General features: G+C 35.9%; 1 protein-coding gene across 1 annotated transcript; it reads left to right on the top strand.

The window, feature by feature from the left end:
* The first annotated feature begins 29288 nt into the window (after positions 1-29288).
* Positions 29289-55688, top strand: LOC149559602 (transketolase, chloroplastic-like). The gene is made up of 7 exons (XM_089833455.1): positions 29289-29829; positions 53076-53166; positions 53257-53362; positions 53489-53771; positions 53915-54063; positions 54146-54299; positions 54581-55688. The coding sequence occupies exons 1-7, from the start codon at positions 29332-29334 to the stop codon at positions 55541-55543; spliced, it is 2244 nt and encodes a 747-aa protein (XP_089689581.1). The 5' UTR covers positions 29289-29331; the 3' UTR covers positions 55544-55688.
* The last annotated feature ends 16401 nt before the right edge of the window (positions 55689-72089 follow it).

Raw genomic sequence — 72089 nt, 5'->3', positions numbered from 1 at the left:
TCAGCCAAGATTTGTGTTGTAAGATTACTAACCAGTGAGTCAATATGTACCATAACACAAATCAAATCAACGCAGGATACTAGTAAGTATGTTGAGGATTCAGGTGTAAAGATTTTGAATATCTTAGTTAAGCATCGATCGAGTAGGGGGAAAAAACCATGTCAATTCATTTTGGCCCGCATCCTAGCACAATTTTGTAGCAGTCCCAGCAAGCTTCCCACCATTGGCCACACCTTGGGCCCTCTCAAACGACCTACTATTGTCTTGAACCATGCCATGTATGCCACTATAACAGCAACCACCAATGCTATGGTTGAAAACTCCATGGCTATTTTCTCCAAGCTTCTTATCCTTCTATAAAATCACCCAAACCTTTCTCTAAGGTCCCAAACGAAAGAACCAACGAGCACAAAATTGCTTCAAGGCACCTTAGAGCTATAATTTTCAAGTATTTCCTATATACCACTGTTTCTATGGTTTTCACCAAGCTTCATTCATGTAGATATTGACTTCATTCATTATCTATAGGACCTCCATTAAACTATTCTTCTTGGGCTTTGAGAAATCAGGGGCTTTCTTTTCTTTTCCACCTGGCCAAAAATATATGGAGCGGTCGGCAGGCTTCTAGAGGACCACGAAAGCATAGATGAGTTCGAGTAAATCCCAGCTCCGAAAAGCCCAAGTACTGATTGAGGATTTAAGCATTACACAAAAGAAAACAATGTAGAAGAAAACCCTTACATAGCTCTAGCTCCTTCGCGTGCTCAAACATCAATGAAATCAAAAATGTTTTTTCATTTTAAAGTTAAGCCCATGTTGGTCAAAATTTCAACCAACACGGGCTTAGATTTTTAAAAAAAAGAATTTATTCCTTCTACAATCCAGCCAACGTAAACCTTTTTAATTGGTGGTCAAAAAATTTGGTAGAAAAATAAGGTCAAATGCAGTAGTGTGATAAACTTGTCTTTCCCTTTCACTTCACTACCATGAATAGGTCACTTGTTTTGTTAGGTGATAACAGAACCCTTCACTGACTTATGATCTTATCTCAATCCTTCACTTTACTCCTTGTTTGCATGCATACACTTCTCTACTCTTGCTCTTACTCTACATGCCTCTCTCACTCTATGATCTAGGTTAAGATCATCTCTATTTAAAGAATTTTCTAGATCCTTCCATAATAGCCTCTCCATCTGAATCATTGATTGCACAACATAGGGATCTGTGATCCACATCATTTAAATGTTTTGTAACAACCTCTACAATCTTTAAATGTTCCTTCCAAGTCGGCTTGTAAAACATGTTATCTTAAATTATGATCTATTTTTTACTTTTATGTAAACTCTACATTTCTCAGTCTTTACTATTTTCTAATGCCCTATGTTGTGCAATTAATGATTTAGGTGGAGAGGCTATTATAGAAGAATCTAGAAAACTCTTTAAAACTACAAGAAGAGCTCACTACTCAAACATGTAATTTACTGTAATGTTCTTCTTTTCTTTGTTCTATCAACTGAACCAAACACTATCAAACCTTGTAGACTAGATCATGAACCCCAGATCCAAATATCAAAGCTCAAATCACTCAGTAAAACCTCAACAATGAAGTTTCCTTCACTTCCACTATGCTCTTCTCAACTTCGCATTATGTTGTCTCTGTTGCTTACAATCACTTCTTCATATCATGTACCTCTACAATATGATAAAGGAAAATTTCCTTCCTTTATATTGAGTCCATAAAAAAATTCCCTGAGTCGGCTATTAGACTTTCTCAATTAACCATTATAGGACCACATCAAGAACATGTTACACATAGCGATGACATTAATCTTTCACCTTGCAACTTGAATATCTTTTCGTACATGTAATATTATGATGAGAAAACTTAGCCACATCATCACCAACATGTCTTCTTCACATCCTCAACCTCAATTCTCAAGATAACAATTCTGCTAAGAGATATAACAAGTTTACTAGAACATGCTTCTATAAACTCTATCTCAAAACAAACATCACCAAAATGTACATAAATTCTTCTAGACTTATCATTTCTTCATCTGATGTTAACTACATATACTAGATACTCAGAAGTATCTCCCATAACCTCAAATAGTGAGAATACTCAACTGGTCATCTGTACCAACTTGATCTTTCCATTGTTCTTCTGTTAGATATCATAGAAGATTGCTATGTTGACATCAATGACAAACTCAGTCATGAAAGTAACATATCTATAATACTCCCCCACAAGAATATCATCAGCATTCATGCTTCCAACAATCTCCCCCGTTGGCATTGATGGAAACATAGATGAAAAACATCCAATTCCAAGAATACCAACAAAACTGTTCATCTTTCTTTTCAAATCCTCTTCATCAATCATTCTCTCAATGTGTTTTCTGTCAAACTGTCATTTCATGTTGTACTTCTTTGAACATGTTGTACTTGTTCTTTCTTGTCTTCTCCTCATGATGTTCTTTCTCATGATCTTCTCATGATTTTTTTCATGCCAAACTTCTCCCCCATTGACATCAATGTTAAAGGATTCAACAACCATCAAACTTTACAACAACTGATTCTAACTAGCTCAATTGTTCAAAGAAACTGTTCAAAACAACATTCAACAAGAGTCCTATATGACTATGTCCTTCACAGATACTCCCTCATATAGGAAGCATCAACATTCAATCTAGACAACAATGGTTCTCTATTACATTGGACTGATGCAATCTTGCATCTTCTACTCTGATGTAGGAAAGGGCATAACCCCTAGCATACCTCACAAATACTCAAAAGTCTCTTTGGGAAGAGGCTTAGTGAATATATTTACAATATTCTCTTTAGTGCTCACATACTCCAATCTAATTTCCTTTTCTATAACTTTCTCTCTCAACATGTGATACTTAATAGAAATGTGCTTGGTCTTCGAATCCAACATTGGATGTCACAATGTATGGAAATAGGTTCACTAATTTCTATCCTTATATCCTTCAGCATCTACTTCATCCAAATAAATTGATTGCAATTGTTTTCTACTACAACATATTTTGCTTCCACTGTACTTTGTGATGTACAATCTTGCTTCTTGCTTAGCCAAGAAACTAATCTTCCTCCAAGAAAGAAGGCTCCACCACTAGTACTCTTTCCATCATCTATACTGTCTAACCAATCATCATCAATATAGGCACATAAAGTGAAATCATTAGATCTATCATACCACAATCCGAACTCTAATGTTCCTTTCAGATATCTAAATATCCTTTTGACTATTGCATAATGTGCTTCTCTGGGATCAACTTGAAATCTTGCAACAATTCCAACTTCATTTGCTATATCTAGCCTTGGGTTAGTCAGATATTGTTGTAGGAGTTGATGAAATCCAACTCCATAGCTCATGAAGATCACCTACATGCAAATAACCTATTGAAGGCAAACCAAGAAGGAAGAGATGGAGCTTGGAAAAACCCTAAACAAACTTGAGAGAGAACATATTACAAAATAATGAAAATGTATTTACAATGAAAATGAGATGAGAAAATACAATGAGAGAGCCCAAGTATAAAGGCCTCATGGAAGCTTGTAGAACAAGCTGGAAAGTGGTAGAAGATAAGGTTGACAACTAAGCACACTTCCACAAAAAGGTTGAACATGCTAGAAGGGAACAAACTCCCATGTTGTCAACAACTCATCACTACAACCATTAAATGAATGCATTAACCTAAGTAAACTTAAGTAAATAGAATAAATAATTAATATTTAATTATTTACTCTAACACCCCCCTTAAGTGCAACTTAGGGGAATGCCTTAAGCTCACAAAACTAAGATGAAATGTAGAATGGGTCCTAGCAACAAGGCCATGTTAGGTACCCATGTACAATGCAAAGAGATGCAACCTTTGAAAACGAGGAAAGATAGAAAACCACGTGGAAAAAACCCTCCCCCAAAAAGAGGTAACCTAGTGAGGAACTGAAGAAGTCTCCAACTAGAGAAGTGTCCCAGAAAATAGGAACAAAGAGTGATCATGAAGAGCATCACTAAAGCATGAATAAGCCATAAAATTTTCCATCTGAAAGAAACTATTTATCTGAAGTACCTCCATGGAAGAAGAAGGCATGAACCGAGCATGTCTATATAATAGATGATCCATCTTACCGAAATGCATAGGTAGCTAGCCACTACAATCACCTAGTATTTAGGATCAACCACTAAATACATAGCTCACACTATTGAACCATCGAACTACGGAAGCATTAGAACACCAGAATAACCACCTCTCCCCCTAATGCAGACAGGGTGAGATGACAGGCAATTGAGAAGGTGGGCCAAAATCCTCTGCAAATAGAACCAAGAATGACGAGAGTGGGGAAGAGGTACAAACACCTATAAAGACATGTTCCCACCGACGTTGCATGGGAAAACAAAAGGAAGAAGGCCAAAAATAGCAAACAACTATCCCCCCTTGGTGCTTTATAAAAATAGTGCAAATACAACTGTCTCAAAATAATGTTCATGAACCTGAAATGCAAGAGTGGCACTTTATTTCAATGTGTATACATAAAAGGCTTACAAATGATGTCAAGAATGATTAGAATAAGAAAAAAGGTGACACAAAAGACAGTACAATCCAAAACAAAAGATTCCATGCTAGGAAAATAATCCTCGGATTTGAAACACCCAAGATATCCACCATAGAGAAAAAATGCCAAAAACATGATAGAAAGAGCATGGGCTAGAATCTGAAGGAAATGACAACATTTTTGAAAAGATGACAAAACCAACTTTCCAAAATTATAACGTTTTCAAAAAATGGACATGAGAAGCAAAAGATATGCATGTCGGAGTCAAAAATAGAACTTCAGACTTCAACAATAAAACCAAGCAACTAAACTACATCAAAACCTAAAAATACCTATACCAATGTCTCTATCTTAGAACCACCTTTTCGGGGCTTCTTTTGGATCAAAAAAATGCCTTTGTATGCTCAAGATATGGCCAAAAAATAGCAAGTAGGTTAAAAAGGACCCTAGAGAGCTTGGCAGGGGTGTTGATGTAGTGCTGATGTCAGTAATCTACGAGAAAAAAATTTGATGGCCTAGGGGTTGTCGTAGAAAAAAGGGGCCATGTGGCATGCCACGTGGTAGGTGCCTGAGCTGGCGAGTGATGTGGCAGGGTCCACATGGCAAAGTGCCACTGTGGCACCCATGCCACATGTCACCCCTACAATCTACCAAGTGTGCAAAATTGCCACGCAAGTATTGACAGTGCAGAGGGAGAAAAACGAGTGGAGTGGAGGTTGTTGAATGCTAGATGAGTGGCAAACACCAGCGAAGGCAATGGGAAGGCAGCGCACTGACCACGGCTAGGCTGTGGTGGTGCGACTGACTGTGTTGGCCTGCGAGCTGGGTGCAAGTTGTGTGGCGGCGGTCACTAGGTGGTGTGGTGGTGGCCGCCCAACAGTGTGCCTATTTTATTTTTTATTTTTTTTGTAAAACTTGTTCGTAAAAGTTCGTACGACCTCCCGACTAAATTTTTTTTTGCCTCCCAGAGCTCCTATCACCAAAATTGATAAATTTTATATGAATCCTAACTGCAAATGGCCTTCTAGATCCAATGGAAGTGTCCATTTGGGTCCAAAGTGCTCCAAAAAAATGTTTTTCCCCTAGATTGAAGAAAAAATCACAAACAAACTAGGGTTTATGTCTCTGAATTGCAGCTTCAAAAATCTTTCAAGCAAGAAGTAGCAGAGAGGCTCTAATACCATGTAGGATTTTATGAAATCCAACTCCACAACTCACTAAGATCACTTGCATGGCAATAACCCGTCGAAGGGAAACCAAGAAGGAAGAGGTGGAGCTTGGAAAAACCCTAAACAGACTCGAGAGAGAACATATTGCAAAATAATGAAAATGTATTTACAATGAAAATGAGATGAGAAAATACAATGAGAGAGCTCGAATATAAAGGCCTCATGGAAGCTTGTAGAACAAGCTAGAAAGTGGTAGAAGATAAGGTTGGCAATTAAGCACACTTCCACAAAAAGGTGGAACATGCTAGAAGGAAACAAACTCCCGTGTTGTCAAAAACTCATCACTAAAACCATTAAATAAATGCATTAACCTAAGTAAACTTAAGTAAATAGAATAAATAATTAATATTTAATTATTTACTCTAACAATTGCAATCCTCCAATCATAGATCTGTACTTCTTCTGCTCAATAGTAGGTGGCTCATCCTTTGTAGATAACTTGTGTCCAGTTACCATAGGTGTTCCAACAAGTTTACATGTTTCCAAACCAAACTTTTTCAGTAAATCCTTCAAATACTTAGTCTAAGAAATAAAGATTCCTTCTTTATTCTGTACAATCTGTAATCCTAGGAAATATTTCATTTCTCCTATCATACTCATTTCAAATTCCTTTTTCAGCTCTTCTGCAAACTTGTTACTTTCATCATCATTTCCTTCAAATATGATATCATCAACAAATATTACCAAAATCATCAAACCATCATCAATTTCTTTCCAATAGAGATTACTATCTACCATACCTTTGCTACATCCAAGCTTTGTCAAATGTTTGTCCAATCTTGCATACATGGTTATGGGTGCTTGCTTCAAGCCATATAATGCTTTCTTCAGTTTGCATACTATGTCCTTATCATCTGTCAAAGGAAAACCTTCAGGCTACTCAATCTACACTTCTTCTTCAAGTTCTCCATTCAGAAATGTTGACTTGACATCCATTTGATACACTTTGAATTTCTTTTGTGTTGCATAGGCTAAGAATAATCTTACTACTTCTATTCTAGCCACTAGAGCATAGGTCTCATCATAGTCTATTCCTTCTTGCTATGAGTAACCTTTGCATACCAACCTTGTCTTGTTCCTTACAACTTTGCCTTGCTCATTCATCTTATTCCTGAATACCCATTGAGTTCCTATCACATTTTTGTTTGTTGGTCTGGAGACCAGTTCCCATGTCTCAGTCTTTACCATATGATCCAATTCCTCTTTCATAGCTTGTTTTCAATAATTGTCTTTACATGCTTCATCTACATTCTTAGGTTCAACTTGAGATATCAAACATAGTTCTTCATTGACTCTACTTCTTTTCATTACACTTTTATCTTTTCTTTCAACGATCTACTCAGATGGGTGATTCTTTATCATATTCTTTTCTGAAGTAGGAGCTGCTATCTCAACTTTTGGCTCAATTGAAGGTTCTGAGCTTTGTTCCTAACTTGGCTCTCCTTCATTCTACAAATCATTTGTTAGTCTCAAGAAATACCTCATCATTCCTTGGCTTAGTAACAACATCATCATCTAAATTTTAATCAATCATTCTCTCTTGTATTCTGAATTTGTCATCAATTCTTACATTTGCACTTTCCATAATAGTCTTAGTTCTCATATTATAACATCTATAAGCCTTTCTTTTCAATCATTAATCAAGAAACATACCTTCATCACTTCTAGCATCAAACTTACCAATATCATCATCTCTTTTGATACAACACTTACTCCCAAAAATTTTGAAATACTTAACTGTAGGTGAGTGACCAAACCACAGTTCATAAGGAGTTGTGTTTGTGTCTTTCCTAACTTGCACTCTATTCATAGTGTAGACTATTGTATTCACAACTTCTCTCCATAAAATCTTGGATATATCATTCTCTGCTAACATAGCTCTTGTTGCTTCTGTAATTGACATGTCCTTCTCTTTGCAATGTCATTCTATTTAGGGGTTCTCAAAGCTGATAGCTATCTTTTGATTCCATTTTCTTCACAAAACATCTGAAACTCATTTGAAGTAAATTCTCCTCCTCTATCTTATCTTAAACATTTAATCTTCATACTAGATTCATTCTCAACTCTATTCTTGAATATCTTGAACTTATCAAATGCCTTAGATTTCTCTTTAAGAAATGCAACCCACATCATTCTAGAAAAGTCATCAACAAGAATTATAAAATACCTCTCTTTATAGAATCCTTTAGCCTTTGTAGGAATGTTGTGTGTACAGTCTCCAATTTTGTTGTAGTAGTAAACTTCTTACTGGGAAAAGAAGTTTTGTCATGCTTTGCCAAAACACACTCCTTACACATTGTGTTAGTAGGTTTTACAATCTTAGGCAAATCTCTAACTAGAAACATACTATTAGTCTTCACAATATTGTCAAAGTTTATATGACAAAATCTCTTATGCCATAACCAACTATCATCTACCTTTGCAACCAAACATGTCATTTCAGTAGGATTCAACTGAAATACAGTACCTCTAGATCTGGGTCCTATTCTAATTACCTTTCCATCTTTGTCTTTGATCATGTATGTCTTCTCTATGAATTGCAATTGATAACCTTTGTCCACTAGTTGTCCAACACTCAAAATATTGTGCTTAAAACCATCAACAAAATATACATCATCAGTGTTAGTTTTACCATCAAGATTTATAGATCCAATACCTTTAACTTGGCTTGCTGCATTGTTTCCAACTCTGACAATGCCTCCATCCTGACTTTTGAAGTCAAAAAACTTTTTTATATCACCAGTCATATGTTGTGAACAACCACTGTCAATTATCCAGTTAGATTTATTTTCAACCTTTGACACCAAAGCTACTTTCTCTAGACTTTCTTCTTTAATTGACACAAATCCAATTTCATTGTCACTAGCACTTACTTCTAGTTCATTAGAATCATTTTCTTCATTTGCATACAAACACTCTCTATCTTTTCTAGGTTTGTAATTTCCTTTATACTTTTTAGGACACTTAGATGCATAATGACCATATTTATCATAAGTCCAAAATTTAAATATTCTCTTACCTCCTTTTTCTATCATTACCAGAAGGGCTACTTCTTCAATCTTTCTATCCTCCTCAAATCTGTTGCTACTAGCAAAATATCCTCCAGCACTTGTGCTCCTTGATAAACTAGGTTGAATGTTCAAGGCACTGAAAGCTGTCTCTATTCTGGTTAATTCTCTGGACTATCTAAGTTCATCCTCAATTGCTTCAAGTCTTCCAAGCAATGTCTCTTTTTTGAAATATTTGGTACAAGATATCAACAATTGTATCATTTGAACTGCTGGCTTAAATGGTGGTGTTAAGCTCTTCAATATCTTCCATATAACCTCATCATCTTATTTTGTTCCTCCTTGAGATCTGACACCTATAGTAATTTCTTATATTCTGCCTACAAATGTTCTTATAGATTCATCTTCCATCATTTTAGCATCTTGAAATGCACAAATCCAATTTTGTAATCTCAATTTCTTAGATATCACCTTCAAAACTAGTTTCCAAAGCTTTCCAAATCAAATGTGAAGTGGCAAATGACTTTACCTGATTGTATTCAATTTTAGGAAGTGCAGTCAATAGGGCTTCTCTAGCTCTCATGTCACACATAAAAAGATCTCTATCTACCTTGGTACAAGTTTCCAAATCCTTTTCATCAATGATTGTCTTTACTGATTTTGTCAAGATCCGATATCTTGGACCCATACACAACAAATGTTTCTTCATCTTTTCTTTCCAGCTATCATAATTTGTTCCATCAAACTTTGGACTATCTTTTCTGAACATGCTCGCCATGGATCTCCCACAGTTGTTAAACTTTATCTTCAAGGACCTAAGGCTCTGATACCAATTGTTAGAAACAATAGCCAACCAAGATAACTTGTTGGGGGGGTGTGAATCAGTTATCCAAAATTTGAAACATTTAACTTCTTTAAACAAACTTAACCATTCAACAAAAGTAAACAACAACCATAATAACATACACATAGACAATTACACTAGATATGTTAACTAGGGAGACCCTTGATCAGAGGGAAAACCTCGGTGCGAATGATGCCCACAAGATGATATACTGATATATAAGTTCCTTGATAGAGGATGGACCCTATTAGGATTTTGTTACAACATCTAGTATATATGAGTCCCTATTAAGAGACTTTGAATCCCTATTAGGAGATTCCAACTCTGTTAGGAGTTGTAGTACAATGTATGCAAGAAGAGCCCATTGCCTAAACGTGCAATTTCAACTACAAGAAGAGCTCATTGCTCAAACATGTAATTTACTATTATGTTCTTCTTTCCTTTGTTCTATCAACCAAACCAAACATTGTCAGACCTTCTAAACCAAGTCATGAACATCGGATCCAAATATCAAACCTCAAAGCACTCAACAAAACCTCGGCAATGAAGTTTCCTTCACTTTCGCTCTGCTCTGCTCAAGTTCACATTCCAGTCTCTCTACTACTTAAAATCACTTCTTCATGCCATGTATATCTACAATATGTTAAAGGAAAATGTCCTTCCTTTATTCCAAGTCCATAAAACAATTCCCTGAGTCAGTTGTTAGACCTTCTCAATTAATCATTATAGGACCACATTAAGAGCATGTTACACTTAGCAATAACATTAATCTTCCGCCATGCAACTTGAATATCTTTCTGTACATGTAATATTATGATGAATGAACTTAGCCACATCATCACCGACACATCTTTTTCATATCCTCAACCTCAATTCTCAAGATAACAATTCTACTAAGAGATATAACAAGTTTACTAGAACATGCTTCTGTAAACTCTATATCAAAACAAACATCACCAAAACTTACATAACTTATTCTAGACTTATCATTTCTTCATTTGATGTTAACTACATATACTAGATACTTAGAAGTATCTCCTATAACCTCAGATAGTGAGAATACTCAACTAGCCATCCGTACCAACTTGATCTTTTTGTTGTTCTTCTGTCAGATACCACATAAGACTGTTATGTTGACATCAATGATAAACTTAGTCATGAATGTAACATATCATCATAGTAACATATCTATAATAATCCTCCATAGGAATATCATCAACATTCATGCTTCCAATAGGGACATGCTACCTTATGAACTTGGCACACCTGAGCTTTCTCTACTACTGCAATCATCTTCAATGTTTACAACATCTAGCTCTCCTATCTTTGTAGATAACCCAAAAATGTTGTTCCATAACAACTCACTTTGTTGTTGCACAACTTCCTCTTTATTTAGTAAGATAAAAAAAAATCTATATTTTGGAACAAATCTGCTCCTATACTACTCCAAAAATGTGTCCTTTTCGCTTGGGATAAGTCAGGCATTATGCTGACTAATGCATCAGTCCTCATCCTTTTCTCTTCCTTCTCTGTCAATTCTAATCTGAAATATCCCCGGTAGGTATTTGCTCCTTTTACACCCAAAACTTAAAACTTCAAAGGTTTGACATTTCGTCAAACAATTAGCAATCGACTTACTACTGCTGGAATGAATTTGTCTCTGGAACTACTTGCAATAAAGATGGTTATACAAGGGATGCTATGATAACTGGAACACCAATAATATTAAACTCTTCATAGTAGTGCCATGATTACAGACCCTGTTATAAAATCACTTAAAGAACCAGTACTGAATTATGGCAATTCATCTAATACTTGTCATGAAACGGCCAATATAAGGGTTTAGTCAATTCACCAAATAATATTCAGAAAGAGAAGATCTTATTATCATTAGCTTTTTAGGACTGATCTGTTGCAAGTTCTAATGCTCCTAACTTTCCCCAATTGCATATATTCCCTTAACACTAAAACTGGACGCCTATGTTTGCAAACATGAACAATCAAATCATATAACTTGCCGATAGAGATGCCGATGCTGAAGACGATGTTCAGCTGATAGTTTGCTGCCCGCGTACATTTACAATCTCGATACCACTTCAAATAAAGTCCAACCTGAATCTGACTGATATAAATAATGCACCCGCATGCAATATGGTCAGCTGTGATGAGCTCCCAGACCTCCTGTAATGCGGATCTTGGATTCCATGTTTCCTTGCGATGAATATGGATTGATCTGAGCTGCCTCTTGACCTAGCTCTGGAGCCTTAACCCGTCGCCCACAATGGTTGATGACGACCTGTTCATCACTCCAAACGTATGCTAAAACCCTGGGATTTAGACTGAATAAGGGTCGGATTGAGACCTCTAATCTAATCCGACTTGCTCCTCTTAACCCATTGCTTGGACGCAGGGGCAATTGAAGTTGTTATGTGATAACTCCGTTCTCTGCAGTGATGCAAATCTGCTCCTGATTATGACTGGCTCCGCTGACGCGTTTCGGCTTACATAAATCAAAAGTCATAAATACATCCACACTTGATCGCTTGTTATTGAGACAAATTTCACCCGTGGATTCATACAAACGGCTTGAACTGCGTGAAAGTCCTTCCTGCAATCTTCCGCTAAGTGTTGATTTCCAGCACTTGTGTCTTTTCCTTTCAATTTTACCTCCAATGAGGAAAATGCCCTAGAGTAGCAGACTCAGACCCGACCACTGATTATACAACGAATATCCCTGGCTTTGGCCTGCAGGTTAATGCTATCGTTGTTCCACCACAAATGATCTTTGCAATTTGCCTACGGTCCAGGTTCGGCCTCTAATGATATATGAAAATGCTGGCTGGAAGGAAAAACTTGGAAACTCGTTCTTTGCCTCCAATCTGCTCACACTGCGACTTCCTAAATGGAATGCTGAAAATGTCACCTTACTCCTCTTGCCGCCTGAAATAATAATGAACTTCAAACCTTGCAAAAGCTTAAATCTTCGAATATCAATTCTCAGAATGATCCTTCAAATTTTGGCCTTGAGCCACAGATTTTGTCCCTGATGAAATGATTGAATGTCACCTCCAATCTGCAATAATTCAGATGATATTTCACACCCTCAAAATTGCGCACCAATTGAGAGTTATCGTTCTCAATGGCCAACTGTGACAATTGCAGAAACCTTAGGTTCCACAATGCACCTGTGATTGAATCACAACCTGAAAATCAAAGAGAGATAATCAACTGCATGATTTGAATGGAGCCCTGGGGTGCCTATTTATTCTTTTCCCTCCATCCTCTCCAGAGACTTCTAGAACCTTTTTGATCTTATCCCTCAAGTGACTTTATTAAATATTTTCCAAGTCACTTTATTAAATATAAAGTTATCTTTTAATAACTATTTATTTAATTAAAATAACTAATTAGTCGTCCTTGGACAACCATTAATTAAATTAATTAAATCGAACTGTCACCAAAAATTGGGGACATGACAGTCCGCCCTTCCTGAAATTGCTTGTCCCCAAGCAATGGCTGAACCATGAACCAATCAGTATGCCTGGGTCCCAAATGTAAATCTGTGTATCATCCCAATCCTCATCATACTCCCATGGAGAAATCATCAATACCAGTATCTGAGAAACTGTACTCAACATAATTGACAACTCTGATGAAATCGTCTGAAAACCAACTGTAGATGTCAGTAGAAGAACCCATTCTGCGGAACTCAAGCCAACTAAAACATCAACTCTATCAAAACTCAAGCCCCTGTCAAAAAGACACCTGCACCCAACTACATTGTAGATATGACAACAGCCATAGGTACCCGAATCACTACCATCAAATCCAATCTCTGAAAAACTGCTCCAGGTGTGTTGATGCTGCAGGCTGAGTAACTTGCTACTACCAATTTTATTTTCAAAATATGGTGCCAATCTATCCCCTAATGGATGGTAAGAAACTGGAGCCAATCTACATCTGTGTGAAATAAAATCTTCTATCTCTGTGTCAAAAGAAAAATGATGAGCGTACCCTACCATATAATGCTGGTAAGAACCTCCAAATTCTGCTGCTAACTCATCATCACTGAACTGGTAATCAACATATGGCTCCAATCTCTGACTCCGAGTGACTGTAAGTCGGATAGGTCCCTGTGCACTCTGCTCAACAAACCCCTCCTCGAGATCCCTGTGAGGTAGCATAGTAGAAAGGACCCCTATAATCTTCTCAACCAATCTGCAAATAACACTAGTATCTTGGATGAGAACACCTTCTGTCACTTTATGCGAGTCCAAATGAACACATGCACTATCCATCAAATACTCCATGAATGGTTCAGTGCAGTAAAAATTATATGAGGAAACATTAACATACTCCCCTTTGCACCACAACTGGTCCTCCTGTAAGGGTGGCATATTCAACTGTACCACACTATCAACTATCTGAGAAGAATCAATCTGGAAACTTGATTCTACCGGTATCCCAAACTCATTAAGACCAACTTCTTCCAAACCCTGAACATGTGTGTCAGTCTCAACAATAAGCTCCTCAAAAGCAACTGTAGGAGTGTACTTACCGTCATCTACCTCAATAGTCACATGAATTGGGTCTGGGGCTGGTTTTGATTGCAAATCCTCCAACTCCATGGTCACCTTCTTTAACTGAAACTGCGACTTTTGTAGATCTCACTGTGTGTCCTCTAATGCCTCAGTAGTCGCTATGAGCTCTTGGGAAAGCTCACTCACCTCCTCTTCACGATCCAAGAGTGCCTCATATGCTGTACTCCCCCACTCAACCAAGTGATCACGGTCGGCTACCAATCGTAAATAATCCTGCTTCAAAATCCGAACAGCTTCATGCAAGGCATGAATCTCTGCCAAAGAAAAATAACCACCGCTGGACTCATCTATCATAGAAGTACCCCAACCAGTAACGGCCAACAACTGACGAGCAGTATCAAAATGCTCACAAGCGATAGCAATGTCTCGCTCACTAACTTTCAACTGGCTAACCACATGATGGCTCTGGCTAGACTGTCTTCTATAAACTCCCTCTGACGCATTGCCTAAAGGAGTATCTTCAAAGATACTGGTCTCTGGATTATTACCATCCATATTTTGTGAATCAACTCCAAAACTCATATCAACATCCAGAGTGTCAAAATCTGTAGTTCTGTTGTCAAGCTCTTCTGTACCTAAAGAAACTGTCAAAGAAGTTGTGTCTTCAAAACTGTCCATTTCATCCTCTTGGATGTCATCAAGGCCAAAATGATCCTGGGACTCATCCGTACATACTTCCAAATATGAAAAACCTTCAACACCTTTCAGCAAGGATGGTCGACTGGAAATATGAACCAAACCCAACAACGGTGCATAAAAACTAATACCAACATCGGATGTTCTGTTGGCACAAGGAAAGATAACACCGTATATTCTGCTAATCAAATCCATGATAGTACTCAAACAATCATGGCTATCATAAAGTGCTAAAGATCTTCGGTTGACTGAATCCCAAATGCTCCTGAAACATTCCCGAATCCATATGCAAGAAACAACTGGTAACTCAAGCAAACTACTTACCTGAGTAATGTGACCAATACCAATTAACTTCACATACCTGTCTGCCATTGTCCTTGTATCCTGGATGTGAATGCTAGATAAATGCGCAACATTATCAGCAACCACATATGAACATCCTACTGCAGGAAACTGAGTGTCAGACGTGCCAGATGAAATTAAGCTTAGCTCCATGTCGTGCTCATTCCCATGTCTCTCCCAGTCCTGTAATGCCAAAGTTGCTCGAGTGTCCTCAAGCTCGCAAGAAAGCTTGACAACTTCCTCCTCCTTCCTCCTCAAGGCATCTGAATAGTCTTTGGCAAGGCTTAGAAGATGGTCACGATCTGATAGAAGATGTAAATAACTCAACTTCGTCGTTCCCATTCCTTCACCAATTGCATGTAAGTCACAGCAGGAAGAATTTGCCTGAACTCCCTTATATCTTCCTCGTAACTGAATCATCTGGATGTGTTCTTCTAACATCTCCCGCATCCTGTCATGATGAGATAAAGAAGCCACAATACTATCTTTGCTTACCTTTAGCTGGCTGGACAAATCATGTGAAGTACTACCAGTTTCATTCGAAGCATCTAACTGAGCCTGGTACTCTCTCTCAGCAAAATCATAAATGCTCGATGTCTGCTCATTTTCACCAGGTATCTCATCATCATGCACAATGACATCTTCATCATCATCTAAACTCACTTCACTGTAATCATTTCTTGTCGGAACCAAACTACCTTGAGTACCTGAGACATCACCCTTGGGAAGCTCGTATTCAACTGTCTCAACTTGAGTGTCAAGTTGACAGTTACTATCCATTAGCGTAATATCCTTCACCACTTCTTCCTGTGACCGTACTGAAGCTTCTGACTGGTTGCACACTTGTTTCTCGAACTCCTCATTAAGGTTCCTAGTAGCATCTCTCATTGTATCAGTCAACGCTTTGTGAGAAGATTTGTCAAAATGAAATCCAGTTGATTTATTCACCTTAGCTGGGTCGGACAGCCTGTCAAGCATACGGTGGTGTTTAACCAACAGTTCAGACATGTTATGTTTGATTTTTCTGAGCTCATCCTGAATGTCTGAATAGTCCTCCTTTCCACAATTCTGACTCTGAATATTGCGTCTATTACTTGTCCGAGATTGTGTCCTTGGAGACTTTGTGCTGTACCTGTCCATCTTGGTTGAAGTAGAGTGCTGATCACTCATGTAATTCGGTTCTCACCCCACAGGATGGCAAGAAAACCGCTCTGATACCACTGAAATATCCCCGGCAGGTATTTGCTCCTTTTACACCCAAAACTTAAAACTTCAAAGGTTTGACATTTCGTCAAACAATTAGCAATCGACTTACTACTGCTGGAATGAATTTGTCTCTGGAACTACTTGCAATAAAGATGGTTATACAAGGGATGCTATGATAACTGGAACACCAATAATATTAAACTCTTCGTAGTAGTGCCATGATTACAGACCCTGTTATAAAATCACTTAAAGAACCAGTACTGAATTATGGCAATTCATCTAATACTTGTCATGAAATGGCCAATATAAGGGTTTAGTCAATTCACCAAATAATATTCAGAAAGAGAAGATCTTATTATCATTAGCTTTTTAGGACTGATCTGTTGCAAGTTCTAATGCTCCTAACTTTCCCCAATTGCATATATTCCCTTAACACTAAAATTGGACGCCTATGTTTGCAAACATGAACAATCAAATCATATAACTTGCCGATAGAGATGCCGATGCTGAAGACGATGTTCAGCTGATAGTTTGCTGCCCGCGTACATTTACAATCTCGATACCACTTCAAATAAAGTCCAACCTGAATCTGACTGATATAAATAATGCACCCGCATGCAATATGGTCAGCTGTGATGAGCTCCCGGACCTCCTGTAATGCGGATCTTGGATTCCATGTTTCCCTGCGATGAATATGGATTGATCCGAGCTGCCTCTTGACCTAGCTCTGGAGCCTTAACCCGTCGCCCACAATGGTTGATGACGACCTGTTCATCACTCCAAACGTATGCTAAAACCCTAGGATTTAGACTGAATAAGGGTCGGATTGAGACCTCTAATCTAATCCGACTTGCTCCTCTTAACCCGTTGCTTGGACGCAGGGGCAATTGAAGTTGTTATGTGATAACTCCGTTCTCTGCAGTGATGCAAATCTGCTCCTGATTATGACTGGCTCCGCTGACGCGTTTCGGCTTACATAAATCAAAAGTCATAAATACATCCACACTTGATCGCTTGTTATTGAGACAAATTTCACCCGCAGATTCATACAAACGGCTTGAACTGCGTGAAAGTCCTTCCTGCGATCTTCCGCTAAGTGTTGATTTCCAGCACTTGTGTCTTTTCCTTTCAATTTTACCTCCAATGACGAAAATGCCCTAGAGTAGCAGACTCAGACCCGACCACTGATTATACAACGAATATCCCTGGCTTTGGCTTGCAAGTTAATGCTATCGTTGTTCCACCACAAATGATCTTTGCAATTTGCCTACGGTCCAGGTTCGGCCTCTAATGATATATGAAAATGCTGGCTGGAAGGAAAAACTTGGAAACTCGTTCTTTGCCTCCAATCTGCTCACACTGCGACTTCCTAAATGGAATGCTGAAAATGTCACCTTACTCCTCTTGCCGCCTGAAATAATAATGAACTTCAAACCTTGCAAAAGCTTAAATCTTCGAATATCAATTCTCAGAATGATCCTTCAAATTTTGGCCTTGAGCCACAGATTTTGTCCCTGATGAAATGATTGAATGTCACCTCCAATCTGCAATAATTCAGATGATATTTCACACCCTCAAAATTGCGCACCAATTGAGAGTTATCGTTCTCAATGGCCAACTGTGACAATTGCAGAAACCCTAGGTTCCACAATGCACCTGTGATTGAATCACAACCTGAAAATCAAAGAGAGATAATCAACTGCATGATTCGAATGGAGCCCCGAGGTGCCTATTTATTCTTTTCCCTCCATCCTCTCCAGAGAATTCTAGAACCTTTTTGATCTTATCCCTCAAGTGACTTTATTAAATATTTTCCAAGTCACTTTATTAAATATAAAGTTATCTTTTAATAACTATTTATTTAATTAAAATAACTAATTAGTCGTCCTTGGACAACCATTAATTAAATTAATTAAATCGAACTGTCACCAAAAATTGGGGACATGACATAATCTTATTTCCAATCTATCTTATAAGTCTTGAGGTATCTTCTTCTCTATTTCACTAGGAGCTAGTTTGAAATTTGAGATCATTTCTACCATAATCTCCTCAATTTTGTTTTATCATCATTATCTAGTGTATCATATTTGACAAATCTAAAACTAGATAAACATAGGGAACTCCTTAAGTTTTTGTATACCTCATCAATAGACTTAGGTTTCCTTTAAGATGGTCCTCTGACCAATCTCCTTCTTCTAGTTTTGGGGGCATTGGGCTCTATAGTCTTTGCTACCTTATGCTTTGCACACTGCTCAACACTAGTAGTTTCCCTAGTCCTTAGCTTGTTTGGTGGTGGAGGAGAGATGGGTGTCACTATTAGCTTCTTCTTTGTTACTTTAGCCTTCTTACTTGGTGGCATGACAATAACTAGGGTTTCACCATTGTCAGCTTCTTCTTCTTCCTCATCCTCATCACCACTATCTTGTTCTTCATCTTCACCAATACCTTGTGTGAATTGTAATGGTTCTTTTCCCTTGCCTAGGGTGCCCAATTTTTCTTATAAATCTTCAATCATTTTCTCCTCTTCTTTTCCTTAGAAGATATCTTTCTATTTATAGTTATTCTTGCTTTAAATTCTTCATATCTCCAAAAAGGTTCAACCTCGACATCCATCCCTTCTTTTAGTAGTGCATCAATGTTTGCACTCACTACATCACTATCTATCTTATAGTGAAAACCTTGTAACCAAGCCTTCCTCGAATTTATTGCCTATATAAAAGTGTTGTCTTTATCCATAAGAAAACATATGTCACTGTAATATTTTGTGACCAACTCTCGAGGTATCCTCATTACCCTTTTCATCATTTGCTTAAATTCATCAAAACAAGTATCCATTACATTCTTAAAATTTTCTCCCAACTGAGTGATATACTCATTAATCAGTTTTCTCACCAATTTTTCTTACTCCCATACAAAATTACCAATACTAAGAAAATACTTTTGGATATAAAAGAAAATACACATAATGAGGGATCCAAACTTATACATTAAATTCTTCACTTTTCTTACGGATGACAAAATTTTTGCAAGTTGTAACCTTTGTAGCTCGGCAAGGTCATACTCATGATCTTTCATTACAATCTTCCATGCTTGATATACAACCATACAAGCCACATTATTCAATATGCTCAATTGATAGAATTTGTGAGCTATAACCCTCACTACAAATCAATTAGTGGATCAAAAATGTTTGTAATGGACATACCACATCCATTGCACTCGGCTCCAGTGTTTACCTCAACTTCTTCATGACTTAGGCTTCACATGGTTTTCTCCCTATCTAGGGTTGGATAGCCTATAATCTTATGAATCATTTTCTTTGTGATCTCCACTGGTCCATTCTCTAACCAATACTTCATGTCATGGATTCTACTCAAAACAACTTTAATCCATTCAACCTTGAAATTCTTCGAGAATTCTAGGGCACAAGTTAACCCTTTCTTTTCAACAACTTTGAATCCATCCTTCAGAATTCCTTCATTGCATAAATTCTCATTTGCTTCCCTAATTTTGGAATCTCCTACTTCTCCAATTTTACACATATAATAGCTTTTGACATCATGGATCATAATGACTTTAGGTGGTGTCAAGGATAGTGTACCAATTTAGTCTCCTTTCATATCAATCTTTAGAATAGCATGAAACTTTTGTGGAGGACAAGCATCACTCTTCACCAATTGGATTCTACTAACCTCTTGGCTCATTCCAGTGGTTGATGAAGTTGTCATGATCATAGTTAGAGTTTGAAGTTCTTTCTTCTCTGGATACTCAACACAATTCAAATCTTCACTCGTTCAAGCCTCTTCATCCAAATTGCTCTTGAAATATTTGCTAGTCACAAAAATCACCAAATCTCTTTGTTCTCTCAAAAATTTGAATGCAAGGTATGCGATAATGTCTTCAAATTTATATATATACCTTCTTTTGATCGATTAGAGTCTCCATTAATGTTGTGTACCTAGGTAGGTGAAAGTTAGTTGTCTCAGTCAATGTCGATGCCTTTCAACTGGGCCTTTGTATTACAACTTAATCTCTTCCATATTACTTGGTCTCTATCATTTCTCTTTTGAAGTGCTTGGTCTATGTTGCAATGCTTAGTCAACATAGACAATTTTTACTGACACTTGACAACTTGTCAAAAAAAAATTTCTTATGCATCTTCACATATGTAGATATGAACTTTTGGCACATTTTCATGTAATGAACCGATGTATGATATATCGATTAAGTATACATTTCCATATATACCTCTCTTGCTTAGTTTGAGATGACACAATCACCTTCTCCATTAGATTGGGTGACCTCTTCTCCATTAGCTCCACTAGTTCCATCTTCTTTTCTTTTCCATTTATGGTTCATTTTATTCCTAATTTTCTCAATGTCCACTTTGCCTTTGCCTTTGACTTTTGTTTGATTTGTTGAATGTACTTGATTCCTACAATTCTTTCTTTGATGTCCAAACTTGTGACATTTGGAACATGCATTGTTAGGTGCATAATTCTTCCAATTATTTTTCCAGTAAGGTTTTGTCTATGATCTGCATTCATATGCTCTATGCCCATACTTTTGACAGTTATAGCAATATCCTTTGAATTTAGGTGTAGCATGTGTATTCCTCAGTCTTGACCTACACTCATGCATTTGATGCCCTTGTTTTTTGCAGTAAAAACATTAACCAATAAAATTAGGTTTAGAATTTTGCATACCATGTTTGCTTCGACAAATGTTTGAAGTATGACCAAGTTTCCCATAGTGATAACATGTTGGTTTGTCCTTTGACTTTGCATTCCCCAGTTCTCCATTTATGGATGATTCTCCTTTCTAAGTGCATGAGTGTCCCGAGTCATTGGAACAACTTGATGAATTCATAAGTTTTTCAAAGTACTTCATTGCCACTTTAGGTTTGTTGAATTTCTCCATAGATTCTTTCTCAACTTTTAGTTCATTCTTCAATATTTCCTTCTGTGGTTTGAGATTTGCAATTTCCACATCTTTGTAATTCAATTTCTGATTTGCAAGCATTAGTTGATTCATCATGTCTAGTTGTGTTTTTATGAGCTTCTACACATCTGATACCCTTTCTTCAAGTTTGGTAGCCATCACCCCTTTGTCTTCTTCAGCCATAGTCCTATCTTCTTCAACTTTCTTGTTTTGTTCAGTCACTTCACATAGTCTTACTAATTGGATTTTATGTTGTCTTTTCAATCTTCTTATTTCTTCATTCAGGAGTTTGTTCTTGTCAAGTAGATCCTCAGATGCTTTGTCATTTGGATTGATAGGTTCAAACAATCCTTTAGTCTCTACTTCTTCATATGGAAATTGGTTTATCTAAATGACAATTTCCTTTCTCCTTTTTAGGGAATCCTTCAGATCTTGTCTTTCCTTTGCAAGTTTTTGCAATATGAGTTGGATGTCAATCGCTTAATTTCCAATAACCTTGTCCAACTTGGAAGCCTCTATCTCCTAGCTATTAAGCTTCCTTTAGAGAACCAATGCTCTGATACCAATTGTTGACTGATGGAGGTATAAACAAGATCAACAAGATACTTGGGGGGGGGTGGTTGAATCAAAATCTTAAACACTTAAAATTTTCATCAATTCACTCACATCTATCAATAAACTTGTGCATGTAAAACTTGTAATGTAAATCTATTGTACCATATAATATGATCAATCACATGTATGAAAATAAAACACATAACACAATATTTTTTACCCATAAACCCTCCAAGGTGAAAGTAAAACTAGGGTGGGGATGACACCCACAAATATTCACTACTAGAATAATAAAGTTAACTAGTTAAGGTTACAATATTTTATCATAAGATATGATCTACCCTCTGAGGAGTCTGTCATGTTAAAGACTTAAGAAACTATTAGGTTTCACCTTGATAGGAGGATTATAATTTCTAACACACACAAGACTAGATATATCTAATGTGGTTGGAATTATCACATGATTTCAACTAGAAGCTAAAGAAATACACTTAGTAGTTGTAAATGTTTGTTTTAAATATTTAAAGGGAACTTTGGATTATGGTCTATGGTATGATAGATCTGAGAACTTAATGTTGTATGCTTACACTAATGCAAATTGGGTAGATAATCTTGATGATAGGAAGAGTACTAGTGGAGGAGCCTTCTTCCTTGGTGGGAGATTGGTTTCTTTGTTGAGCAAGAAATAACATTGTATATCTCACTCTACTGCTGAAGTAGATTTTGTAGATGTTGCAATTGATTGTACATAATTGATATGGATGAAACAATTTTTGATGGATATTGCTAAACTTTTTATGAACATATTGTTATACATTGTGATAATATATAAACATGTCTAAGAATCTAGTGTTTCAAACTAAGAATAAAAATATATCATTCAAGTATCATTTCTTAAAAGATACATTAGTAGAGAAGGAAATAAGATTAGAATTTATAAGCTTTAAGGAACAAACTTTTGATATCTTGACTAGAAGCCTTTTCCTAAAGACACCTTTGAGTGTCTCATATGTATGCTTGGGGGTGATGGGCCTTGCGAACATTAATTGATGCAAGAATACACCAGTCCAAAAGTTATCATACTATATTCATACACCAGGACTTAATGCTTAGTATTGCTCCTCAGGGGGAGTAGTCACATTGGGAAGTGCTATGCTTGAGAGCTCTTTGGATCAACTTTTTAAGTATTTGGTGGCACTTGATTTTCCTTTTTTGTAGCAAGTATGCTACTTAGTATAGAGGAGGTACAACGATATATATCATAGGGGGATAGATTGTTTTAGAAGTTTGACATTATTAGGAGCCATTTTCCAGTGATGTCAAAGGCAGAGACATTATGTGAAAAAAACTCGATCTAAGGAAAGGATTTCCTAGTGGGGGAGAAGTTTGTCTAAGGGGAGATTTGTTGGGGATATTCAAAAGATTGTATTAAGGTGATACTCTTGGATTGATGATTTCTTACACATATGTTTACATCAATGCCAAAGGGTTAGATTGTTGAGATTGAGGGAGACTGTTCAATTGAAATTTTTATTGACATGTAGGTTTTATCTTTGATGCCAATATATGTTCAAGAGTTTCAAAGAAGAGTTAGACAAACTTAGATTCTATGTGTTGCAAGTTATTGATTACAATGATACTTATATTGTACGACATTCCTAAGTATACAATCTTGGATATGTGTTACAAGATGAGTGTAGACCTTATATTTATAGCCACAACTCTTTATGTGATGGTTTGAGTAAGTTACAATTATTTTTGTGAAGATTGGTTGTAGGCTAGTGAGAGAGAACTATGTCATAGCTAATTTTTGTATTTTGGGTAAAGCATGTTAGCAAGTTGGAATTAAGGTTTTCAACCATAGAGTATGGTAGAAGACTTGAAATAGTGTATGTTTTGAGATTTGTGGGTTATTTAGTTCACATTGCGACAATTGTCAGTGTATGATGTATGGATTGTTATTTTGGGAGTTGATAGAATGGTGTAGCATCTTGTTTGGATTAGCAAGAATTATAGAATTGTGACACATATTTGATACATATGATTGTTTTATAATTATAAAAGGTGTCATGTACATCTTAGCATGGGCCTATTTTATTATTGTGCATTAGGGAAGTCTTATTAGGCTGACCTAATTGCTTGGTTGTAAGTTTTATAAAGGAAAGTAATTTTTTTAGTTGTAAAGTATGGAATGAAATTGTATGTACGATCCACACAAGAGCCTACAACATGATGGTAAATTGTGAGCCTCTTGTCTAAGAGGCCTTGGGTTTGAGTCTACTTGAGTTTAACACACAATAACAAGTAATATCAACAATAATTAAAATAATATCTATAAAAAATAAGTCATAACTAAAATAACAAATAATCTAGGCTTCAAACCATTACCTATCAAAAGAAGAAAAGAAAAGAAAAGAAATTGTATGTTTGAGCCTTGATGCTAGATATTAGAGTAGAGATAAAAAAAAAAATCAGATGCTTTGGTAGAGCTATGAGTTTAATCTATTATCTTTCCTAAGTGTGGTTCATTGGAACTAATAAGACAAGTGTGTTGTTATCAATCAGTTTATTATTTAGATTTGTAAATACTTGAAGGTGGATTTATACTTTACATCTCAGACGTGAGTCTTCTTGAAGGTAGATTTGACCTTCTCACTTTGGAAAATGTGCTCTGACAATGAACCTTTTGTTTTCATCAACTCCTAACAAGGTCGGGAACCTTTTAGCAGAGGTTCAACCCTTTAATATGGACATATGTACTAAATGCATTATATCAACTCCTAACAAGAATATTTTCATATTAGTGCATAATCTTGTGGTTACCATCCCCAACAAGGTTTTTCCCTTAACTATATTTTCCTCAAAAACAAAAATCCTTGTTATAGTGTTGGATTTTATCTTGTTATGAACTATTATATTCTTAGTTGGTTATTTGATTAAGAATTTTGAAGTTTATAATTATTGCACACAACTGATTTACCCCCCTTAAGTTGCGTGGTGTCGATTGTAATTAGTAACCATGATATCTCTACTTCTTACAATTTAATGATTTTGAAAATTTGAAAATCTATAGTCAAATTCCTCACTTCCATATCCAACAAATATACATTTATTTGATTTAGGGTTTCTCTTAGTTCTATTCTTAAAATCTGCATGCTTCACAACCAAAGGTTCTAAAAAAGAATAACTCGCCTTCTTACCCATCCATGCTTCTTCCAAACACCACAAAACAAAGGAGTTGAGAAACCTCGATTAATTATATAAATAACAATGTTTACAATCTCTACCCACATGGTTAAAGGATTCCCACTATACAATTACATACTTAGTGCATGCTATATTATTATTCTATTCATGCATTCAACCAGTCCTTTTTCTCATGGATTTCTTAGAACAACTTTCTTGTCTATGAATATCATTAGAGGAACGATAATATTCAAAATCTTTATTGTAATACTCATTATCACTAGTAAATCTAATATATTTTAAACTTTTACCAGTCTTATTCTCAACCAAACTTTTCCATTTTTCAAAAGTTTCAAATACATCAAATTTATATCTAAAGAAATAAATCCATATTTTTCTAGTTCCATCGTCAATGAATGTAACATAATAAAGAGATCCACCAAGGGAAGATACCTAAGTTGGTCCCCATACATATGTATGCACAACTTCTTATTTCTCATTTCCCCCCCCCTTCTCACTCTTTAGAAAAGTCACTTTCTTTTGATTTTCATACACTCAACTCTTAGAAAAAAAATATAGTGACACATTTTAGACCTAGTAAAACTTTCTTTGACTGAAGTAATTTTATACATTTTTTACTTAAGTGCTTAATTCTATTATGTCTTAGCATTATTTCAAAATCTATAATGATTTTTTGATGTTATGCTTGCTCAATCGCAACAATTTATCCTGAATATTAACTTTTTTATGTAATAATTAAAGTAGAAGGAACAATATGAACTCTACAAAGATATAAGGTGCATATTCTCACACTTTTTTTCTACTACTAAGGAACATTTTGAAACCTTCCAATTTTTATTATTAAAAGTAATTGTACAACCATCATCACCTAGTTACCCTGCTGAAATTAAATTAATACTTGCCCTTGGAACATGTCTTACCTCTTATAGTTGCCAATGATTCCCATTCTGCAACTTAATCTTGATCATTCTCTTTCCAACAATTCAATAGGATTTATTATCTCCCAAATCCCCAAATCCCCTTAGAAATAATCAAGATAATAACTTATGTTGGATGTAGCATGAAATAAAGCCCTTGAATCTAAAATCCATGAATCATCTGCATTTTTTAGGGAGAGACGCAAAGAACCCTTTTTAGATTGATTACTTATCATATTTGCCTCCTTATTTCCTTCTTGTTTGGCTCCTTCATTATTCTTTCAAGACTAGTAATCTTTCTTTTGATGGCGTGGTTTCACATAGTATCAATAATCTCTTGGTCCTTTGGATTGATACCTCTTTCCATTTGATTTTCCTCATGATTTCTCTCTATTTCTATAATTGCTTCCCCTCTCTTTTGATTTTCTCCTACTTTTGCATTCAAAACACTACTAAATGTAGGTTATCTTGAGTTTTTCCTATGAATTTCCTCACTTAGAATAACACCAATAACATCATCAAATTTTAGGATATTTGAACAAGAAATAGAGTTACTAATAGCCATTACCAAGTCATTTTGACTTTTAGACAAAGAACACCAAATCTAAAGACCCTTAATTTTTTCATCAAAATTAACATTTACAAAAGATAATTGATGGGTAACCGTATTAAACTCATTTAAATGAGTTTAAATGATCAACAACATACCAACCTTCTACCATCTTCATATTAAATAAATTCTTCATGAGAAATACCTTATTCAAAGTAGAAGGCTTTCCATCGATTGTGCTAGACGTAATTTAATATTGCCAAGTGCCTTTTTGTCCAAAAAATCTCAATCCTCATTTGACATATTTGGGTCTTCCTTGGATATTTCTCCTAATGACTGGCACAAATTATTAGGATGGAGATAATTCTCTATTTGCATTTTCCATAACCAAAAGTTCTTCCCATTAAATTTCTCAACCTTCAACATACCCTTGTCTTCTTCTACTTCCACTCAACCGTGAGATCGTCTTGTAGAGGATAACTGAAACAACCCACTCTGATGCCACTTGTTAGGATTAAAAGATAGAAATCTAACAATTAGATGCAAATATAACCTATAATGCAAAGTAATAAAACACATAGAAGTAGGACAAAAGACACAAATATTTAATGTGGTACTAAAAGGAGACAAAGATTTAACATGTACCGACGAGACTGACAAGCTTTGTACGAATTTTTCAATAGATAGCAATGTTAAGGCAGAGATTACAACAAGGGAAGGATTTATGACAATACTTGAAAGGAGCTTCCAAAATACTACTAGTAATGTGTCTTTGAAGCTTAAATGATAGTTAGGGTGTTTCATTTTATGTAAAAAATGAAAGAGAGATGATGCTTATATAAGAACTTATAATGCATAAACTTATGTAGGAGGACACCTATTCTCTCATTTAGAATAAGTAGCATATATTTTAGAGAATTGTAAGAAATGGAGCTATATTCTTTTTCCTTCTTTTTTGGGGTAAGACAAGAGGTTTTCTCCCCCTGACTCTTTCCTATCATATCCTTAGTGGACCGAGTTGTTCATAAATATTGATTAATAAAATTATTTGACAAATGATTATTACCTATAAATAAATGATCTCCATAGACATTAAACTGGACATTTGACTTATATGACAATATTATTGTCCTTTAACAATGTGAAAAGACCTATATACATTTTTCTAAAATATATATCAATTTAGAAAAATAAAAAAGTGTCTAAATTAAATGTTCTATATAGACATTTGACTATATTTATTATTACTTAATCAATATAAATATTTATTTATACCAATATAATCAACACATGATATCGTCTAAATAAACGTGGGAATCTTTTCGTCCTTCGAAACTTGAAAAGGCTTAAAAGAAAATCAACTGATCAGATGGTGTCTCTTCAATGTCAGAAGCGGTGTAGTCATAATAAATCGAATCTCAATGAGATTCTCTCGAATCCATTTTCAATTCTTTATCCATTAAATTAAATTATTATTATTTTATTTAGTGAATTGTTTTTATTTTTATTTTTTACCGAAGAGTACATATCATAACCAAATATTCGCGCGTGGCGTGGTAGGTAGTTTTAGTGGGGCTTCCCATGTTAAGTAGGTGGAAAGCATTACTGGTAACAAATTATAGTTTAATAATAACAATAAATAATGTTTGTACAACTAAACTGACATTTAGACTCCCCGCTATATTTGGCGGAGATACGTATGATGTATCAGGTTTATTATATAGTTTTAACGATTTTCTTTACACAGTCCAGGGTGTATGTTAGCCTTTTTGTAAAACTACTATTTGTCCTTATGAAATATGGCCAACTATCCCATGTGACTTCTTGATTCATACCTGTTTAATTTAAAATAAATCTTGAATAATTTTAGATTTTAATAGTTTATTTATTTGTACCAAACAAAATTACAGATTTTAGGTAGATATAGGTTTATTTATATACATATATCTATATGTATATATATTTGTATGTGTATATATATAAAGATATATTTTTTATATTTGTATGTGTATATATATAAAGATATATTTTTCATATTTGTTTACACATTTATATTTATTTATATAATATTTGTGTATTGCTATCATTCATTCTATATTCGTATTTATACATTTTTTCTTTGGTTAAAAGAGTTAATAAATTTGATTTAAAAGTACAAAGATGTATTCTTAAGAATATGTCAATTTAAATCTATGTGAAATATAAATAAATGTTTCATTTGAATTTGAAAAAATACATTAGATCTATTCTAGATTTTTAATTAGTGAATCAACTTTTATAGAAAAAAATTTAGAATCTTTACCAAAACTATACTACAAATTACATTTTACTAATAAGTCCATCACAATTGCTTGACTCACAATTTCCTTCTCGTATGTAACAACAACAGTATCAGCTAAAATCATTCTCCATAGTAGCATCCAGTTGTATACATCTTATTTATTTAGGTGGATATACTCCCTCAAGTTGACGATCATATATGAATAATCTACATACTTATGCAACAAGTTGTAGATGGCAATACAGTAGACGAAAGTAAATGCATACTACAGATACTTGCACAAGATGCCATTTATTTTATACTAAGGTGGATGCTATGCTTTATTTATACTTGAATATTCTATTCAATTTCGTCTCTTTCCCCTATTTATATCGTTACAAACGATGTAACTACATGGGTCTTCTCTAAAGTGGGTTCTCCTCAGAAATCAGTAACAATGGCTTCTTCTCTGACGATTTGCCACGCTTCTGCAGCAGCAAGCACTGCAAATGCTCGTTTACAAAATGCTGCTCCTGCAACTCAATCACACGGCCACTTGACATTGAGATTCGGCAAGTCCTCAGGGTTGAGCCTCAGATCACATGGAAAGGTTACCTTTCACTCCAAGACGCGCCTGAGATTAAATTCATCAAGAAAAAGCGTTGTCAGGGCTGCAGCTGTGGAGACGTTGGATGCCACTAGTACTGCTCTGCTTGAGAAATCTGTGAATACCATCCGATTTCTGGCCATTGATGCAGTTGAGAAGGCCAATTCGGGGCACCCTGGATTGCCCATGGGATGTGCCCCCTTGGGTCATATTTTGTATGACGAGGTCATGAAGTACAATCCTAAGAATCCTTATTTTTTCAATAGGGATCGGTTTGTGCTGTCTGCTGGGCATGGGTGCATGTTGCAGTATGCTCTGTTGCATCTCGCTGGATTTGACAGTGTTAAGGTTAGTATTAGATTCGTCATTACAAATAAATCTTTGAAATGCTGAAATTTTAGTCTATTCGGAAATTTATTAGTTTAAACGTAAATATATTAGTTAGGTGTACAACAATCTGCATATATTGTGGCTAGTCCGTTGGATGGCGATGTTTTGTTGGTTGTTTGGCTTAGTGATGATCGTTTTCTATGAGTCAGATTTGGAATAGATTCAAGTGGGTGAGGTCTATTGGTCTGCGATCATGAATTTTTTGCACGGATTTTGCAATAGAACGATTGAATTAGTCTGTTGATGTCTTGTCTTGGAGAAGGGATTTGGGATAGCTGAAGTGTTTATTGGCCCAGGGAGAATTTTGTTGGGTATTGTTGCATTTTTTATGTATCAGATATGGAGTAGATTAGGTGGTTTGGCCTGTTAGTATGCAATTGTAGCTAATTATATGGATTTTGTAATATAGAAATATTGGACTTGTCTTGACGGTGATGATGTTTAATTTCAAAGGTAGGACTTAGGATAAGTGGATGATTGCGCACTGATAGTTTTTTAATTAATGGAATTTACAAATGGTGTTGTTTTCTTTAAATGTGGTGTTGATGTAGACAACCTGTATTGCTGCAAGTTAAATACTCTGTTTTAGCGAATAAGGAAATTATAATATAAAATAAGACAGCATAATAACACTCTCTGCTCTATAATCTATAAACTCACGTTTAGTTTAGAAACAAACTAAACATGTTGAAGATTACAGCAGAAAATACCCCTTTTCTTTTTTAGATAACAAAAATCCTCTTCAATGGCTACCCAACCTAGTCCCCAAAACTTTCCCTTCATCACATCAAGTAATGCAGATCAAGATCCCAGTACCTTACCAAACTAGGGAAATTGCAGCAAACAACTATTTAATTAATTCAGTCAATTTATTCTCAACACAAATGTTAATTTGAAAATATTTCAAATTTATTGGAGTTTTCCAGGGACTGAAATATCCCCGACAGGATTATTACTACTTCCAGCACCAAAAAATCTTAAACTTCAAGGGTTTGACATTTCGTCAAACAATTAGCAATCAATGCTCTGTCCCTACTGAAACACTAAGTAATTATGCTGGAGAGTGATTACTCATCAAAGTACTTGACATGAACAAGATCAATCCTTATGCAATAGTTAATGACAGAATTCAGGAAGTGATTCAGTAGCAAGTGATATGATAATAGCAACCTTGTTTATAGTAACAATCAAATAGAAGAATTACTGAATTTGAAGAATTACAACTGAGTACTAAAAGGACCTGATAATTGGGTAATGCAGAGCTTGATCCAAAACCGTCTACTTTCACAAACTGGATGTGATTCCGACTCTCAATCTGCCTTAGGAAGCTAAGCTTAGTCGGAGTTGTAATACTCGTTATTTATGGTTCTTCTGCATATGCATCCTGAAAAATGATTCTTTGAGTTCTAATAGTATGGCAGAATCAAATTGGTATGTTCTATTTTGCTAATGATGATCATTGTAAAGCTCCGATGTGTTCAACCTTCAAATGGATGTTTCCATGTTCTTCTATGATCGACGCAGTCCCATTACTGGTATTGCAATTATCCACAAAGCATCCGTTAGGTAATATTGACCTCTGCCGTTTAATGCCTGTGAGCTGACTTGGTGGAAATTCGTAAGTCCTTTCCAACTATTCAATGAGCCATCCTGAATCTCTTTCCGCCTGGTCACCTTATCACTGTCAAGAAGGATTCTCGGACTGATTCCCGACTGCTGTATGTGATCACGACCTACGGAGGGGCTCCCCGGACTGTAGGTCTTTGAATCCACTAGACGTCAGGAGGAAGCTGATATGAAAGATCGCACACACCTCCGCTTGCGATGATACAGACTTAACATGTATTCCGACCCTTATCTAATCATTGTTTCCGCTAGCTCCCTCGACTTTGCTCCCAGGATGCGCGTCAACTGTTGATGAATATCGAGGGTTATATACATTTCAAGCCGCCGCTAGAAAAGGAGGGATTTTCGACAATCAATTCCTAGTTGTCAAAACAAACGCCCACAAATCTACAATCCTGCGATAACTGCTAGGCCTCTAATGATGAAAATATCTTGAGGAAAGACGCCCGACCTAGGTGTCCGAATCTTGCTTGCTGGAGATAAATCGCTGCTTGTAATCTCCCTTAAAAATTCGGTTTAGTAATTGGTGAGTATTATAGATCTTGCTTGGATTGGCTAGAATGCTGACGAAATCTCCTTACTCTTCTGCCAACAGATTCTGGTAAAAATGATGAACTTCAAACCTTGCAAAAAACTTCGAATATCAATTCTTGAAATGATCCTCCAAATTTGGCCTCAGGCCACAAATTCTGCCCTGATGAAATGACTGTAATGCCACTTCCAATCTGCAATAATTCAGATGATATTTCACACCCTCAAAATTGCGTACCAATTGAGAGTTATCGTTCTCAATGGCCAATTGTGACAATTGCAGAAACCCTAGGTTCCACAATGCACCTGTGATTGAATCACAATCTGATAACAAGAGAGAAATAAAACAACTGCTTCCTTCGAATGGAGCCCCGGGGTGCCTATTTATTCTCTTCTCTCCATCATCTCCAGAGACTTCTAGAACATTTTTGATCTTATCCCTTAAGTGACTTTATTAAATATTTTATAATCCAAGTCACTTTATTAAATTAATTAAATATAAAGTTATCTTTTAATATTTATTTATTTGATAACTTTATAAGTAATTATCTTAATATCATTTATTTATTTAATTAAAATGATTAATTAGTCGTCCTCATAAAACATTCATTATTTTGGACAACCAAATTAATCAAATTAATTAATCAGACTGCCACCGAAAATTGGGGACATGACAGGGACTTATTAATTATTCAAATCTGCAATAGACATCAATCCATTAAGATTCAATTTCAATACTTCCTCTGTTCGCTCGTTTGTCAAACTGGTGATTAATTTCATATCTACAGTCTATGCCCGTCCCTTCACATTACTCTGTCTTAACATACTTGGCACAGTCTCAAATTAGAGCCTTCTTTTTCTTTTCTCCCTGCAACTTCTAGTACCTATCTGTATCATTGTGCAGCTCTTTTGTGGAGAATGGGAAAATTGAATGTTCTTTCCACTCTATAGAAGTCCTCTGTTTTTCTTTTCTATTCTTCTGTTGGCAGATTCTTCTTCAGTATGAGCAGAATTTTTTTTTTTGTGGTGGTCTTTTCACCTTTCACATACCCGCGCCTTCTTCTCTGATGCTAAAACTTCTGACACTGACTCCCTTGTGCAGAAAAAGTGCTTTCTCCCTGTCTATCTCCCGATGCCTCTTCTATACCGGTGCACTATAATTTGTCTCTCAAGCCATCTCTGCTTAATTTTCACACCCTCTATCAGATGTCTCCTTCCCCTGCAGCTAACGTTCCTCTTTTTCTTGTGCAGCAAACTTTTCTCGGTCATTTCTTTCATGTGCTGTAAACTCTCTGCTCAATGTTTGGCATATCCACTTCATCCCATTGTCATATTCACCAAATCTTCTCTACCATGCATTCACACTTTGAGTTTCTTCCAATTTTTGACTTCTTCCTTTTGGACTCGGCACTGCAACTTGCTCTGTACGCAACTTATGGATATTTCTTTTTAATATTATACTACTGTTTTTGTTTTTAAATCTGCATTCGTAAGAGTGATATTTTATCTTCAAGAGCACCTGGAAGATTTTTCATTTACTTGAATTCTTGTTTGTTATTGCTATGTCAGATCCTCCTATGCACTCTTTATTTTCTATGCTTCGTCTTTTTTTTTTTGTATTTTCCTTTGGAAATCCTTTCATCTGCTTGTCTTTTTGCATTTGTAACTCCCTCTTACAAGAGGCATTTGTATTCTAACTTATTGGCAATTATCTCTTTGTGGTTTGTTTTTTATTCATCCGTAGTTTGGAAAATTATGCTTATACTTCCACTGCTGGCAAATTGATGCAAGATGATAGACATACCCTCTCGGATGCTCCTGCATCAGCAATGTACCCCACTTTTATTAAAAAAAATCACAAAATTTAAAGAAAGCATTTAAATGATCACAACAACCACTTATAGCATCCACCACCAAAATTCCAAAAACATCCTAAACATAAGGGAAACTATGGGTAGTGGAAAACATCTGTTAAAGGGTTGTTGCATATTCCCATAGTAACATAGAGACGCATCCCCCCCCCCCCTTTTTGCCCCGCTTCCCGGAGACTTGGATGCACTGGAGACTTGGGGACTCCGTCCCTCATCCCCAACGGCGCCACAAGATTCTGCCACCTCCACCGAGGACGGGGGACATCCCGATGTTGACTATTTTCTGATTCGACTATTTATGTTCAATGTTCGATGGTCCAATTCCATCCAATGTTCAAGTATTTACTCTTTTACATCTTTATATCTTATATTGCAATACATCTTTTCATAACTAGCATTTAAAGTACCATATGTGTATATATATACACCCCCTCCTATCGCCTGCCACTGTTGAGATAACTGACAATGTTGTTTGGGAACTAACAGAACACAAAATTAACAATATTAACTGGGAGTTAATTCACAATATACAGCTGAAGACTGAAGATTTTAGTCCTAAATCTGACTTAATTGCCAACGAAATCTTTATTTCCTAACTCCTTGCTTCCAAAAACTCCATTTCGTACTTGGATTAACAAAGGAAAATTCCAAGTTCTCCCCTCTTGAGACTTCTTGTCCACTTCCAAGCGACAGTCTTTTCTGGTTATGGAAGACCATTCATTGCCATGCCTACTGGTGATACCTCATGCCTCTCCATACTCCATATCAATGTGCATATCTTACACTTTTTCTTGTCATTGAAGTAAATTAAATGCACTTGTACTTTCCCAAGCACTTGCATAGTGGGTCCCAATGCTCTTTACATTTAAAAGAATAATTGTTTCCTCTACATCTCAGTGTGGGTCATGTCACTTGGCTATAGGCTCCTAAAGGCATGTTTTGCTTCCTAATGATCTAGGGGTTAAGAGGGTGCAAGCCCCAATTTTTGTGGAACATATTTGTTTAGAGTCCTCTATTGCTGCTATGGTGTTCTTGTGTACCAAATCTCCAATGCAAGAATCTTGAAAGGATTGGCTAGGTGTAGGAGCCTCCCATGTCAAAATTTTAGGGGAAGGAGAGAGAAAGCAATACATGGTTCCAATATCAAGGCCCTTTTGATGGCTGCCTGCAATGAATCTGGACCAAGTCCTTAACTGGATCTCCTAGGAGCTCTTTCAACCCTTCCTTGAAAAAGAACACTAGATGCCTCTTTGATGCATTATGCACCATCACTTCTATCCTTTGAATTTAGTCACATATTTATTCTCTTAACCTTGGTGGCATAGCTGTACAAGCTCCCTGAAGTGCCTCCTAGATGCATTTGTCAATCTCTCACAAAATTCCTCATAGGCAGCAATATGGTTGTACCCTTAAGTCACTTAGCCATGATGCCACAATTTGTGTTCAAGCCCTTAAGGTGAAAGAGTGCAAATTTGATTGCTTCTTCCTTAAACATCAGGCTCATGGAAAACATTATGTTTATGGATCAATGCTCTCTGTAAGGTTTTTCTTAATTGAATGAACCAGGGGACTTTGAGCTTTTACAGCCTGCACTGTAAGTCTTTAAGAACTTAACAGGGGTATTACTTGCATTTTTAGTTCTGTCTTTTTTTTGTGTACAGAAATTCATGAAATTAATATTTGCTTGAAACTCTACACTCTTGGTGCATTCAAATACTTTCCTGCTGTCTATTCATATCTTCGTCTAACATCCTTTATTTTTTGCAAAAATATGACACTTTAACTCTTACTTGTAGTTGACTTCATTTGGACTTTCTGATTCATGGCTGCAAATGAGGATGCCCCCTGTGCATCTCTACCTAGTAGTGCAGTATTTGCTTAGTTTCCTTATCCTGCTTGCTTAGTTTCTGCCCTTCTCCTGATACAATTTTCTACCACTTTTTGATGAGCAGTGCATCAGCCTGAATTTTTTTCTTTATTATATGTATATTTGTTTTGGTTTTGTTTAGGCTGACAAGATGTCAACTTTGATATCACTGAAATATGATAATATCTAAAAAACTAATTACACACAAAGGGTAAACTCAAAAGATTTTAAGAGGATATAATATTTTTCCTCCATTTTTTGAAAATACTAATACATGCACCTTAAAAACAATACAATAATTTATACTACTTATGCTCACCCATCTCTCCACATATTCCTTGCCATCACCTGGTATTGCTGAGTTGCCTAATTAACCTCGTAAGAGTCCTGTTCTACTAAGTGTCTTAGAGGATTTCTGTCCTCACAAGATGTTGAATGAAGCAGCCTAAGGGTTTGGTCTCAAGCAAACCTGTTTCTGTAGCAGCATCCAAGTTCTGTAATAGAATAAAGTTTGTTTCTGTGGTGATGATCAATTGAACGCCTTTCCTCTTCTCTAAACTACTTATATAATCCTCTCAAGCTGAACAATCCACAAAAAATGAAAGGTAATGCCTCTGTTGGGTATATGTATCCAAATTGACTCAACACATTCTAATAATTTCTAGCAGTTTAACTTCCGAGTTACCATCTCACTCACTACTGGAGACTGCAAGTGTTAAGTAACATGGATCTTTTCTGCAAATGTAATAATATGACAGTTGTGGTTGATATGTTTCAAATGCAGATTTGGATATCATATAAATATGAGAGGAAGAGACACGTCTCCAAGGTTTAATCATCATATAATACATATATTTCATAATAATAAATCAGTATCATATATATATATATATATATAATTACATGAATACGCATATATAAAGAAAATGATGATTTACCAATAACAACAATGTATCTCAGATCGAATTTATTCGACTAAAGCTACAACTTTAACATTCTCTCTTAGCTAGGGAGGATTTCAACAATTATAATACAGGATTTGAATACCACCTTAAGTGTGGTTGTAATGTCCCCATTTTAGCAGTTGACCAAGTGTGTGCGCGTTAGCCTTGTTCTACATGGTCCCGAGGGCTAACGAAGGGTTTAATGGGATCCTGGAGTGTTTTGGCCTAGTCATTTCCAGTTTGGGCCAAAATGAAGTTGATTTACTCAGTTTCAGGCATACTTACTATTTTTAGTAAGTCGGCAAGACACAGTGCAGGTCAATTTTGGTAATTGGATTCGATACTCCTCGGTGAAAGCTTTCCGATGAGCTATCACTCGCATTATTCAGAGTTCGATTGCTAATACATTTTAATGCTTGAAGTTTTATTAAAGTAACGTCTAATTTAATTGTAAAATATTAAAGTGTTACTTTAATATTTATTTTATGGTGATGTGTACCCAAGGGAGACATAAGGGGTATTTTAATATATGTTTTATATATTACACATCTTTTATCCCACATTGCCCATATGAGTTGAGCGGACTCTTGGAAATAGAATAAAAGGAAGCATTTGTGGCTTCATTAGGTAGGTTGAATATGAGAAGAAATTGGTGTGTGAGTTGTAGCTCTGTTCTTGGCATTTGAGGACGTTTATCCTCTCTTGTAACATTCTAGACGTCATTCCCTTGAGGTTTGGCCTTTGGAATTCTTTGTTATCGGCTTCATTATCAGGCAGTTTAGTTGCATTTCCGGCTACAGGCAGATTTGGTATTTTACTCATATCTTCTTCACTACTTGTCCGACGTTTATGCCGCTTGGAGGGAATGGTATTATGAAGGTAGTGGACTGATTGAAGGACAAAGTATTGTAGCAGCAAGTTCGTAAGCATGCGCTGAAGTATTATGTCAATACTGCTGAAGTAATTAGTGAGTTGATAAATCTGCCATGTATTTGGTTTTATGAATTCTGAAAATAACATTTTATTAGTAGCAGTTCATTTCCACTTTGCATATCATTGTAGTTTCTTTCTTGTTTATGTTGTATGATACCAATTCCATGCACGAAACACAACAAACAATAAACGTTTGATTTCCGGAGTTATAAGGGGTTTAAAACATTAAACGGAGAAATAAGAAGTTGAATGCAAACTGTTTGACATAATTCCTTTGAGCATTTTGGTTTAGTTTTTTGGGACATCCAGGGGTGTCCATTACAGTGGTATCAAAGCTATAAGTCTTGCCATCCTGTGGAGGTCTTATAGGGAATTTGGAACAGCCGGATAGAGGGAAAAAGTGTTTGACAAAATGTCAAAACACTAAAATGAGAAATAAATAAAAAACACAGGCTAAGCATTTATGTTTGAGCATGCGACAGGGGTCTTATAATTTCCGCGATACCAGAGCAAGACAAAAGAGGATTTCAGACTTGCAAAGCAAACAGTCTAGTACATCCGTGTAGGTGGACATTGAATCCAACCATACAAACACAGAGGAGATATTCTTTGATCAGGACAATAATATGGGTGATCAAGATGACAGGAATATAGGATTAGGCGGAGGCGGAAATGCTGGTCCAGATCAGGGGGAGGTACTGTTCAGACAGTTACTGGATACATTAGAGCAGGGGCAGCATATTCAGCAGGAGCAGAATAGGCGAATGGACATGATGTTGCAGCTCATGGCTAGACAGATGGGTGTCAATATTAATCCAGGTGATGCCAACAACAGAAACAATAACAACGAGGGAAACAATAACAATGGGGGAAACAATAACCATGGAGGCCAAGGCAACAACAATGGTCCTGAGAATAACATTAATGGTAATAATGGACATGGCAACAATGGGAATGAGGCTGATAACTTTAGACACGTTGCACGACCAGCGCAGACTGCGACCTCGAGACCTCTTCTACCCACTTTCCCACCCAGAGATCCGGTTCAACCAGTAAACGAATCGCAGATTACCGAGTTATAGGATTAGTTCAGGAGGGACTGGGAGGCTAGTGGACTGGAGTTTCAGGCGGATATTTCTCTTAGAGATTATATGGACTTGAGGATGAGACACATGCCTAAAGCAGGAGGGAGGAATCAAAACTTTGACCTGAGGAAGAAAGTTGAAAAACTTTCTTTACCTTATTATGATGCTTCAGGGAAGATGACTGCACGAGCTTGGGTGCAGAAGGTAGATACATACTTGCAGCTAAATCCTATGCCTGAGGAGGAGGCTATCAAGCATGCGGCTATGCACTTGGATGGCGTTGCACATGAATGGTGGCATCATGGCATGGTGACTTTGGGGCATAATCAGATTACATCCTATGAGGACTTCACCGACACATTGATTGGGAGATTTGACACTAAGGATCCCGAGTTACATTTCAAGGAGCTAGCACAGTTAAAACAGTCAGGTTCTGTGGATGCTTACATTGCCGAGTTTCAGCGCTTGTTTGTACTTGTTACTGATATCTCTCCTAGGAGATTGGTGGTGTTATTTTGTGATGGTCTTGCTGATCCATTACGAGGTTGGGTGAAGGGACATGATCCACTCACCTTAGCTAAAGCAACTAAAAAGGCACGAGATTTAGCCCCTTCGGTATACAAAGGAAAAAACCATTCAACAGATTCTTCCTACCGCAAGGACAAAGACAAAAAACCGTTTCAGAAAGAGTATAGCAAACCCAAAGAAGGATCAAAAGGACTAGACAATGAAACCTTGAATGAACTTCGAAAGAAGAAGCTGTGCTTCCATTGTAGAGAGCCTTGGGACTTATCTCATAAATGTTCTCTCAAGGCTAAGGCAAATCAAATGGAGTATTTTTCAGTAGAAGAGTCAGAGTCAGAAGGGGAGGATCAGCACTCCGATTGAGATGAGGGTAACACTATAGAGGAGAGCAACATTCCTAAGGATGATAGATCGTTGGCACGCTTGACAGGGGCCCAAAAGGCAATCACATTTAATGTCAGGGGTACTATCCAGGGGCAGAAAGTGATATCTCTTATTGACATTGGGGCTACACATAACTTCATAGATGCACAGTTGGTAGCCAGGAGAGGGTTACAGACAGAGGAGTATGATGGGTTTAGAGTCATGGTGGCTAACGGTGATAAGTTATTATGCACTCGGAAGATATCTAATCTTCGCATCAGGTTTGGAGATGGCTACGAGTTGGAGGATGAGTTCTATGTTGTGGACATGGGTGATTATGATGTCATCCTCGACATGACATGGATGGCTTCACTAGTTGAGTTCACACTCAATCTAGCGAAATTGGAGATGAGATTCCAGCATGAGGGCAGAACTGTGGTACTTAGAGGACTTTCAGATGGAGGTTGCAGAGTAGTGTCCTTGAGGAGAATGCAGAGACTTTTTCGTCATGATGACATAGAGTGGGCGACAGAATGCTACATTATGCCAACTTCATCAGAGCCACAAGAAAAGAGTCATCCACCAGATATCCAGAAGATACTTGATAGACACGCTAAAGTATTTAGCGATATTCCTCATGGGGTTCCTCCTGATAGAGGGATGGAACATTTTATTGAGCTAGAGGAGGGAGCCAAACCAGTTATGATTACTCCCTATCGTCATCCTAAGAAACACAAGGATGAGATAGAGAAGGCGATTAAGGATTTGTTGGAGATGGGGCATATTAGGCCCAGTAAGAGCCCCTTTGCTTCAGCAGTAGTATTGGTAAAGAAGAAGGATGGAACGATGCGCATGTGCATCGATTACAGGGCACTGAATAAGAAAACAATTAAAAACAGGTATCCCATTCCTAGGATTGATGAGCTGATTGATGAGTTGCATGGGGCATGCTTCTTCACCAAAATTGATTTGCGATCCGGATACCATCAGATCAGGATGAGAGCAAAGGACATTGAGAAAACAGCCTTCCAATGTCACTATGGCCACTTTGAGTTCATGGTTATGCCATTTGGTCTAACCAATGCACCTGCTACATTTCAAAGTTGTATGAACCAGGTATTCAGGAAGCAGCTGAGGAGATTTGTCTTGATCTTCTTTGATGACATCTTGGTCTTCAGTAAGACCTGGGAGGAGCACTTACATCATCTGGAGGAGGTGTTATCTATTCTGGAGAGAGAGTCATTGTATGCCAAGGAATCTAAATGTGAGTTTGGCATGACCGAGCTCCTTTACCTTGGGCATATCATTAGTGCAGATGGCGTTTGGGTTGATCTCGAAAAGATTAGAGCTATTGTAGAGTGGCCTACTCCCACAAACCTTACACGACTTAAGGGATTCTTTGGTTTATGTGGTTTTTATAGGAGGTTTGTTAAGGGATTCTCACAGATTGCTACACCCTTGATAGATCTTACCAGGAAAGGAGCCTTCGTGTGGACAGGGGCAACACAGAGGTGTTTTGAGCATTTCAAGCAGGTAATGTCTTCATGTCCAGTTCTAGCTCTACCGGATTTCACGAAGCCTTTTGAGCTTCATTGTGATGCATCAGGTGATGGGATTGGAGCAGTATTGATGCAGGAGAAGCATCCCATTGCATTCGAGAGTAGGAAGCTCCGGGGAGTTGAGAAAAGTTATTCTATCTATGACCGGGAGATGTTGGCCATAATGCATGCATTCGCCAAATTTCGATCATATTTGGTAGGTGGACGTTTTGTGATCAAGACTGATCACAACAGTATTAAATACTTCATGAGCCAGCGTGATCTTAATGATCGGCAACAAAAATGGGTGACTAAATTGCAGGCTTATGACTTTGACATAAAGTTTGTCAAAGGTAAGAAAAATGTGGTGGCTAATGCCTTATCTCGGAGACCTCACTTATGTGCTCTGGCAGAGATTTCAGGAGATTGGAGAGATCGGATTATAGCAGAGTATGTCGGAGATGCTTGGGCTTCTAGATTGATTTCAGGTACCATACAGGATGATCGCTATGAGGTGATAGATGGATTGATCAGAGTTCAGGACAGGGTTTATTTGATTCCATCATCACATTTGAGAGAGGCGATACTGAAGGCAGAGAAGGGATTGCATCTATGTGGTGGTGGACCGCTTGACGAAGTTTGCTCACTTCTTTGCTATTCCGTCCACTTACACAGCAGCACAGGTGGCAGATCTTTTCTTTAGAGAGATATTCAGGTTACATGGCCTGCCCAGATTCATTGTCAGCGACCGGGATAGTAAGTTTATGAGTGTTTTTTGGCAAGAGTTGTTTAGGTTGTGTGGTACAGATCTTACACCTAGCACTAGTTATCATCCGCAAACAGATGGGCAAACAGAGATTGTGAATAAATGGGCGGAAGGATATTTGAAGAACTATGTAACTACACAACAAAAGGCTTGGATCAGATGGTTGCATATGGGAGAGTATTGTTATAACACCACTTATCATATATCCATTAAGATGACTCCTTTTATGGCACTCTATGGTTATGAAGCACCTAGCTTCATGGATTTAGTTTTGGGGGACAGTAGAGTGCCCAAAGCCAAAAACTTATTGCAAGATAGTCAGGACATCCTGAAAGTGCTCAAAGAGAATATACAACAGGCCCAGAATCAACAGAAATTGTATGATGATCAGCACCGAATAGAGCGTAGCTTCGAGGTAGGGGATATGGTTTACTTGAGGCTACAACCATATAGACAGTCATCGCTCAAGAAGAGCGGAGCTGAAAAGTTGAAACCTAGATTTTATGGTCCCTACAGGGTGATTCGCAAAGTGGGCAAAGTCGCCTATGAGCTTGAGATTCCAGAGGGCAATCGAGTGCACAATGTGTTTCATGTGTCTAGGCTTAAGAAAGCCATTGGTCAGAGTGTAGTGCCTTCTGCAGATTTACCCCCTTTGGATGAGGAGGGGAAGCTTGTGTTAGTACCCGAGGCTATTCTGGACACCAAAGAGAGGAAGCTTAGAAACAGGATAGTGAAGGAGTATTTGGTCAGATGGAAAGATCTGCCGGAGGAAGATTCTACATGGGAGAGTGAGCAGGTTATTCAGTAGGCTGGACTGAGATTGCTTGAGGACAAGCAATTTCAAGGGGGGCGGACTGTAATGTCCCCATTTTAGCAGTTGACCAAGTGTGTGCGCGTTAGCCTTGTTCTACATGGTCCTGAGGGCTAACGAAGGGTTTAATGGGATCCTGGAGTGTTTTGGCCTAGTCATTTCTAGTTTGGGCCAAAACGAAGTTGATTTAGTTAGTTTCAGGCATACTTACTATTTTTAGTAAGTCGGCAGGACACAGTGCAGGTCAATTTTGGTGATTGGATTCGATACTCCTCGGTGAGAGCTTTCCGATGAGCTATCACTCGCATTATTCGGAGTCCGATTGCTAATACATTTTAATGCCTGAAGTTTTATTAAAGTAACGTCTAATTTAATTGTAAAATATTAAAGTGTTACTTTAATATTTATTTTATGGTGATGTGTACCCAAGGGAGACATAAGGGGTATTTTAATATATTTTTTATATATTACACATCTTTTATCCCACATTGCCCATATGAGTTGAGCGGACCCTTGGAAATAGAATAAAAGGAAGCATTTGTGGCTTCATTAGACAGGTTGAATATGAGAAGAAATTGGTGTGTGAGTTGCAGCTCTATTCTTGGCATTTGAGGACGTTTATCCTCTCTTGTAACATTCTAGACGTCATTCCCTTGGGGTTTGGCCTTTGGAATTCTTTGTTATCGGCTTCATTATTAGGCGGTTTAGTTGCATTTCCGGCTACAGGCAGGTTTGGTATTTTGCTCATATCTTCTTCACTACTTGTCCGACGCTTATGCCGCTTGGAGGGAATGGTATTATGAAGGTAGTGGACTGATTGAAGGACAAAGTATTGTAGCAGCAAGTTCGTAAGCATGGGCTGGAGTATTATGTCAATACTGCTGAAGTAATTAGTGAGTTGATAAATCTGCCATGTATTTGGTTTTATGAATTCTGAAAATAACATTTTATTAGCAGCAGTTCATTTCCACTTTGCATATCATTGTAGTTTCTTTCTTGTTTATGTTGTATGATACCAATTCCATGCACGAAACACAACAAACAATAAACGTTTGATTTCCAGAGTTATAAGGGGTTTAAAACATTAAATGGAGAAATAAGAAGTTGAATGCAAACTGTTTGACATAATTCCTTTCAGCAATTTGGTTTAGTTTTTTGGGACATCCAGGGGTGTCCATTACAGTGGTCTATGATAGATTTAAGTTATGGTGTCTGGCAAGATTTGGCCCGAAGAACCATGATTAGTTGATTATCAACGTGTCTGGCAAAATCTGGCCCAAAGAACCAAGATAACACTTGCTCCAACACATTTTGGTGTTAGGAGATAGGTCAATTATTGATAAGATCATCACCTTACAATAGTTACCTTCTGTTCGTTATCATAACTTCCGGCACTCTGGGATAACAACTTAATGTAGTCTATTATGATAACATGTCCAGCTATTGATAAGATCATCACCTTTCAATAGCTCCCCTCTAAATATATACATCAATGAAAGATCATCACCTTTCATGACATAATCACAACAACATCATGTAGTAACTCACATGATATCCACCATGAACCAAGTTAGAGTGTGGACCCACCATAGCTGCTACTAAAGGGTGGAACAAGGGTTTTCACCTCAGACTTCTCTCTCAGAAAGGAGAGCACATTACAAAGAATTTCTCTTAGAACTTTTCATAGAGAAGATATCATCCACAAAGGATTGCATCTCAAAATTTCTCTCTCTGAACAATGATCCTGGGAAGTCAGGTCTTGTAGTTACTCCTTTTAAGACTCTCTTCATCCAAGGATGCCTTGGGGACCCTCTCTGAATTTGATATTAATCTTTCAACCTTCAGTGATAAGTCGTTATTTCCTTATGATGTATATATAGGGGTAGGCCCATCAAAATCATGCAGTCACATACATGTATTTTTAGACAATTTCTGAGTATCAATCTTCTAAGCTCCTGCACTGCGTTGGAAAAAGTGTCATACTCCCTCTTAATGTAGAAGAATATCATAATCTCAATCATCAAGGATGTTTGCTTCAAGAGCCTCATTTTATGCATCTTTATCATCAGGGTCTTTGGAGCTACTATCATTAGATTGAGTCTACACAATATAAGGTAGCATATGTAAAGTACCAACCTTCTTTTTTTTGTAAGAATATCCTTAAACTTAAAGGAAAAGATCAAGGCAAATAACCCTTATAGTATGTATAGAATTACAAATAAGAGAGAGACTACAAAGAGTAGATAAATGTAAAAGATAAGAATACTTATCTGCACATGAAGATTCAGAAATTGTCTTTTTAGATTATTTGAGAATGGAACATCTCCCCTCTAAATAAGGTTCAAGTGGGAATGGAACATTGACTATTATTCCCCCCACAATGTAAAATTTCCACTCATATTGTTGAACAATTTTGTATCAAATATGACAACTCCTTTCTAAGTTCCAACTTGCTCCTTTTATCCATTGAAGGTCCAAATATTCATTTAGCTTAACAGTAGAACCAAACATGTCCTTCCATTTTCTCAAACTCTTCTACAATACGCCAATATCTTGATTGAGTATGATTGTGCCACATGAATGAATCTACAACTCATATGTCGAGTTTCATTCATCAAAGAGAGACTCGTAGATGGGTCAAATGAATCCTTATTTGCTTCATTAATGTCTCACAACTACTCAAATTTCTTTTGTTCATGCAAAGGTATTTGTTAGATCTTTTATTAATTCTATATTATGCATCACATAAGATCCTCATCATATATCAGGGGGCAGGCCGTTTAAAATCACATAGTCACGAGGTATATTCATGAATCACAATCATTTTGACTGCTACAATTTATTGATCACTGAAGACTCCATCTCAACATGGTTTACTTCCTTTGAATCAATATGACCTAGATCATGGAAGGTTGACTGAATCATATCCTCTATCTGCTCCCTCTCTTTCAAGGTTGCTTCTAATGAAATGTCACTCCCTCTTTTTTCTACAAGAGCATTCTTGAAGGAAAAGATCAGGGCAAATAACTCTTATAGTATATAGAGAATTTCAAATAAGAGATTGACAACAAAGGTAATAAGGACAATACTCTAGATATAGTAAAATACTTATCTCATTATTTTTATATCTATATCTTTCAATATAACTTATCATTATCTTCTCATACTAAATTCTTCTTAATATCCTTTAGAGGTAGCATCCATCTCTTTTAGATGCAAAACATAAATTTTCATTTATAATAATATAACATAATCAAGACTTATTCTTTATCATATGAAAAATTCCTCTATTCCTAATAATCATTCAAATGTATCAATATCTTAGGGTTAACTCTATTGTAAGAATTATTTGTAATAATATTGAAAATTACTCTTTAATCAATATTAAATATTGATTTTATGAGGACTTAGTTACTTTTGCATTTTAAAATGTAGGTAATTATAATAGAAAAACTCACTTACCTTTCGAAACTGACATTGCTATACGATTACCTTTATTAAGTTGATGTCATTGGGGGTCGCGGGGCTGTAGTGAATAGAGTCAGATCGTACCGCCCAATTTGTGGTATCCACGTGGACCTCCCAATACCAAATTTATAAATGCTACCTTTAATGATAACACAAATATTCCCTCATTTTCCTCAATATTTCTAAGTCTAATTTATGAATTGGAGTATCTTTTGTGTATACTTGTATTCTCTACATTCGTTTGGTTATCTATCATTCACCGGTTATCTTCTCTTAGGCTGATCAAACCACTACAATCTGGAGTACTTATATATATATATATATATATATATATTGCCACTATGGTGGGGTTTGATCACTTTTGATCGAGTATTATTCTTTGTCTATTAACCGTCCTTCCCGATTGTATCTATTGTGGTTGCCCGTTAGCGTCTTACTCTGTTACGCCCAATCTCCTGCTAACTATTGGCCAGCGATATCGTGTAGATTGAACACGTAACTGGTTGTTATTTCAGATTCTCTTTCTATTAATCCACATCTTATCTCCTTTGGTAATGAGTGTGGAGGCTCCATATAAGTAATCCACATGAACATTACTATCATTTGGTTCAGTTATTTTTCTTTCCATATTAATGCCCGCATAATGATGTTTATGCTTTTCACAACATCAATATACCTCTGTTTTTGAAATAAAACAACTCATTCTTCTCAAAACACCCGGTCAAAACTTGAGAGGCTGTCATTATTAATGCTAAGTGAGCCAGGTTTTCAAACACAAAAGTATTGCAGAACCAACAACATTGATTGGTTTTCCAACCCCAAACGCACAACTCGCTCTCTATCCAGTCTTTGAACAGGGTGTAGAATGAATGCTTCTCAAAACTGAATCATTTCGTTGACTCACCAGTTCGTGATATTCCACTGCGTCCTGTATGCTGTGAACTCTGCCCTTCAATAGTCATGCAAAGACTTGATTATCATTCCTCTGTTGCCATTTATCAAGAATTTACCTCTATTTGCAAAAAATGTTGTTGAATATCATCATTTGGTGATCAGATTTTATGTTTATAGTATCCAATCTGTTATGCACGTGATGACTGGCAATATTCAGATATGAGTTTTTTATATTCTGTAGGTTTGCAAAAACATAGATGCCTGCTGTAGCGATTTACGAATCCACAATTTTTAATCATGCTGCAATCATCTCTCAAAATCGTTAATTATGGTGGAGGCTCTTTGTTGAAATGTTTCAGATATCTTCCTAATTTTTCTTACATTTGTAGTCTACTCTGATACCATGTTAAGTAACATGGATCTTTTATGCAAATGTAATAATATGACCATTGTGATTGATATGTTTCAAATGCAGATTTGGATCTTATATAAATTTGAGAGGACACATCTCTTGAAGAGACATGTCTCCAAGGTTTAATCATCATTTAATACATATATTTCATAATAATAAATTAGTATTATATATGTGTGTGTGTGTGTATTATATGCTATAATATAATAATATATATTATTATTACATGAATACGTATATATATAGAAAATGAAGATTTACCAATATCAACAATCTGTCTCAGATCGAATTTATCCTATTGAAGCTACAACTTTAACAGCAAGTACATCTAGTCAATGGTAGTTAAATCCACTATTAGTTACGTCTAACTGAAATCAACTCCCCAGTTAAATATGGGCAACTAGCTGAACACAACTTCCTTAATTATCTTAGATAACAGGCAATGCTAACTGAAAACTGTCACACAAAAGTAGCAATGTAACTGTGAATCAACTGAAAACAAAACTGGCAATGCTAACTGTGAAGTAATTTGCCGTATTCGAGCTGAAGACTGAAGTCTCAGTCCTAAATCTGACATAACTGCCAACAGGACTTTAATTCCCTAACTACTTGCTGACAGAAACTCCATTCAGCACTCAGATTTCAAAAGGAATATTGCAAATACAACATAACTAATCAATATATGCCCTGTTAACCCCACCATTCTCTTTTAGGTATTGAGTCCACGAGACTAATTTGTACATGAAATGGTAACCACGGTTAACAACAATAGCCTCCCTAACCTCTTCAAAAACCTCTGAATAACAGTGATAACAATGATGAGTGGCATTTCAGGATGGCAATGTCCTATCTTACAACGTTTCATACGAACCATTTTGATCAGCAGTGTTTACTATAATGTCGGCAGCAACAGGAATGCTCATATTAATTGATCAGAGTACTAATCACGATGATACTGAATGCTGTATTGATGAAGAAAGTACAGATCGCAATAATGGCAAAAAGCTCTTGATCCATGATCATAGAAGAATTTTTTTTTGAACGGACAACATGATTGCAGCAATCAGCTGGTACAACTTTATTAACAGCTGATATGAAATAATGAAATTTTTATATAAAAGATCGTTTACAAATCTTGTGCTCATTCAAGCAACAACATGAGACTTACAAGCTTATTTGAGCTCTTTACGAGCAACCACACTAGAAACAACAATTGGAAGACCAAGAGTCACAACTTAGAATCCACCTTTTACAATGAGACAAATACAACCAATGGAAGACCAAAAGTCCCAACTTAGAATTCCATAGAGATGCCGCTCTTGGGATTTGAACTAGGGTCTCCACAATGAGAATTGATTGCTTCAACTACTAAGCTAAACCCCTTGGACGAAAAAATGAAAATTTCCAATTAGTTACTTCAATAATACAACTATGTTTGGAAAATGACGTAATGACAACAATATCAGTTGACAAGTAGAAATTACAGCATGTCAACCACAGGACTAACATTTGTGATGCAGTAACAATGACAAGTCAAAGAATAATATAATTGTTTGGCAGTTTTGTCTAGAAATGGCTAGCTCACAAATAAGAAATGATGAAAGTGGTGTTTGCTGTTCGAAAAGGCAATAGTAATAATTGCTAACCACCATAGTGACAGCCACATTCCTTATTCACAAGGTTTTAATTTTTTTAAATCTAATTATACCATGTGTCTTGACAACTATAGTTAACTAAGTTCTTTCAAAATAATGACAACCACCATGGCCCTTGGCCACACATCTAATTGTTATTCAATATATCTGTTGCCAAGGGAAAACACTAATTATTGCTATATTGTTGAAAAAGTGAACATTGAATATTGGTAACTAAGTTGTGAAGGCACTTGATATAATCAAGTTTTGAAACCTTGTCGATAAGAAACATGATGGTCATTATTGTGATTGGTAATTATAGCTGTTGCCTTTTTTGACAATGAACACTGTTGTCATCATTTATGATCCATAAGCTTCTTGTTACTAGACAAAATTGTCAAATTATCATGCTAATTGCTTAAAGTGCCAGTGTTATTGCATCACAGATGCTAATACCATTATTGACTTGCTTTCATTTTTAATTACCATTTATCAATGGATATTATTGTTGTTATTTCATTTGTAAATGTAGTTATATTATTGAGGTAATTGTTAGGAATTTTTCATTGTTACATATCAGCTGTTAGTACCAGTTGAAATTGTTGTAATCATAGTTGGCATAATCACCAAATAATCGGCAAGTTTCTACTAATCGCTGAGTTTTTGGGACTAATGAGTTTTTCACAGATTTAATTGCAACTCGGTTATAAAAAAAATCGGCGAGTTTTTCAAAGAAACTCTTTTAAATTTATTTTTTAAATATTTAATTTTTTTTTGGTAAAAAACAAAAGGCAAAAAGCCTATATATATTATGTAAAATAGAGAGTTACAATATGCTAGTAGAGCTAGGAAGAGGAAGATGTGATTGTAATGATGTTTTTACTTCTAGTTTGACACAAACTATTTACTATTATGCTTCCCGCCATTAGTATTCCGCATGAGAATGCGATTTTGTACCCACTATGCATTTATATATATCTAGACTCCTGCTTGTTTCTTTTGTGTTCTCTATAATGAACTCATTAGATGCATCTTCTCATTGAAATTTGCAAAAAAATGTATTTTGAATTAAATTTTAGCGGTTTTTTTAAGTTCCTGAGTTTTTTTTTTAAATGCTGAGTTTTTTCCGATGAAACTTTTGGGGGGCTTGGCGAGTTTTCCAACTATGGTTGTAATCATTATTGTCTTTTTGACACAACTATCCTTTCGTAATCAGAAAATCCTCATATGATCACTGAGCAGTAACATTTGTTAGTATTGTGATCTGTCCATTTCTGTGCATTTCTAATCAGTAGTGTTCAGTGACATCATGATTAGTAATATGATCAATTACTATGGACTTGAATACCACTGTCAACATTTTTTGAAATACTGATGATAAAAATGATTCACATGGAGCATCATTAAGATAGGCAATCTCTGTTCTGGAATGTCAGATATCATTGTTGCCACTACTGTAAACTTGAGATATTTGAAGATGTTAGGGAGATTGTTGTTTTCAACTGCAGTTACCATTTTGTGTATAGCTCAATGTGTCTTAGACTTGATAGTTAAGGAGAATGGTAGGGTTAACAGGCCTTATTTACCTTAGTTATTTTATTTCATGAAGGGTTCATAATCTTTCTGGCAGAGTTATTTATTAACATTGATAAAGAGATTTATATTACAATCATCTGTAATCAATGATCTTAAAATTAATGAGAAAAATACATCATTCAAAATGGATCGTGTTGACTCTGGTTTACTTTCACTGTCTTACTCTCTATACATTTGGGATGTCTTTAATTGGGAAAACATCAGATATTTTCTCTTCTTTTATAAAGGTTTCCTGGTCATTTTCCAAGGAACTGAAAATATTTTATGTTTTAGGATGTTGAAAAGTTCCAAAGACTGATATTTGTTTCTATGTCTGGAAGCACTTACATGCTTTAGCCATGTAGTGATTTTTTCATGGTTACCTAGAGACCTGTCTTCCCCCCTAAAAGACAGGTCTCTGAGACAGAGACGTGTCTCAAAGACTTTTCGCATCTCCTAAAGTCTCCCAGTCTTCTAATTCAAAAAGTGAAGTCTCCCTGAAGTCTCCTGATAATAAATAAATGTGAAATATATTATTAAATTATTTTATGTATTTTAGCCCTCATTTTAATGTTTTTTAATGCAAAAATTAAGACCAATGACAATTTAAATGATTTTGAGAGCATGATAGCTGAAGACCTTGAGATGGATGATCACAACCATGTGGATAGATGATAGTACCATCAACATACTAGTACTAGATAGATTTCTGGTTTGTTTACTGTACTAAGTCTGTTCATTTTTGTTTGCATATTGGCAATTTAACATCAAACTATACTGTTTTTTAATTTAAAATTTGAATATGTAATGATAATCTCAGCAATTATCAATCTGATATGATGATGACATATGCAATATATCGCTATGAGATACAGTAATGTGATTATGTGAGTTTTGAAATATTTGACTCTATATTAATGTGACATTACTATTATTATTTACTTTAGTCTTTTGATTTTACAGTACACTATTTTGTATTTAGTATTAGACTTTTTAAACTCTTAAAAAAAACTGACGTCTCCAAGTACCTGTCTCCTATTTCTCAAAAATTGCCATACCGGTACCAGTGCCAGTACTGCAGACCGCCAAGTCTCCCTGTCTCCCGGTGACCTTGGAATTTTTTATATGCACACTCTTGATATGAGTAAATTGGTTCTAAAATAATATTATGGCTGTTGTAATTAGCTTAATTATGAATCATGATTGTGTGAAGATGGGTTAAAAATTTGACCTCAAAAAGGGAACTAAGTTTTTTCTCTACTGTTTAGTAAGACAAACATATATATTCATAAGTTGTTTCAATATATGGCAGTACCAACTAAGAACTTATGTTTGTTCTATTATGCTGTTGCTTCCAAGCATAAAATTTTGCTTTTGTATTTATAAATGTGCTTAAAGAGATCTAGAGGGATATGAAGAAATTGATCAGGAAATTGGGAACCATACCTTTTGCCTATGAGGGCCCAGAGTAGCCTGGTTTATCTCACTTTCTTGGTGATGTCAAGCTTAGTGTAGTCAGTCGGATTTGTATGTAAGTGTACTTTGTTACATATTCTTAAATGTAAAACTTGGATTTTGTTAAACCTGTTTAATCTTTGAACCTTTGTTCATGGATTGCCATTTTCTTGATTATCACCATCACTGGCGGTTTGGGCTTGACACTAAAATGTATTTTATTTGGTATATCGATTTTCCTTGTAATTTATTCTGCTTGAAAATAATCTCTGGGTTTGGGAAATTATACTATTTTTGGAGATCAAAAATAAAATTGAAAATTCAGAATTTTAAAGAAGGTACTGAAAAATTTATTTGGGGATTTTAAATAGAACTTATAATACATAAAAATCCATAACAATTTATGAGCAGAATTTTAAAAATAATAATAAAATACATAGATATGCTGAAATGACGAGAGAGTTTCAAATTTTAATGACATCAAAATATACTAATATGGGGTAATACCATCCAATTCAATAAATCCATTAAACTCAGATCTAAAACAAATCATGCTGGATTTGGTACTACGTTGAAAATTTATGAAATAATCCATTATATCTAACTCTGCCTTATGTTTGGTGTTGAGAAACGGTTTGACTTTTAGAATTATTTCTTTCTTTCACCTTATAATTTTCAAACAAGAAGTGCGTTTATGCAATGGAAATTGCAATATTCTAGATATTGAAGGTAAGTGAGAGAAAAGTGGATTTGGTTTCTTACTCTAATGGATCTGGCTTTTCTTTCAGCAAATTTTGAATGTATTTTTACTTAATATGATTTGTAAGATTAAGAACTAGAATGAATGAAATAACAGTGGTTTGTAATATGATTGAGTTTGATGACATATATACTTGTTACTTTTAGGAAGAGGATTTGAAGAGCTTCCGTCAGTGGGGAAGCAAAACACCAGGACATCCTGAGAATTTTGAGACACCTGGCGTGGAAGTGACAACTGGTGAGCACATTTCCTTGCTATGCACAATAACTTATCCTTTTTTGAAAGAGTGAAATTAATTTTGATGGCTTTTAAATGTCTCCTACATAGGGCCACTTGGTCAAGGAATTTGTAATGCAGTTGGCTTAGCAGTTGCCGAAAAACATCTGGCTGCTAGATACAATAAGCCAGACAGTACAATAGTTGATCATTATACGTAAGATCCTTCTTTCCATTTTGTGTTTTATGGGCTTTTTAAAAGTTAATTATTTCATTTTCACCCAATTAGACCAATAACTTCAGCAGCATTTGAGTTATTAACGGGTTTTTAAAAATTTCCTAGATACTGTATTGTTGGTGATGGCTGCCAAATGGAAGGGATCACCAATGAGGTCTGCTCGTTGGCTGGACACTGGGGGCTTGGCAAACTTATTGCTTTCTATGATGATAATCATATCTCCATAGATGGTGACACGGAGATTGCATTCACAGAAGACGTTATAACCCGTTTTGAGGGTCTGGGATGGCACACCATCTGGGTGAAGAATGGTAATACTGGTTATGATGACATTCGTGCTGCTATTGAGGAGGCAAAGTCTGTCAAGGACAAACCCACTTTAATTAAGGTGTGGATTTTGTATTCATTAGTGGCACATGCATTGCTTTGATGCAATCTGTAATTATGATAGATCGGTAGCTTAATGTTCTGAGGAGGAAACAAGTTCTGATTCTTTGAGGTGATGAATTCTCCTCTTCTGTTTCTTTGCAGGTCACTACTACTATTGGTTATGGATCACCAAATAAGGCAAACTCTCACAGTGTGCATGGAAGTGCTTTGGGTGCAAAGGAGGTTGGGGCAACCAGACAGAATTTGGCTTGGCCTTACGAGCCTTTCCATGTTCCTGAGGATGTTAAGAGGTATCATTCTTTTGGTTGTAGGCAAACTTATTTTTCTTGAGATCTCCAATTATTCTAAGAGTCTTCTGTTTGATGGAAACAGGCATTGGAGTCGGCAAATTGAGAAGGGCGCGGCTGTGGAAGCAGAGTGGACGGCTAAACTTGCAGATTACGAAAAGAAATACCCTGAGCAAGCTGCAGAGTTCAAAATGCTAATATCTGGTAAATTGCCTGAAGGGTGGGAGAAGGCACTACCGGTAAGAATTTGAGGATGTTTTTTAAGTAATCATAAATATTGTTAAGTAGGAGATAATTTCCACAGCAAGTCAATTTGTGATATTGCTATCAGGATTTATGTGATATTGCTATCACACAGTTAAATCCTGATAGCAATATCACATAAATATTGTGTTTAAATTGAGCTGCATTAGGTTATTTCGGTACAAAATGTTTCAATCAGTTTGCAAGTTGAGGATTTGTCACTAATAAAGAAGTTACTGGCAATATTTTAAATCTTCGAGTTTTCATACTTTTTCAGACATACACCCCAGAGAGCCCTGCTGATGCTACACGAAACTTGTCCCAGCAGTGTTTGAATGCACTTGCAAGAGTTCTTCCAGGATTTCTAGGTGGAAGTGCAGACCTTGCATCATCTAACATGACTCTGCTAAAAATGTTTGGGGATTTCCAGAAAAATACCCCGGCAGAGCGTAATCTTCGGTTTGGTGTGCGTGAGCATGGGATGGCAGCAATATGCAATGGAATAGCCCTCCATGGAAGTGGGCTCATTCCTTACTGTGCTACCTTCTTTGTTTTCACGGACTACATGAGAGCTGCAATGAGAATTTCTGCACTGAGTGAAGCTGGGGTAATATATGTAATGACCCATGATTCAATTGGTCTTGGAGAAGATGGGCCCACCCATCAACCAGTTGAGCACTTGGCAAGCTTCAGAGCGATGCCTAACATTCTAATGTTACGTCCAGCTGATGGAAAGGAGACAGCTGGAGCGTACAAAGTTGCTGTACTTAATAGAAAGAGGCCATCGGTCCATGCTCTTTCACGTCAAAAGCTTCCTCACCTTCCTGGTACCTCGGTAGAGGGAGTTGAAAAGGGAGGCTATATTATCAGTGACAATTCGTCTGGTAATAAGCCTGATGTCATTCTTATTGCCACAGGTTCTGAGCTTGAGATTGCTGAGAAAGCTGGAATTGCTCTCCGCAGTGAAGGAAAAGCTGTTAGAGTTGTGTCCTTTGTCTGCTGGGAATTATTTGAGGAACAAACTTCAGAGTACAAAGAAAGTGTGCTCCCAGCAGCTATATCTGCCAGAGTGAGTGTGGAAGCTGGTTCAACTTTTGGGTGGGAGAGGTACGTAGGTTCCAAGGGAAAGGCTGTGGGAATCGACACTTTTGGTGCCAGCGCTCCAGCTGGAATTTTGTATAAGGAGTTTGGCCTCACTGTTGAGAATGTAGTTGCAAAAGCTAAACAAGTCATGGTATAGTATGTGGCAAAATTCAGCCTGAGAGTAAACTTGTGCCATTACTGGATTTGGCATTCCTTAACTTTTTGTTAGATTTTTCAGAGGTCATCTATGGAGTGATTTCGTGCCATCGAATTTATGCAATAATCAATTTTCTTTTGGATTAGTGGTGTAGCATTCTCGAGGGTTCTGATTAATCTGGTTTAATGACAAGATATCTCTCTTTCCAAATATGTATTTGTCATATTGTTACACATCTCAAAAGCTTTTTTTAATTGAATAAAGAAAAATAAAAGATTACATAATAGAAGGCAACCAAATAATTGTGAGAATAGGAACAGGAAAACAGATGATCAAAACAAACCAGAACAGCTCAAATGATCAAACACTACCGTCTTTAAGTACGACAAAACCATTTTTATGCAAGCTATAGAAACTAGCAATCGCACTTAAAGCTGCCATAGGTACGCCGAAGTACATTCTCTTTAATTTGAAGAATTCATAGAATATGATTTAAATTTTTATAATAATTTTTATGCAAGCTATAAAAATAAAAAAATACCTAGAGCCTATTCACTGTGGAGCAGTTTTGGACGTATAATATCATAGCTGTGACATTTAAGCATCTAAGAGTATAACATCTCAATAAGAGCTTGCAAAAAGTCATCATTTGCTAAAATTATTTTCCAGAGCTATTATTATTTTTTATTTGGACCCTTCCTGCAATTGAGTGCTAAAACATGGTTTGAAATATGATGGCAGAGTAAAAAATTAGCATTTGACCGCCTCGAAAAATATTATAGTTTTAAAACAGTCATACATCTCCATTTCCATACACTAATTAAAATAGTGTCTCATTGAATCGACGGCAAGTTTCTTGTGAATAATCACCGAAAGGAATATTGGGTATTTTGTTGATATTTTTGAAATGTCTCCTGCAAGAAATTCATTTGCCCGCCCAATGGCTCCTTCTGCTGGTGCTGGGGACATCGTTGGAGCTGGGCTACTGCTGGCTGAGTCTGATTTGTTGCAGTCAGCGTTGTGCTTGGGTGTTGCCTCTGCCTTGGGTGATATGGGGAAGTCTATGTCATGCTTGGGTGTCTCATCCCCTACAGGGATTTCTGCTCCCTGTGGCATCCAAGAGCTCCCTCTTTTGAGTGTTGCCCTCGGGCTAGGGGCTTCTTCCGCTCCTGCTCTTCCTGTTAGACAACAAAAAGTTTCTTCTATTGCTTCTCGACTTGGGTCGGTGGCTACTACTTTGGCTCTTGGTATTGGTAGTTGTGGTGTCTCTGCTCCTGGTGCCATTAACGATGCCTCCCCTGAAGTCCACTGCTAGAGAAGGAGCTATGCCTGTGCTGCCAAATCTGCTGCTACTATCTCTCCGAAGGTCAAAGCTTAATCTATTGCATGTGCCAAGGCTTCCCTGTGGTGGTTTGTGGCCCAGATGTGGTGCGCAATGTGGATTTCTACCAACGTTGCGGGTTGGTTTGTAGATTCACGAATCTCTGAACCTCTCTTGCTCTCTTGCGGGTTTTCATCGTTGGATAACTTGTTCGTGACGACCTTTAATTTTTGGGAACATTGAACTCTTCCCTTGCGCAAAGGGGTTATTTTAAGTCCCTGCCTTTTAGCAGGGAACTAATGTAATCTTTTACCCCCCCCAATTAATTTTTTCTAAGAAGCCTGCACAATATATTAAAGTTTGAGTGTCAAGATTTAAAAAATTTATTTATTAAATGCCAATTCCGATTTTCCGATTGGTCTAGACAAATTTGCTGGGGTTTTTGCATATTTTCCTTAGTTGAAAAATCAGAAAAAATAAATGCTATGGCGGTGGTCTGACAACAAATTTATTACAGCTGGAATTAATGTGATCTTATCCTGGCCAGGTTGGCATCATATTGATCCTTAACTATGATTGAGAGGCATTGAACCCGAAGCGATCGATTCTGTTGAATTCGGATATAGCTGGGGTGGGCCTCCATCCTTGTCTTTCTTATCGTCGATCAAATCCCAGCTATCTAAAGCCCAAGATCCGATCAAAGCAATCAGAGCAGAAGGGGTCCGACCACTGGAGTCGAAGGATCGAAAGGAAGAACTGATCATTCGCACGCAAGCCTATGTCTTAGATTTACTCGTGCCACTGTTGGTAGCTCCCAGTTGTTATGAATGGCAATGAACAGCTGAACGTAGAGGCATGGAGGGTACTGGACTGACAGGTAGAATTCATCGAGTCTCCTAGCAGAAGTGCCTGCTTGAAATTTGCATTTGAAATTTGCCTTTCAACTGTGAATCCACACATAGAGCTCACCATAAAAATTGGAATAATTGTCACGTATTTTGTTGCGGTTGAGCGTCTTAATACATGCAGGCCCCGAATTACAGATTTATAGTTTATTAGATATGAAGAAGCTTAATTCTATAAAGTTGTCTCAGTTCAGCAAGTCCAGCAGATTTGGTAGTAGTATTTTTGATATTGAAAGTCCTCAAAGCAAGCTGATTGAACACATTCCCCACCACACATCCAACATATGAACCCCAAAAGGCAGGGACTGCTGCTTGCACAGAGCTCTTGTTTCTTCCATTTTCTTCTTTTTAAAAATTGTGATTTGGTTTGAACAAGTTGCGAGTTCGAGAATAATTCCCTTTTTGCCAAATCCCAAGTAGTCTCTTTCAACTCTCTTACTAAACCACTAAATGTGCATTTAGGGCCCGTTTGGCAATGAGAATACAAGCATAATAGGCATATGTAAATTCATAAAATTTTGAATTCGTTGTTTGGATGCATCAAATCGGAATTGGAATACGAAGTAAAATAGGAATACGTATTCTAATTTTGACCAAAAAATGAGGTTTTGCAATTCCACCCAAATATATGTTATTGGAATACGCATTCCATTACTATTCCACTTTTATTTATTTTAGAAAACATAAATTTTGGGGTCCGTGAATTCCCCATCAAATATTCGCTGAACCAGATAGAGAACAGGAATACGTAGACCCATTTTCTATTCTAGAATATGTATTCCAGAATAGCTATTCCTATTCCCCTATTCCTATTCCTGCAACCAAACGGGCCCTTAGGTTCGGTGTGTCTTCTCAATCTCCCATTCTATTTTTGGGAGATGTCTTGCTTTGAGGCCATTGGAAACTCCAATCGTTTTTGGAAGGTGGATAAAGCTCCAACCACAATAGGACACTCTACTTTCCAACACATTTTGGTCAAAATGGATATCTCCACAATGCTTTCAAGGGGATGCGGTGCTCATGGTTGGGAAGAGGCCATGCACTCAAAGTGTTGGATTATGAGGGTCTTCCCTTCGGTTGTAGGTGTTGCTTCTCAACTGGGCATATCACTACAAATTGCTCTCTTTTGTGCCAAAATGTGTTTTTACTTGGTGGAAGGATGCAAATGAGGATCATTTGACTATCTACACTTCTGATTCTTCCTTTGAGGACTTCTCATAGGATGTGAAGACAAAATGCCTATTGAAAATCTAGATGATACCACTGTTGCAAATGGGATTCAGGTTGTTTCTATTAATTTGAGTCTTGCTCCAGCTGCAACTTTGGAGGTTGTCCCTACTACTATAGATGCAACCCCCTCTAGTTATGATGACCATTACTCTCCTATTGCTTTTGCTCCAACTCTACTCCAAGTTTCAACTGACACTACTTAGATTCTTCAACACTTTGGTCGTTGTGCTTGTAGCTACCCTAGCAAAGTTTTGGTTGACGGAGATCTTAAGAACAACATTGCTTGGATAGTTGTCCAACAATATAGGAATAAATGTTCTTCAAACTCTTGCTCATCCTCGCTTGTGGTGTGAGCTTGGCCTTTCCTTTAAAGGGCTCCTAGCCTTTGTGATGTGTACCATCTTTTTGGCTAGCATTGAGTTGTCTATTCATTGTTGATGGCCTATAATTTCACCTTCAGGCCTTGATTGTGTAAGGGTTATAAAAAACAATGTTCTTATAAATATTTAAGCTTGAAATTGACTCTTTTCATTGTAAATTGTGATTTCCTTTTGATGACAAAATGGACATTTATTTGGTTGGGTTAGATGATTTATTATTCATTTATTATTATTGTTAAGTTTAATTATTATTGTGTTAATTTCAAGTAGATTCAAACCCAAGATCTCCCTGATGAGAGGCTCACAATTTACCGATATGTTGTAGGCTCTTGCCTTTCTCTTTGTTTCTCCTTATTCTTATGTTTTTAAATCAATTATTTCTTTCTATAGTTTTCTAGTTGTATTTACATTATTTCTTTAAATCTATATTTTTTCCTCTTCCTCTTCAAGGCTATCTCTCCACTCTAATTGTTCGTATTCTTCTTGAGGATGGTACATTGAGTGTGATTGAAGCATCTACTAAATAATATATGCAATTTAATCAGAAACTTGTCTTATTAACCAAGCCACAATAGAATTAAGTTTCCCTTGTCTATTCTCTCATTGTATGTGTATGCATGCATGCCAAGAGTTTTTGCAACACAACTCCTCACTTATGGACTATTCTTTAACTTAGGAAATGTGTAGGACTTACAAAGTATAATAAGGCACACACATATTGAAATATAAAAGAGTCACGACTAAATTCTTCACTAAAGACGAATCTTATAAAAGACATATTTGCATGAAATATGATTTAACAAAAGAAAGACTATTTTCCTTTGTTAAACAAATTGGATGAATTATACGCTAAGATCATATAGCATTTATGGATAATGAATCTAGCATACTACTAATATATAGGAGAATGCAAATTGTTTTAATTAAGTTTTAATCTTTGGAAGATTATAATTTTTTAACATACCAAAATTCCAGAAAGAAAAATAGAGGGGTTTCTGAGAACTATAGTTCCTCTTACAATTTGCATAAGTCATTATGGTTCATATGACTAAAAGAGCAATTTTTTTCTCTTAAGAAACATGTTTGCTTTTAAAAAATAATGAAAATTAAAAATACCACCAAGATAATCATTAATAATAATTAAAAAAAAAAGATTTTCCTATCTAATCATTATAGACGACAGAGGAAGAAACTAGAAGTTATCGAGACACAAATGAGCACAAAATAAAATAAAATTGCTACTATTTTAAATAAGAAGTTATTACATGCATTGCAGTCTAAACAAACTGAACTATATGTTAAGCATTAATGTTTGATGTTGCTAGAGGTATGACTATATGGAGGAGATTGTTAGTATGTTAGAGAGATGATTGAGTTCTTATGTGTTGCATTCATGGCTCTATTTGTCATTGATGTCAACATATTAGTTTTACGGACAATTCAAGCAGAGTTGCAGAGGAAGATGTTGTGATATGGAGCCTAATAAGACTCAAGGGTTAAATTTTCCCCACTTCATTCGGCGTGGTTTCTCCCCATTTTTTACCACAGGGATTTGGGGGCAATGCCCCTTGTGGGGTCCCGGGGTCAGTGGTAAAATCATGTATAAAAAGGCTTAGGGATTTTATTATGTATGATGAGATTGTAGCTTCTTGCAACGGTATTGAGTTGCAAAGGATTACATATTGTAATTAGGTTGTAATCGTTGGGTAATCAGAATAGTGGACTCATTGTTTGGTGGATGTAGTCCAGGGATTGGGTGAACCATGTTAAATCTTTGTGACTTGTGTTCTCTTCTGTGTGATTTATTATTTTCTAATATAAGTTATATTTGCATGTAATTGTTATTTTTGTCTCATTAATCCTAACAGAAGATTCCTTTGGCAAGGTTTGTGGTCAGAGAGTTGTGTTCTATGCACTTAGAGCATAATTTGGGAATGTCAACTGATGCTATGTCTATGTCCGCAAAAAGAGATATACACATTTGCCTGAGTTACATAAGATTTTGTGGAGATTGTTCTGAGTGCGAGTTTCTGGAAAGTGAGTATTGGTACATAATTGTGTTGTATCTTTTTGGTGAGGCTGAGTATCGTTCAATGGGCTTACATTATGGTAGAAGACATTTTCAGGATACTTTGGTTAATGTGGTAGAATCAAATGTTCATTCTATGAAGATTTGTGAAGATTGTTCAATGTGTTGTTCCCAGGAGGCCGACTATTGTTAAAATTATTATGGAAAGTGTTCTTTGTAATGAAATGTGTAATGTAATATCTTATGTGGTCATTTTCTATTCATTGCAAATCGAAAAAGACTCAAGGTTGACTCAATACTTGTTTTAGGACTTGTTATAAAGGAATGATATTTTTTTTATGGTTGAGTATCTAGTGCAGATGTTTTGTAATCAGTGAGATCATATGTAATGTTATGCAAGCTTTGGATACAGACGGTGTAATATCAGAGTAGAGATTGATGTTGATGATATACTGTGAACTTCACAAGAATTGTATTGGCCAAGGAGTTTTTGATTAGTCAGTTCACTTGCTTGGATACATTATCCTTAAGATTGTTTAAGCAATTAGTACAAGTACAAGAACTAAATGTAAATTTTTTTTGTTGAATCCTGCTAAGATAATATGTTTAGTTTCTAAAGTGGGTGATAGGTGGTTATGGCATAAGAGATTTTGTCACATTAATAACATTGTGAAGATCAATACAACACATGTTGTTAGAGACTTTCCTAAGATTATGAAACCTTCTAACATTATTTGCAAAGAGGGTGTGATCAGAAAGCATGAGAACAGTTCATTCACAACCAAAATGCTTACTACTAGGACAAAGTTGGAGATTGTGCACACAAATTTGAGTGGTCCTACAAGAAAAAGATCATTTAATGGTGAAAGGTACTTAATGCTTCTTATTGATGATTTTACTAGGATGATGTGGGTAGCTTTTTCAGAGAGAAGTCTGTATCTTTTCAGAAATTGAAGATATTTAAGAGTAGAGTTGAGAATGAATCTAGTTTGAAGATTAAATATTTGAGATCAGATAGAGGAGGAGAATTTATCTCAAATTAATTTAACATTTTTTGTGAGGATAGTGGCATAAAGAGACAACTTTTAGCTCCTAAGACAACACAACAAAATGAGATAGCAGAAAGAAGGAACATATCAGTAATTGAAGTAGCTAGAGCAATGATGTTTGAGAATAATGTATCACATATCTTTTGGAGAGAAGCAGTAAAAATTGCAATATACACAATGAATAGAGTACACAAGACACTAGTAAGATACCTTATGAACTTTGGTTTGTGTAAGGAAACTCAGGTGCGGAAATAGCTTCCTACACTAATCTCTTAAGGAAAGTATGGTGCAAATCCTATTAAAATCTTCTACATTTACAGATTCGATATCATATAAACAACAATATTGCAACCAACCATGCATACAAAAAATAGACAGAGAAAGAAACACATAACACAAAGATTTGCCGGTGGGGAAAAACCTTTCGGTAAAACAACCCCACCCCTTCAAAACCTGCACAATGTATTATCTTCAACACAAGGTTACAATACACTTGCAATGCAAGTTTAACAACAACAATAGAAGACTCCAACAACACCTCAGTACCTGCACACTCTCCTCTTCCTCTCTCTTGCATTTACAACATGCAATACTGCCTTTATAAACATCTTAAGATCCAACAAAATGCCCACAAAGGAGTTGGGCGTTTTTCATGGCTCAACCACCAAGAACCATGCACAATGCCACATGTACATGCAATACCAAGAAAAGGGCATCCATCCCTTGAATAGGCAATGACAGCTTGTCATAGAATCCGCCAAAAATAGCGGTCGCAAGAGAAGTGTAAGGGAATCCGTCATACCAACCTATTTTTGGCATATTCTCTTACACCCACCAACCACTCATTCTTGGGCGCTCAAATAGGCCCCATGTCATAAGATGCTCTTACACCTGTCATAGCTCATTTCTTAAATAGCTCTTACATGTCATAGGAATCCGTCATAACCATTTCAGCCATGATCTCCTTCACACACTTCAAGATGCCGACACATGTAAGTGATCAACATGCCAACTAGACATGTACACTCACATTTACATATTACTTACAAAAATACATTTTACAAAACAAATAATAAGAATAGGAATTATCCAAGGTTGAGACACCTTATTCCTAATAGTTTGGACATACACCCATTGTGAAATATTATAGAATCTTTGGAAGTAAGTGATATATTAAAATGAATGATGATATTGTGAAGTTTGATTCTATAAATGATGAAGAAATGTTTCTTGGACATTCGTTGAAAAGTAAAGCATATAGATGTTTTAATGAGAGATTGAAGACTATTATTGAGAGTGCTAATGGGAGAGTTGATAAAAAGTTTAGAACTCGAGAGAGGATACTTGACTATGATTGTGATGGAGAGACTAATCAAAGGACTAACAACAAAAATGTTGAGCAAGAATTATTTTATGAAATTGACATTGATTTGTAGACTGAATTAAAAGGGAAGAACAAAGAGAAAAACTAAGAACTGAACCAAGATTAGAGAGCAGAAATCAGAATTGAGCAGGGAACACCAAATAGAAACATTGCAAAGGATCGCCCTATGAACCAAATCATTGGGAGTGGAAACAAAGGAGTTATGACAAGAAACAAGGTAAGTGAAGAATTGTGTTTAATATCGCAAGTTGAACCTAAGAGTGCTAATGGAGCTTGTAAAGATGATTTTTGGATAATTGCTATGAAAGAAGAGCTTACGCAGATAGAAAAGAACAAAACTTGGGGATTAGTTCGTAGACCTAAAGACATGAATGTTATTGGAACCAAGTGGGTATTCAGAAATAAGATGAATGAACAATGTGAAGATTGTTTAGTAAAGAAAATCTTGAAGCAATTTGGATAGTGGGTTCAGTTGTCTTCCTTTCAACTCCAAACAGAGTTGGCACAACTCCTAATAGGGTTGAAATCTCCTAACTGGGATTCAAAGTCTCTTACAAGGACACATGTACTGAATGTATTACATTGGATGCTAACAGGGTCTATCCTTTCATAATGAAATTTTATATTAGTACACCAACTTGTGGGCATCATTCCCAATGGGGTTTTCCCTTTGATCAAGGGTTTCCCTAGTTAACAAATATGGTGCTATTATGCATGGTTATCTTTCTACGATTGTTGCATCTTTTGATTACATGTTTCATATTGGATAAATTTATTAAACGGCGTTTTAAGCAGATAACTAATTAACCCCCCACCTTCTCAGTTATCTTGGTGGAATTTACTTTCTAACAATTGGTATTAGAGCATCAGGTCCTTGAAGGAAAATTCTAATAGATGAAGGAGATCCATGGCTTCTTATTTCAAGAAAGATAGTCTGAAGTTTGATGGAGTGAATTATGATAGTTGGAAGAAAAGATGAAGAATCGCTTGAAGTGCATGGGTCCAGGATTTTGACTAGTTACACTCAAATGGAAGGATGTAATAGATGAAGATAAGCTTGATTCATGTGAACAAGATGCCAAAGATCTATACATGCAAAATATGTTTACTAGAGAAGCATCGTTGTCATCTCTTCCAAAATCTAAATATGTAGAGGTAAAAACTTTAAAGCTTGCACATGAAATTTGGATTAAATTGTAGAATTTATTTGACGGTGATGAATATGCAAATCAATCTAGATTATAGAGTTGGATATGTATGTTTTAAAGTGCTAAAATATAGGAAGATGAAACTACAAGGGGATACTTTAGTTGGATATCTGAGATTGTTGCAAGGATTAGAAGTTACGATGGAACCAAAATAGAAGATGAGATTGTGTGGAAGATTCTGAAAACTTTTACGCCTCCTTATCATCAAAAGACACAAATGATCAAAGAAGTTATTCCTTGCACACCTAACTTTTTCAGAGAAACTATTCTTGAAAAGTTGTGAGCATCTGAATTATGGATGGAATAGAATGATTACCCAGAGTTAAGGCTTCTTTTAGTGTATAGAGAGACAAACCTATAGTTATTAGAATGGAAATACTACTGGAGACTAATGAAGGACTTGCATTACTTATGAAGAGGGATCCTAAAGGTAAGAAAATCCTTGTTTGTTGGACATGTAAGGAACTTGGTCATTATTCATCTAATTGGCCTAAGAGAGAAAATAAGATAAAGCCTACAAAGCCTTACAAATCAAGAGTTCCAAAAGATTGCTTATTAGTTAATGAAGATGATGAACTTGATTTTAAGATGGTAAATTTCCTAGATGATAGTGATGATGAAGATGATGAGATAGGATTTGTTTCTATTAAGGAATAAAGTTTTGAGAAAGAAGTAGTAAGAGAAGAAAAAGCCTTACTATCACATGTTGAAAATAATTTTTTTTAATTGGATTATAGATAATGGATGTCTCATCATATGGCTGGAGATATGAACGAGTATGTTGAATTCAATAGTTATGATGGAGGAATAGTTAGAGTTGGAAGTAATGAACCATGTCAGATTAAAGGAAAAGGATCTATTACACTTGATGGAAAGGCTAACACTGAGGATGTTTACTTTGTGAATGAATTGGAATGTAATATTTTAAGAGTTGGACAACTTGTTGACAAGGGATATTAGTTGAAATTTACAGAGAATACTTGCATAATCAAAGATAACGATGGCACACTAATTGGTACAGGTATAAGAACTAAATGTAACATTTATCAGTTGAATCACACTGAGATAACATGTTTAGTTGCTAAAGTGGATGATAGTTGGTTATAACATAAGAGATTTTGTCATATTAACTTTGATAACATTGTGAAGATCAGTATGGCACATGTTAGATATTTTTCTAGAATTATGAAACCTTCTAACATGATTTGCAAAGAGGGTGTGATGACAAAGCAGGAGACAAGTTCATTCACAACCAAAATGTTTACTACTATGGAAAAGTTGGAGATTGTGCACACAAATTTGAGTGTTCCTACAAGAAAAAAAAGAATTTAATGGTGAAAGGTACTTAATGCTTCTTATTGATGATCTTACTAGGATGATTTGAGTAGCATTTTCGGAGAGAAGTTTGTAGCTTTTCAGAAATTCAAGTTATTTAAGAGTAGAGTTGAGAATGAATTTAGTTTGAAAATTAAATATTTGAGATCAAATAGAGGAGGATAATTTAATTTAAATGTATTTAACATCTTTTGTGAGGATAGTGGCATAAAGAGACAACTTTCAGCTCCTAAGACACCACAACAGAATGAGATAGTAGAAAGAAGGAATATATCAGTAATTGAAGCAACTATAATGATGTTTGATAATAATGTATCACATATCTTTTGGAGAGAAGCAGTGAAAATTGTAGTATACACAATGAATAGAGTACACAAGACACCTTATGAACTTTGGTTTGGACATACATCCATTGTGAAATATTTTAGAATCTTTGGCAGTAAGTGTTATATTAAAAGGAATGATGATATTGGGAAGTTTGATTATATAAATGATAAAGGAATGTTTATTTGACATTCACTGAACAACAAAGCATATAGATGTTTTAATGAGAGATTGAAGACTATTATTGAGAGTGCTAATGAGAGAGTTGATAAAAAGTTTAGAACTCGAGATAGGATACTTGATTAGGATTGTGATGGATAGACTAATCAAAGGACTAACAATAAAAATGTTGAGCAAGAATTATTTTATGAAATTGACATTGATTTGCAGACTAAATTAAAAAGGAAAGAACAAAAAGAAGAACTAAGAACTGAACCAAGATTAGAGAGTAGAAATCAGAATTGAGCAGGGAACACCTAATAGAAACATTGCAAAGAATCACCCTGTGAACTAAATCATTGGGAGTGGAAACAAAGGAGTTATGACGAGAAACAAGGTAAGTGAAGAATTATGTTTAATATCACAAGTTGAACCTAAGAGTTCTGATGAAACTTGAAAAGATGATTTTTGGATAATCACTATGAAAGAAGAACTTGAGCAGATAGAAAAGAACAAAACTTGAGAATTAGTTCCTAGACCTAAAGACAAGAATGTTATTGGTACCAAGTGGGGTATTCAGAAATAAGATGAATGCACAATGTGAATTAGTGAGAAAGAAAACAAGTTTAGTATGCAAAGGTTATTCATAACAATAAGAAATTGATTTTGAGGAAACTTTTGCACCCTTTGCTAGATTGGATGAAGTTAGAATATTTTTGGCATATACAGCTAACCAAAATTTTAAGGTTTATCATATGGATGTTAAGTTAACTTTTCTTAATGAAGAACTTGAAGAAGAGGTATACATTGAACAACTTGATGGCTTTCCTTTGACAGAAGGAAAGGAAATGGTTTTCAGATTGAAGAAAGCATCTTATGGACTGAAGTAAACACCTAGAGCTTGGTATGCAAGGTCAAACAAACACTTGATCAGTTTGGGATTTAAGAATAAGGAACCTGTTTGGATTAATTCATCAAGGCTTGTTATTAATTGAAGTTGGTGAAGTTTTTAGTTACACTCAAATGCTCTATATTTTCAAAATTTGAGAAACATATTTAAGCATTTCAATATTCAGTTTTCAAAAGTTGTGATTTCTCCTTGGGAATCACTTACAATCTCAAGAGTATCACTTAAGAAATCTATAAAAGTTAATTTTGAAACAATTTTAGGTACACCCACCTAGGTTGGTAGAGCCTACAAAGAAGAGGATTTGATCAAGCACCAATCCTAGTCATTTGCCAAATTGTGTTGAATTACCTAGCATTGAGTATGCAACGCTCATAGGTTTTCAACCAACAATTTTAGGAACCAACAGATTGGCAACTTTGTTGGGGATAGTTTCTCACAATTTGCATGGTGAAGCTACTCAGTGTTTTCAGTTTCAAAGAATGGAGGAAGTAAAGAGTTCTTTATTTTGAAGCATACTCTTATGAAGGTAGAGCCTAGAAGATCTACTTAACTAATCTCCTCAAGATAGAGGTGGCAACTTTATGCATAATTTTATGAATTCTTAGACTTTTTATTTTGAAAGAAAGGAAAGTTATAAGCATTTATCTATGATGTGTATGTGGGGTAGGAGATTTTTTACATAGTAAAATAGTTTTTAGAGTGAACTCCTAAGAAAAGATTAGAATTAAGAAGAACCAATCACTCGACATGTTATATAAAGGGTACAAAAGATTTGTTGATAGAGAAAATGGGCCTTTCATTGAGGATGGTGAGAAAATTGGTGATAAGACTTTAGAAAGGGAGAAAAATCATTTTTATAACACAAGAATCCTTGATGATGAATCAACAAGAAAATTACCAAGTTGAAGACAAAGTGAGAGAATAAGATGAAGAAGAAAAAATGAAGAAGACACTCATAAGTTGGATGCACTCTTTCAAATATTGTGTACAATTTCACCAAGGAAGGCAACCAAGGCTTTGAGGTGAGTTACTAGTGAGATGCTGGAAATGATTGGCATAAAATGAGATGAGATTGTTACTCCTAAAAAGGATGATGACAATAGAAAGGAAGAGGCCGATAATTCATCTAGATATAATCCTCGTCATTGAAATAAAGAGTTCAATTTTACTAATTCATCTAAAAATTCTCTATATGAAAGAAATAGAAGAGAGGATACTAATGAACATTGGAGACAAGATTAGAATAAGGGAAATGAATGTCAAAATAATAGAAATCATAGTGGAGTGAATAGAACAAAAAATGATTTAAGGAATAATTGTCAAAATAATCATCAAAATGTAGTAAACAATCAAAGGTTACAAAATCAACATCAACTGAATATAGGACAAGAAGGAAAAGCTCCTAGAGTGATTGAAAGATATAGACAACTTGATTTCACAAGAATTATAGGATACCTAAACCCTATAGAAAATGAGTTAAGAATTGTGATCCTTAAATTCTTTAGAGAAGAGACTCAATCCACTGAAACACATGTTATTAGCTTAAAAACACTATTGAAGAATTAGAGGAAAACCATGAGGAAGTGTTTATGAAATTATTCATGCAATTTCGTACTGGTGATGTTGTTGAATGGTACAGAGGACTCCCTAATGGTTCTATTTTCAGTTGGCATGAATTTGTGGATTTATTTATTGAACAATTTGGGGATCACAGTGATACTTCCTTTTCTTTTGATGAATTAACCAACATAAAAAAGAATTCCAATGAACCAGTTGTTGAGTTTAACAAGAGGTTTAATAAAGTTTTGAATAGGATATCAAGATATATCAAACCACTAGACTCTTTCCTAATAATTTTTAATGTAAGTACCTTTGATAGTAAAATTCACTATGATATAAGGTCTCATAGGCCCAACATATTACATGAAGCATTAAAAGTAGCTATAACCATTGAAAATGATAGGAAAAGAGAGAGAGGACCCTAGATTGTTAAATACCAAAGCCCCAAAACAAAATAAAGATGAGGATAAGGTTGATAAATTGTTGAATATGATCAAAGATTTACAAATGAAGAAAAATAAAAAAATGAATCTTTTAGATACAAAAGATATGACCAACCTTACAAGTTTAGATTTCAAGATATGCCATACAATACAAATTGGAAGGATGAAATACCTATAAGAAACAATGAAACCCCTATCCCTCTAAAGAGAAATAATAATTGTGTAGAAAATGGTCATTGGTGTGAAATTTGTAAATTGCCACATGCTCTTGATCAATTCCTGATTGCCCATAGTGTTTTGGAAGAGAAATAACAACATGAGGATAAATGAAGTACCAACACTTTATCATCAAAACCACTTTTGGGCGATGATTCCTTAGATGTTGAGCACATTTTGGATGTTGATATGATGAGAATGTGGCAACAATGTTCACAACAAGTTTTCTCTGATGAAGAAGAAAACCCAAGGTTAAGGTCTTCTACTAAGGAAGAAAGGAGAGCCTACACAATTGCAATAATGAAACAAGCCAGGAGCATCTGTAAGTTGAGAAACTTGACTGTAAATCTTGAGAATGAGAAATCACCAGGAATAACTGTCGATAGGCCACATATAGAGTTGCACAAAAAGGACAATGAAAAGGCAATACGAAACCAATGACAAATAAAGTTAACAAATGCTCTTGACAAACATACAATAGGTAATCAACTGGTAAGTGCTAACTTGTTTATTTCAAATATTTTATCTCAAATTAAAACTCCAGTTCCTTTCTTTAAAATTGAGAAAATCCCCAAGTATGGGAAGGAGATTTTACCTCTTTAGTCTAATGCACCAATCATTTATCTTGGAATGAATATTAATGATAACTCACCACATATAGACACATTCTATCTGAATTTGTTAATTAACAATAAATTGTTGAGGAATTGTATGATAGATTCAAGTGCTACAATGAACATTATGTTTGTTGATGTCATGAAGGAATTAGGTTTAAATATAGACACACCTTATGGGAAGTGCTATGCAATGGACAACTAGTCAGTGCCTATACTAGGAATCAAGAAGTGCATTGAATTCAAATTTCCCATGTGCCCTGATGAATCATACAAAATGGACGTCACTGTGGTGGAAATACCAACTTATTATGGTAGGTGTCTTTCAAGACAATGGTCGAAATTGGTTGGAGGATGCATTTAGTTAGACTTTTCTTATGCAACTATCTCAGTAAATGGAAGATATGTCAGATTTGATAGGGAACCAAGATTCACATATCTGGTGGAAAGCTTCAACCCTGATTATTGAGTCAACTTTTGTCCAACTAACATAGACAACTTCAAGGCGAGCTTAAATAAACTAATTCAATGCATTGATAAACCTAATGAAGTCAATCTGTAGAAAGAAAGTAATGAAATTTGGAAAATGTATTTTGATGGAGCTTATTGTAGGGAAGGTAATAGTGCATGTGTTATTCTTATAACATCTCCCTCTGGTAAGATCTTTAGATATTCTTTCTTGTTGTATTTTGAATGCACTAATAACATTGTTGAATATGAAGCATTAGTATTAGGAATGAATCCAAAATGCATAAGACTAAAATTCTACCAATTCTAGGAGATTATGAATTAATAGTATCTAAGATTAGAAGTCAGGTTTACCACTATGAATTCAAGATTGAAGCAATAATATAGGAACTATGTCTAGGACCTAATTGAGTTTTTTAAATGTATTTTCAATAAAATGGATAGATAGAAATGTTAATTTCTTAAATGATATGATGGCTAACCTAGCTATCAAGAAGATTTACATTTCATTGCAAGAAATTGTGTAGATTGAAATGAAAAATAGGCCATCCATACCAGACAATGTGCACAATTGGAAAGATTTTGATAATGATATGGACTTGCTTGATTTTTGAATATGTGAAGGACAATACCAAGATCAAAGCATTGATTGGAATAGGTTTGTGGAGAATCAAGGTGGTAAACAAACCTTGTTTATAGAAGAAATTATTCAACTCAAGTCTAATAATATACTTGAAGGATAAGTGACATTGGAAATAATTTTTTACGAGCATGAGAATGTCAAGAATTCTAAGCCTGCTGCTACATCAGAAAAGATTGAAAAGGTTAGTCTTGGTAATGAAAAATTTCCAAAGAAAATCTTCATTGTTAAAAGGCTAACTCCTAAGGTTAGATTAGACTTTATTTCTTTATTAAGAAAATATAGGCATATATTTGCATGGTCTTATGACATACTAAAATCATATCGGGATGTTAAACTAGATGCTAAGCCTTTCAAACAGAGGCAAAAGC

The sequence above is a fragment of the Cupressus sempervirens genome, chromosome 5 (genome assembly GCF_028749045.1).
Source record: "Cupressus sempervirens isolate cs-2001-9-10 chromosome 5, ASM2874904v1, whole genome shotgun sequence".
Lineage (NCBI taxonomy): Eukaryota > Viridiplantae > Streptophyta > Pinopsida > Cupressales > Cupressaceae > Cupressus > Cupressus sempervirens.
This window is presented reverse-complemented; position numbering and strand designations above follow the sequence as displayed.

Excerpts from the sequence above, each read along its gene's own strand:
- LOC149559602 (XM_089833455.1), top strand. The coding sequence starts at position 29,332 with ATGGCTTCTTCTCTGACGATTTGCCACGCTTCTGCAGCAGCAAGCACT. Across the intron at positions 53,772-53,914 it reads ACAAACCCACTTTAATTAAG|GTCACTACTACTATTGGTTA; the intron begins GTGTGGATTTTG and ends GTTTCTTTGCAG. Across the intron at positions 54,300-54,580 it reads GGTGGGAGAAGGCACTACCG|ACATACACCCCAGAGAGCCC; the intron begins GTAAGAATTTGA and ends ATACTTTTTCAG.